At 41.7% G+C, this 64,305-nt stretch overlaps 1 protein-coding gene across 1 annotated transcript; it reads right to left on the bottom strand.

Moving 5' to 3' along the window:
* Positions 1–10,673: 10,673 nt before the first annotated feature.
* On the bottom strand, positions 10,674–49,094 carry LOC106095031 (histidine-rich glycoprotein-like). Its single transcript, XM_059361760.1, has 2 exons — positions 48,984–49,094; positions 10,674–11,606 (listed from the first exon to the last, which is right to left on the bottom strand). Exons 1-2 carry the CDS (start codon positions 49,092–49,094, stop codon positions 10,674–10,676), a joined length of 1,044 nt encoding a protein of 347 aa, XP_059217743.1.
* Positions 49,095–64,305: the final 15,211 nt, after the last annotated feature.

Genomic DNA, 64,305 nt, shown 5'->3' with positions numbered 1-64,305 from the left:
CACCCGCATACCCTATTATGTATATGTATGTATATCTCGACTCCACTACCCAAATAGTCACAAGGATACATTTCCCCTCCACGCTGCCTGTTTTTTGTTGTAATTCACCAACGAGGGGTGTTCATTAGTTGCTAAATTAACATAATTAAATATGTCAACAAATGGATATCAGAGCCATATCAATCGCCATACCCATACCCTTGGGTAGATTAAAATAATTTCCGTGTTTATGTATGCCCTGCTGTAGGCAATTGGCCTTTTTGTTTTTCACACATTCATTAAATTAAACATATTATCCCCCCACTCCCCCCCCACTCCCCCCCCACTCCCCCCCACTCCCCCCCCCACTCCCCCCCCACTCCCCCCCCCCTCTCGCCCACAGCCCTTGAGCCAAGAAGCAGGAAGAAAGAAATACAAATATTTTAATTGACATTTTGTCACAAAGAGAAAATGGACGGATGGACGGATGGATGGATGCATCATTAACAATTCCGCATAATGACAATTAGTCGGCATTACATTTTGTCACATTCTTATTCGCCCTTTTCACACCAATCCACAATCGCCAATCGTTTTGGCCTCACCTTATTGGCGTTGGTGTGTGATTTCATTTTAAAAAAAATATTAATGACAATTATATCCTTAAGGGAAGCAAGTTGTTCAGAATCCTTAGGGACAGAATACGAAAACTTATACACTAAGGTGGGACAAAGACGACCTATGGGTATACTATTGGGTTGCCCAAAAAGTAATTGCGGATTTTTTAAAAGATAGCATTGTACACTATAAAAGGTATGAACAAGTAAAAGAGTGTTAAGTTCGGCCGGGCCGAATCTTATATACCCTCCACCACGGATCGTATTTGTCGAGTTCTTTTTCCGGTATCCTTTTTAGGCAAACAAAAGATAAATGAAAAGAATTGCTACGCTACTAGAGTTATATTACGATTTGGTCCAATTCGGACCATAATTGAATTGATAGTTGGAAGCCATAGTGGAAATTATTGTGTAAAATTTAAAACAACTCGAATAGGAATTGCGCCTTTTAGGGGTTCAAGAAGTAAAATAGGGAGATAGTTTTATATGGGAGCTGTATCAGGCTATACATCGAATCATACTACATTTCATACGTATGCTGAAGGCCATAAGAGAAGCCGTTGTGCAAAATTTTAGCCAAATCGGATAACAATTGCGCCCTCTAGAGGCTGAAGAAGTCAAGATCCCAGATAGGTTTGTATGACAGCTATATCAGGTTAAGGGCAGATTTGTACCATATTTGGCACAGTTGTTGAATTTTATAACAAAACACGTCATGCAATATTTCAGCTTAATCAGATAAGAATTGCGACCTCTAGAGGCTCAAGAAGTCAAGATTCAAGATCGTTTATATGACAGCTATATCAGTTTATAGAGCCATTTAAACCATACTTAGCACAATTGTTGAAAGTCATAACAAAACACACCATGCAAAATTTTAGCCAAATCGGATAGGTACTGCGCCCCCTAGAGGCTCAAAATCGGATAGGAATTGCGCCCTCTAGAGGCTCAAGAAGTCAAGACCCCAGATTGGTTTATATGGCAGCTATATCAGGTTATGGACAGATTTAAACCAAATTTGGCACAGTTGCTGAAATTCATAACAAAACACGTCATTGAAAATTTCAGCCAAATCGGATAAGAAGTGCGCCCTCTAGATGCTCAAGAATTCAAAATTCAAGACCGTTTATATGGCAGCTATATCAATTTATGGACCGATTTAAACCATACTTAACACCGTTGTTGAAAGTCATAACAAAACACACCATGCAAAATTTTAGCCAAATCGGATAATAATTGCGCCCTCTAGTGGCTCAAGAAGTCAAGACCCAAGATTGGTTTATATGGCAGCTATATAAGGTTATGAACCGATCTGCGCCATACTAAGCACAGTTGTTGAAAGTCATAACAACACACACCATGCAAAATTTCAGGCAAATCGAATAGGAATTGCGCCCTCTAGAGGCTCAAGAAGTCAACACCCCAGGTTGGTTTATATGACAGCTATGTCAGGTTTTGGACAGATTTAAACCATATTTGACTCAGTTGTTGAAAATCATATCGGAACATGTCATTCAAAATTTCAGCCAAATCGTATAAGAATTGCGCCTTCTAGAGGCTCAAGACGTCAAGATTGAAGATCGTTTATATGGCAGGTATATCGGGGTTTGAACCTATTTGAACCATACTAAGCATAATTGTTGAAAGTCATAAAAAAACACACCATGCTAAATTTCAGCCAAATCGGAAAGGAATTGCGCCCTCTATAGGCTCAAGAAATCAAGATCCCAGATAGGTTTATATGGCAGCTATATCAGGTTATGGACAGATTTAAACCATACTTGGCATAGTTCACAACAAAACACGTCATGCAAAATTTCAGCCAAATTGGATAGGAATTGCGCCCTCTATAGGCTAAAAAGTCAAGACCCAAGATCGGTTTATATGGCCATACTTAGCATAGTTATTGGAAGCGATACCAAAACATCAAATGCAAAACTTCAATAAAATCGGACGAGAATTGCGCCCTCTAGAGGCTCAAGAAGTCAAGACCCGGTTTATATGGTAGCTATATTAAAACATGGACGGACGTGGCCCATTTTCAATCCAAATCGATCTACACGAACAAAGAGTATTTGTGCAAAATTATTTTACTCCTTCGAAAGTAAGCGTGCTTTCGACAGACAGACGGACGGACGGACAGACGGACAGACGGATGGACAGACGGACGGACAGAATGATGGATAGACGGGCGGACGGACAGACAGACGGACAGACGGACGGGCAGATGGAAGGACAGACGGACGGAAAGACGGATGGGCAGACGGACGGACAGACGGACGGACAGACGGACGGACAGACGGACGGACAGACGGACGGGCGGACGGAGAGACAGACGGGCAGAGGGACGGACGGACAGACGGACGGACCGACAGACGACCGGATAGACGGACAGATGGACCGACACACGACCGGACAGACGGACGGATGGACGGTCGGACAGACGGACGGACAGACGGACAGATGGACGGACAGACGGACGGGCATGGCTAGATCGACTTAAAATATCATGACGATCAAGAATATATATAGACATTATGGGGTCTTAGACGCATATTTCGAGGTGTTACAAACGGAATGGCGAAATTAGTATACCCCCATCCCATGGTGGAGGGTATAAAAATCACAAATTAATTTCAAAACTATTGATCCGAGTAGTACGAAATATTCTCTTTGATGTTGCTTAAAAGCACTTGACCGGTTTTCTGATTCGCCAGAATCCTTTTCAGCAGAAATTTGGGAACTGGTTCATGGTGCTTTACATACCAATCCAACTAAAGTAGATTGCAAAGCACACATCTAAATTTGAAGAGGTATCAGCTCAAGGATAAGAGACCTTCTCTTTATGAACGATTCTGAATGGCTTGCTTCCGTGTGATGAAACTTAATATCCAAGTTTTACCCAGCTGAATACCTCACAAATATTGCCACCACATGTTTCTTCGATTTTCTACTCGGCATTTCAGATATATTTTAAGAAAATTCTTTTATTCTCCATTACAAACGGTTGATGGAACTTAAAATACCTCCTTTGTATGAAAGGTAATGTAAGCTATAAGAATCCCCTCAATGCCTTAAAACAAACGAAACAAAAAAGGCAAAAGAAGACCGAAAAACGGAAAGAAATCAAATAAATTGAGAAATAAACGAAATAATAACAGCAGTAATAATGCCAGTAGCTACACACAAGAAGCCCGTTTGAATCTCGCGCTCCTGCTACAATTCGTGTTCAATGGCAAATTGGTCAAACAATTTACTTAATTGCAATGCAGAGGGCAGCAAGTCTACCACCAATCGTAGCACAGGCAGTCATTCGACCCAAACAGTCAGCCGGTAAGGCAGTCACTTCTTTGACTGCTTGAAATTCTTTTACTTTGCAAACAGCACGTTTTAAAATTTGCTTCTTTCAGAGGTTAACGAGGGACACTTAAATATTTTTTTTTTTTTGCGTTTTCGAAAATGTTTTAAAAGGGAAACAAATAGAGAATCAGAAGAACCACCACCATGGATATATTTATTATGCTATTTTACTATAAGTGCTATACCCATAGTTACATCCAAATATGATTCGACCTGGATCATATTTGGTACAGTGCGTTAAAACGAAGCCTATTGAAATAGGATTAAGTAAAAGTGTGCTAAGTTCGGCCGGGCTGTATATTGGGAACCCACCACAATGGATTCTGATAAAAATTTAAATAAACTACATTTAACGGTAGGGCATAATTTTATTCTAGGGTTGCCCAAAAAGTAATTGCGGATTTTTTAAAAGAAAGTAAATGCATTTTTAATAAAACTTAGAATGAACTTTAATCAAATATACTTTTTTACACTTTTTTTCTAAAGCAAGGTAAAAGTAACAGCTGATAACTGACAGAAGAAAGAATGCAATTACAGAGTCACAAGCTGTGAAAAAATTTGTCAACGCCGACTATATGAAAAATCCGCAATTACTTTTTGGGCAACCCAAATATTTACATACCAAACTTCTGTCAAAGCAGCAAACATTAAAGCTTTTAGGAACCGAACCAGGATGATCGAGAGACCGGTTTACATGGGAGCTATATCAGGTTATAGAGTGATTTTGGCCGTATTTAGCACAGTTGTTGAAAGTCGTAACAGAACATCGCATGCAAAGTTTCACCCAAATCGGACAAAAATTGCGGCTTGTAAGGACTAAAGAAGTCAAATCGGGAGATCGGTTTATATGGGAGCCATATCAGGTTGAAGACGGATTTGGACCGTACTTGGCACATTTGTTCGTTACAACAATAAACCATACGCCAAATTTCATTCAAATCGGACAAAAATTGCCACTTCCGGGGGCTCAAGATGTCAAATTGGGAGATCGGTTTATATGGTAGCTACATCAGGTTAAAGACCGATTTAGACCATACTTGGCACATTTTGTTGAAAGTCATAACATAACACCATATGCAACATTTTAGCCAAATCGAACAAAAATTGCGGCTTGTAAGGGCTCAAAAAGTCAAATTTCAGATCGGTTTATGTGAGGACTATATCAAGTTATAGTCCGATTTAAGCCGTACTTCGTGCAGTTGTTGGAAGTCGTAACAGAACACTGCATGTTCAAATCGGACAAAAATTGTGACTTGTTTATGACTCAAAAGTCAAATCCGGAGATCGGTTTATATGGGAGCTATATCAGGTTATAGACCGATTCGGATCGAACTTGGCACAGTTATAACAGAACAACAAATTTTGCCCATGACCACTCCACTAAGAAACAGGGGCAAACTTCTCACATATCAATGAGTGCAGTCCGATTCAAGTTTAAGCTCAATGAAAAGGGGCCTCCTTTGTATAACCGAGTCCGAGCGGCGAGGCGCAGTGCGACACCTCTTTGGAGAGAAGTTTTACATGGCATAGCACCTCACAAATGTTGCCAGCATTAGAAGGGGGAAACCACCGCTAAAATTTTTTTTTGATGGCCTCGCCAGGATTCGAACCCAGGCATTCAGCGTCATAGGCGGACATGCTAATCGAGACCGATCTCTCGATTTAATGTTTTAGGCCCATAAAAAGCGCTTTTATTGTCCGTTGTTGCCGAAATTTGGGACAGGGAGATAAGTTACGCCCCTCCACATATCTCTCTAATTTGGTCTAGATCGATCAAAATTTGCATGTAGCTGCCACCTAGGCTGATATCTCGATTTAAAGTCTTGTTATACCCTCCGCCATAGGATGGGGGTATACTAATTTCAGTCGATCAAGCCATGTCCGTCCGTCTGTCCGTCCGTCCGTCCGTCTGTCTGTCCGTCCGTCTGTCCGTCCGTCTGTCCGTCCGTCTGTCCGTCCGTCCGTCTGTCCGTCCCTCCGTCTGTCCGTTCGTCCGTCCGTCCGTTCGTCCGTCCGTTCGTCCGTCCGTCTGTCCGTCCGTCCGTCCGTCTGTTCGTCCGTCCGTCTGTCCGTCCGACCGTCTGTCCGTCCGTCCGTCCATCCGTCCGTCCGTCTGTCTGTCTGTCGAAAGCACGCTAACTTTCGAAGGAGCAAAGCTAGCCGCTTGAAAATTTGCACATATACTTCTTATAAGTGTAGGTCGGTTGGGATTGTAAATGGGCCAAATCGGTCTATGTTTTGATATAGCTGCCATATAAACCGATCTTGGGTCTTGACTTCTTGAGCCTCTAGAGGGCGCTGTTCTCATCCGATTTGGCTGAAATTTTGCATGAGGTGTTTGGTTATGACTTCCATAAACTGTGCTAAGTATGGTTGAAATCGGTTCATAGCCTGATATACCTGCCATATATACCGATCTCGGGTCTTGACTTCTTGAGCCTCTAAAGGGCGGAATTCTCGTCCGTTTTGGCTGAAATTTTCCACGCAGTGTTTCGATATCACTTCCAACAACTGTAAAAAGTATGGTTGAAATCGGTTCATAGCCTAATATACCTGCCATATATACCGATCTCGGGTCTTGACTTCTTCAGCTGTTAGAGGCCGCAATTTTTATCCGATTTGGCTGTAATTTTGCAGGAGGTGTTTCGGTATCACTTCAAACAACTGTGCTAAGTATGGTTTAAATCGGTTCATAACCTAGTATAGCTGTCATATAAACCGATCTTAGATCTTGACTTCTTGAGCCGCTAGAGGGCGCTGTTCTCATCCGATTTGGCTGAAATTTTACAGGAGTTGTTTGGTTTTGACTTTCAACAACCTTGCTTAGTATGGCGCAAATCGGTACATAACCTGGTATAGCTGCCATATAAATCGATCTTGGGTCTTGACTTCTTGAGCCTCTAGAGGGCGGAATTCTCGCCCGAATTGGCTGCCCGCTGTGTTTCGGTATCACTTCCAACAACTGTGCTTAGTATGGTTGAAATCGGTTCATAGCCTGATATACCTGGCATATATACCGATCTCGGGTCTTGACTTCTTGAGCCGCTAGAGGGCTCTGTTCTCATCCGATTTGTCTGAAATTTTGCACGAGATGTTTTGGTAACACTTTCAACAACTGTACTAAGTGTGGCGCAAATCGGTACATAACCTGGTATAGCTGCCATATAAACCGATCTTGGATCTTGACTTCTTGAGCCGTTGGAGGGCGGAATCCTCGTCCGATTTGGCTGAAATTTTGCATGAGTTATTTGGTTATGACTTCCAACAACTGTGCTAAGTATGGTTGAAATCGGTTCATAGCCCGATATACCTGCCATATATACTGATCTCGGGTCTTGACTTCTTGAGCCGCTAGAGGGCGCTGTTCTCATCCGATTTGGCTGAAATTTTGCAGGAGGAGTTTGGTTATGACTTTCAACAACCTTGCTTAGTATGGCGCAAATTGGTACATAACCTGGTATAGCTGCCATATAAACCGATCGTGAGTCTTGAGATCTTGAGATTCTAAAGGGCGCAATTCTCATCCGATTTGGCTGAAATTTTGCAAGAGTTGTATTGTTACGATTTGGGATCTTGATTTCTTGAGCATCTAGAGAGCGCAATTCTCATCCGATTTGGCTGACATTTTGTACAACAGCTTCTCTCATGGCCTTCAATATACGTGTCTCATATGGTCGGAATTGATCCATAACTTGATACAGCTTTCCTATAAACCGATCTCCCGATTTTGCTTCTCGAGTCCCTACAAGGAGCAATTCTTATCCGAATGGACTGAAATATTTCAAAATGACTTCTCCAATATTCAACATTCAATTCATTTATGATCCGAATCAGACTATAACTTGATATAGCTCCAATAACATAACAGTTCTTATCCATTATTCTTTGTTTGCCTAAGAAGAGATAGCGCGCAAAGAACTCGACAAATGCGATCCATGGTGGAGGTTATATAAGATTCGACCCGGCCTAACCTAGCACTATAAAAACCGAGGATTTCGGGTCACATTTAAGCTCACTACCTTTAACGTTTATAGAGCTAGCTACACCAGTTGCCTCAAGGATTCAATTCCACATAGCCAGTGTTCTGACTTGAATTTTCACAACACCCTCGTTAAGTTTAGTTGCCCTCTTGTAATCGATACAAAAGAAATATCAAATTGTTTACATTGTTGGAATATAACTATTCACCTGCTTCCAGCTCCAACGAAGCTTCGTTGCAATGCTTGCTCTTGTAACAAAGGATGGAATTATATTTGGTTGAATGGCAGCCATCAATTTGTTGTTTGTTCTAATTTTAATTTTGGCCATTTACATTCTGCCACACGTAGCCGTAGCTCACTCACTTGCTCACTCGCTCACTTGCAAATACACCTAGCCACATAACGATAATGATGCTTGAACGTGAAAGTCTTTTGTTCCGACTCATGGCATACACCATGGAATAGTTGAGGTGAGGTGTTTGTTTGTGCTATGTTTGTTGTTATGGTTTCGTAGGACATTTATTTCTAATTTATTTTTAAACTATTCACTGACTTAATGGAATTTGCGAAAGTTTTGCACATCATTGGTGGGCTTCACTCTATCTGTTTAAGTGTTGCCTACACATATACATCCACACATATTTGCATACAATTCACTCTGGAATCCTGCTCGACATATTTGGTTAGAAGCCCTTGCTGCCAAATGTTATTCCAACACATACTCATGCTGCTGGAGTGGAGGAGGGAACGTAGCTCGAAAATATTGAGCTGCGTTAAGTGTTAATTTGTGATGACAACAATGAAGTTGTTTGCTTAGGTCGGAAATAGTTGAGGGCACCTAAAACCCTCTAAACTAAACCCTTATCAAAAATTAATGCTCACTAATGGTGGCCTGATAGAGTGAAAACTTTCACACGCTGAAATGTTAGAGTACGGAATGGGGAAGAGTAAAAAAAAATGTAATCTCATTATGCAATGTTTGCATAGTTGGTCCACATAGTCTTTAAAAGGAGTGTGGAGTTTTTATTCATCTACTCTCTACACTGCTGTATTAGGTAGATATGTTGGTTTGGGTAACATAATTTTGTGCCTTTATTTATGGCTCAAATGAAGCGAAAATAACCTGATCCTCAAACAAATCTAAAACAAAGGGCTTTGATTGAAACTATCCAAAAAGCTGTTAAACGTGTTGCAGCTATAGCTTTAATCCATACCCTTGAAGGACGGGAATTGGAAGTATAAGAATCAGAAGATGGCAATTCATAAGATGATAAAACGAAGGACAGGAATCGGCAAAAGCGAGTCCGAAACATGGAAATCCCTAGGAAGGGTATCCGAAGAATATGAACCGAAGGATGGGTATCCGAAGGATGGTAATCCAAAGGATAGGACCGCGAAGGATAGGATGGGAATCGAAAAGATGGAATTCCGAGGCATGGGTACGATAAGGAAGGCAATCCAAAGAATGGATTGCGTCTAAAGAATGAATATACGAAGCATGGAAAACCGAAGGAAGGGAGTCTGAAGATTATCCAAAGGATTGGTATTTGAAGGATTGTTATTCGAAGGATGGGTACCCGAAGAATGGGAATCCGAAGAATGAGAATCCGATGGATGCGAATCCGAAGGATGAGTAACCGAAGAATAAGTATGTGAAGGATTGATATCCGAATGAAGGGTATCCAATGGTTGGGTAACCGAGTGATGGGTATCTGAAGGATGGGTATCCAAAGGATGGGAATACAAACTATTGAAATCCGAAGGATGGGTAACCAAATGATGGGAACATAAATTATTGGAATCCGAAGGATGGGTAACCGAATCATGGGTATCCGAAGGATGGGTTCCCGAAGGATGGGTATCCGAAGGATAAGAATCTGAAGGAAGGGTATCAGAAGTATGGGTATACGAAGTATGGGTATTAAAAGGATGGTTATGTGAAGGATGGGTTTCTGAAAGATAGGTATCCGTAGAATGGTTATCCGAAGGATGGGTATCCGAAGGATGGGTATCCAAAGGATGGGAATCCGAAGGATGGGAATCCGAAGGATGGGATGGTTATCCGAAGGGTAGTTATCCGATGTATGGGTATCGTAATGTTGGAAATATAAACTCTTGGAATCCGAAGGATGGGTAACCAAATGATGGGTATCTGAAATATGGGTATCCGAAGGATGAGCATCTAAAGGATCGGTATACGAAGTATGGGTATCAAAAGGATGGTTATTAGAAGGATGGGTTTCTGAAAGATAGGTATCCATAGAATGGTTATCCGAAGGATGGGTTTCTGAAAAAAGGTATCCGAAGGATGGGAGTCCGAAGTGTGGGAATCTGAAGGAGGGGAATCCGAAGGAGGGGAATCCGAAGGAGGGGAATCCGAAGGAGGGGAATCCGAAGGAGGGGAATCCGAAGGAGGGGAATCCGAAGGAGGGGAATCCGAAGGAGGGGAATCCGAAGGAGGGGAATCCGCAGGAGGGGAATCCGAAGGATGGGAAGTTGAATGTAGGGATTCCGAAGGATGGGAATCCGAAGGATATGAATCCGGAGGATGGGAATCCGATGGATTGGGAATCCGAAGGAGGAGAATCCAAGGAATGGGAATCCGAAGGATGGAAATCCGAAGGATATGAATCCGAAGGATGGGAATCCGATGGATTGGGAATCCGAAGGAGGAGAATCCAAGGAATGGGAATCCGAAGGATGGGAATCCGAAGGATGGAAATGCGAAGGATATTAATCAGAAGGATGGGAATCCGATGGATTGGGAATCCGAAGGAGGAGAATCCAAGGAATGGGAATCCGAAGGATGGGATTCCGAAGGATGGGAATCTGAATGTCGGGATTCCGAAGGATGGGAACCGGAAGGATGGGAATCCGAAGGATGGAAATCCGTGAGATGGGAATCCGAAGGATGGGAATCCGAAGGATGGGAATCCGAAGGATGGGAATCCAAAGGATGGGAATCCGAAGGATGGGAATCCGAAGGATGGGAATCCGAAGGATGGGAATCTGAAGGATGGGAATCCGAAAGATGGGAATTCGAAGGATGGGAATCCGAAGGATGGGAATCCGAAGGAGGAGAATCCAAGGAATGGGAATCCGAAGGATGGGATTCCGAAGGATGGGAATCTGAATGTCGGGATTCCGAAGGATGGGAACCGGAAGGATGGGAATCCGAAGGATGGAAATCCGTGAGATGGGAATCCGAAGGATGGGAATCCGAAGGATGGGAATCCGAAGGATGGGAATCCGAAGGATGGGAATCCGAAGGATGGGAATCCGAAGGATGGGAATCTGAAGGATGGGAATCCGAAAGATGGGAATTCGAAGGATGGGAATCCGAAGGATGGGAATCCGAAGGATGGGAATCCGAAGGATGGGAATCCGAAGGATGGGAATCCGAAGGATGGGAATCTGAAGGATGGGAATCCGAAAGATGGGAATTCGAAGGATGGGAATCCGAAGGATGGGAATCCGAAGGATGGGAATCCGAAGGATGGGAATCCGAAGGATGGGAATCCGAAGGATGGGAATCCGAAGGATGGGAATCCGAAGGATGGGAATCCGAAGGATGGGAATCCGAAGGATGGGAATCCGAAGGATGGGAATCCGAAGGATGGTTATCCGAAGTATGGGTATCGTAATGTTGGAAATATAAACTCTTGGAATCCTAAGGATGGGTAACCGAATGATGCGTATCTGAAATATGGGCATCCGAAGGATGAGCATCTAAAAGATGGGTATCCAAAGGATGGGTATACGAAGTATGGGTATTAAAAGGACGGTTATTAGAAGGATGGGTTTCTGAAAGACAGGTATCCATAGAATGGTTATCCGAAGGATGGGTTTCTGAAAGAAAGGTATCCGAAGGATGGGAGTCCGAAGTGTGGGATTCTGAAGGATGGGAATCCGAAAGATGGGAATTCGAAGGATGGGAATTCGAGGATGGGAATCCGAACGATGGGAATCCGAAGGATGGTAATCCCAAAGATGGGGATCCGAAGCATAGTTTTGGGATGGGAATCCGAAAGATGGGAATCCGAAGGATGGAAATCCGAAGGAGTGGAATCCGAAGGAGGGGAATCCAAAGGATGGGAATCTGAATGTCGGGATTCCGAAGGATGGGAATCCGAAGGATGGGAATCCGTAGGATAGAAATCCGAAGGATGGGAATCCGAAGGATGGGAATCCGAAGGACGGGAATCCGTAGGATGGGAATCCGAAGGATATGAATCTGAAGGATATGAATCCGAAGGATGGGAATCCGAAGGATGGGAATCCGAAGGATGGGAATCCGAAGGATGGGAATCCGAAGGATGGGAATCCGAAGGATGGGAATCCGAAGGATGGGAATCCGAAGGATGGGAATCCGAAGGATGGGAATCCGAAGGATGGGAATCCGAAGGATGGGAATCCGAAGGATGGGAATCCGAAGGATGGGAATCCGAAGGATGGGAATCCGAAGGAGGAGAATCCGAAGGATTGGGAATCCGAGGGATTGGGAATCCGAAGGATGGGATTTCAAAGAAGGGGAATGCGAAGGATGGGATTCCGAAAGAGTGGAATATGAAGGATGGGATTCTGAATGTCGGGATTCCGAAGGATGGGATTCTGAAGGAGGGGAAGCCGAAGGATAGGTATCCGTAGGTTGGAAACCCAATGGATGGGAATCCGAAGAATGTGTATTTGAAAGTTGGGATTCCGAACGAGGGAAATGCGAAGGATGGGAATCCAATGGTTGAGAATCTGAAGCTTGGGAGTCCCGAATCTGAATTCGGATTATAAAAATCAGAGGGACTTGAGTCTGTAAGTTTGGAATCAGATTAATGGGTGTTCGATAGGAGTGCGAAAGATGGGAATACAAAGTATAAGAATTCGAAGGATTTTAAGCAAGTGTATTCCAAGTATGAGATAACTATTGTTATCTCAACGATGGCAGTTCGAATTTTGGGAATCCTAGGGTTATCCAATGAGCTTGGATACAAATGCAGGAATCCAGACGATGGCATCGTCTTTTTATGTGTCTTGTCCACTAATACTCTCGGAAAGAAAACCCTCTATGGTGAACGTCAGAGCTGGTTAGGCTACAAAAAGTTAAGTACTAATGCGGGCGTCAGAGCAAGAGTCTTCGGTAGGTTATTTCGAAAGAGGGAATCATATATGGTTATAGAAGGCTGTAGCATCTTTTAGGTGCATATCGTTGTTGGCCTGAAGGTTTCTATATGGGAGCGGCTGCTCGTTTAGACTGTTACGATATAAGTGGACACTCAGGCGGCGCTGAAGCCAGTGGCTTCGAACCATATGAGGTATTGGCTGTTCAGTATAACAAACATAGGCAAGATTGTACTTTGGTTCGTAGGAAAAGCTTTCAGGATATCTAGGGTACAGGGTGGTCAATGAGTGTCATGGAACGGGGCGACTGACGAGCTGGCCAGGAATGGATAGTTGATTCCCGCTACTGTGTTGCGGAATCAGTGAACTGTCTTCTGTTAGTGCTTCATGAAAGTGTTAAAACGTCTCCCAAAATGTTTGGCAGTCGTTAAGGCTTTCAACATTAGATGATGCTATGGATTTACACCAGTATAATTAGACCAATATTCGTATATGGGGCTCTTGTGTTGTGATCTGCAATGAAGAATAGGAATATATACACACTTATGCCCTCGCCTTTCTAAGGCCTCCAACATAACGTTGTATGTACTACAATATATGGTTCCAATTGATATTCACATAAAGGCAAGTGCGGCATGTGCCACAAGACACATGCCGCCGGTCATATAGACCAATATCTTAAGTATATAAATGGCTTATTTTTCGCGCAGTTGCATCGAAATTTGCGTTTTGAAAATGTTTGGTGTTCAAATTATTGAACAAACATTCTATTATTTCATCACAAGTACAAGTCACAGAACCATTGCCTTAAATAGGTTTTCATTACCTTAGGCTCTAAACTAGTCCAATTAAAATAACCCCCTTGTAAAAGTTGTTGGTGTCATTTCCATTTCATGTTGTTGATAACTCATGTGGAAAGTAACAATACGCTGCTCATTTGAGCTCATTTGCGCTCAGTTAGTCTTTTGGTTTGCACACTAACCGCACTAACAAACAGTGTGCGCTTTGGTCACATATACTCCACACCCTATTTGTGCGGTGTGTTGCCCTTTTGTGTATAAATGCGGTTTTTATTCCTCGGTTAGGGTGATGCATTCAATTTTGAATGTAACAACGAATTTGCTCTTGTTTGTTTTGTGGTCCTTACAAGTTAATTATTTGTGTTTTTCACAAAATAGTTGCACAAACCCCAAAAGTAGAAATTTTCAATGAAACAAATGGAGACGTAAGGGTGGGTAGGCAAAAAAAAAATGGATTCTAAATATTTTATACTAATTATCTAAGTAAAAGGGTCTCAGTTCATTGGCTTACAGCGACGGGGTTAGTGGTTTCGATAAATCAGATTCTAAACCCCTTATGTCCCTATATTAAGCCATCTGGTCCATACTCGGATGATCACAGGTCTAACACAACTCACTGCTTCAAATTTCAGGGAAATCGGATAGAAAATAAGTCTTCTCTGACCTAAGACCATGTATTGGCAGATCAGTCTATGCGGTGGTATATATACAAATATGGACACACTTATGTCTGCCACTGTTGACCCACAACAAGGAAAAGCATTTGACGAAACTTTTGGAACTAGAGTGAAACGAAAACTGTTGAAATCAACAATGATATTGCCGATGCTTCAAAGAATTCAATTCATTCAGCTACAACCACTGCAGTTACTCTAGTCACCACTCAGTAACTCTAGACTAGTCATGGACTTCTTTATTATACCCCAAGCTACTGAAGAAGTCATCCAAAGATGTTGCAACTTTGCCAGTGAAAAAATCAACAGCACGAGCACACTGCCGCTCGGCCACATCTATAAATTAACTTGAAGCCAAAGTACCTCTGAGCAAACATATCCAAGATGGTACTTTGGGTCGTAGGGAAAGCCCTCAGGATATGTTGGGTACAGGCAGGTCAATGGGAGTCAGGGAACGGTGCGACTGACGAGCTGGCCTAGGATGGTTCGCGGAATTTGTGTTGTGGCCTGCTATGGAGAGGAGAACTATACACACGCCTAAGTACTTGCCCTTCTAGGCCCTCACCATAATATTGTATTAATTGGGTTGCCCAAAAAGTAATTGCGGATTTTTCATATAGTCGGCGTTGACAAATTTTTTCACAGCTTGTGACTCTGTAATTGCATTCATTCTTCTGTCAGTTATCAGCTGTTACTTTTAGCTTACTTTAGAAAAAAAGTGTGTAAAAAAGTATATTTGATTAAAGTTCATTCTAAGTTTCATTAAAAATGCATTTACTTTCCTTTAAAAAATCCGCAATTACTTTTTGGGCAACCCATACTATATTTTTCCAATCGATATTCACTTAATGGCAAGTGCGGCATGTGCCACAAGAATAAGCATTCTCTCATATAGACCGACATCATTGGGCTATCGACCAAGCGTTCGTGCCAACCGCCTATGGTCACGTTTCGGTGAACATTTTCTCACATGGTGGGATCACTCCCTTGGTTCAGCGATTGTCATACACAGGAGTCAGCGATCTGCCCTTGCCCTTCAGACATAGGAGCCCCTGGGCCATTGACCAAGCATTCGTCCCAAACGCCTAGGGTCAGCGTTCTGCTCTTGTCTCTCAGCCAACTCTGGGCCCTTGTCCCTTAGACAAAGGAGCCACTGAGCCATTCTTTATGTGACCAGCACGTCTCTCGCCTTATGCTGGACTCCGTTAACAACTTTACCGGCTTAAATTCCACCCTGTGTCACCACTGGGTATTAATTCCACCTCTAAACCGATTTCGCATTACTTCAAGGTGGACTCCATATCTGGTGATTACCCATATCATCTTCGAGGTGTCTGCGGCCAGACCTGCGCTGCGTCCAAATCAGCCAGAAGGAAGAGAGATAGACCCATTGATAAGTATACTGATCGACTCGGAATCACTTTCTGATTCGATTTAGTATAGGTCAAAGTTTTCAACTGTATAGAGCGCAGTTTTAATCCGATCGTCTTCAAAATTGGTACATGCATGTTTTTCAGCCTAGCAACGAAGGCTATAGAAATTCGAAAAAATCGCTTCAGATTTGGATATAGCTCCCATATATATGTTCGTCCGATTTGCAGTAATAATGCAATAAAATGCTCATTTGTTAACTGACTCTCTCCAAATTCTGCACGAAGGATTTTCTCTTGACTCTCGATATTATTGGTGAATTTCATAGAAATCGGTACAGATTTAGATGTAGCTCTCATATAAATATATCGCCCGATTTTCACCCATAGAGCCACCGCAAGCGCATATATTGACCAATCTTCCCAAAATTTGGTACAACGCTTTCCTCGACGACTACCACAACATCTGAGGAGTTTGGTCGAAAACGGTTCAGATTTATATATAGCTCCCATTTACAACTTCGTCAGATTTTGCATGATTTGCCGTTATTATAACCTTTTCAACATATTTGCCCGAAATAGGGATTGCTTAATAACCCATCTACAAACATGCGACGAGGTCCATCAATCTGATTCAAAATTAGATATAGCTCCCACTTTGTACTTACAGGGTAGGGGTAGAGTATTCAACAGTCGTCAATGCCCGACTTTTGCCTCTCCTTGATGTTATTTCTTTTTAATCGAAGATTTCTTAAAATCCAAGTACTGAATAGTTCGCATTGGAATGTTTGATACTCATATACTGGCTTGGTTTTTTTTTTCAATACATGGCACATATTGCATTTCAGAAGCTAAATATTAAATTCTGGGAACTTACAACATGAGAATATAATAGGAATTGATTTTGACAACTTTTTAATATTGAAGAGATATCACGTACTGAATGACTGATACATTTCCACACAAAAAAATCGAAGCACATGCGTTTGAATTGCAAAAAAAGTTTATAAGCCTATTAAATTCCAATAAAAGAAATTAGTCTGAAGCAAAAAAGCTTTGTGGCATTCGAATCAAATTCGCATGGAAACAAGATAATGAAAAAAAAAAATTCAATATTGAGCAAAGTTATATGTTTCGCATGGAAATGTTTTCTTGTATCAACATCTGTTCAACAGAAAAAAAATCATTTATCCATCTACACTCCCTATTAGGCCCAGGAGTATACTAATTTGGTTACGTTTCATTTGCAGCATACAAAGAAAAAAATTAACTTAGACTCTACAAATAGGTCATCATGATGAAAATCTTAACACAAGCAGAATTTAGATTGGTCCTTTAGGCAGCCATATCAAAATATAGACCGATTTCAATCATATACGACACGGATGTCGAAAATCCGAACATAAGTCACTGTGTCAAATATCAGAGAAATCAGATTACAAATGAGCCTCTTATGGGGCCAAGACTTTAAATCGAGAGATCGGGCTATATAGCAGATATATTTAAATCTGGACCGATTTGGACAAAATTGCAGGAAGTTGAGAAAAAGCCTAACACAACTCACTGTTTCAAATTTTGGCGAAATCGGACGATACATGCGCCTTTTATGGGCCCAAAACCTTAAATCAAGAGATCGGTCTATATGGCAGCTATATCCAAATCTGAACCGATTTGGACCAAATTACAGGAAGTTGTCGGAAAGCCTAACACAATTCACTGTTCCAAATTTCGGCGAAATCGGATAATAAATGCGCCTTCTATAGGCCCAAGACCCTAAATCGGAGGATCGGTCTATATGACAGCCATATCCAAATATGGACCGATGTGAGCCAAATTAACGAAGGATATCGAAGGGTCTAAAACAACTCTCTGTCCCAAATTTCAGCAAAATCGGATAATAAATGTGGCTTTAATGGACCTAAGACCCTAAATCGGAGGATCGGTCTATATGGCAGCTATATCCAAATCTGGACCGATCTGGGCCAAATTGACGAATGATATCGAAGGGCCTAACACAACTCACTGTCCCAAATTTCAGCAAAATCGGATAATAAATATGGCTTTAATTGGCCTAAGACCCAATATCGGGGGATCGGTCTATGTGGCAGTCATATCCAAATGTGAACCGATCTGGGCCAAATTGACGAATGATATCGAAGGGCCTAACACAACTTACTGTCCCAAATTTCATAAAAATCGGATGATAAATGTGGCTTTTATGGACCTAAGACCCTATATCGGAGGATCGGTCTATGTAGCAGTCATATCCAAATCTGGACCGATCTGAGTCAAATTGACGAAGGATGTCGAAGGGCCTAACACAACTCACTGCCCCAAATTTCAGCAAAATCGGATAATAAATGTGGCTTTTATGAGCCTAAGACCCTATATTCAAGCATCGGTCTATATGGCAGCCATACCCAAATCTGGACCGATCTGAGCCAAATTGACAAAGGATGTCGAAGGGCTCAACGCAACTCACTGTCCCAAATTTCAGCAAAATCGGATAATAAATGTGGCTTTTATGGGCGTAAGACCATAAATCGGAGGATCGGTCTATATGGCAGCTATATCCAAATCTGGACCGATCTAAGCCAAATTGACGAAGAATGTTGAAGGGCCTAACACAACTCACTGTGTCAAATTTCATCCAAATCGGATATAAAATGTGGCTTTTATGGGCCTAAGACCATAAATCTGAGGATCGGTCTATATGACAGCTATATCCAAATTTGGACCGATCTGAGCCAAATTGACGAAGGATGTCGAAGGGCCCAACGCAACTGCAAAATCGGATAATAAATGTGGCCTTTATGGGCCTAAGACCCTAAATCGGCGGATCGGTCTATATGGGGGCTATATCAAGATATAGTCCGATATAGCTTATTTTCGAACTTAACCTGCTTATGGACAAAGAAAGAATCTGTTCAAAATTTCAGCTCAATAAATCAAATTTTAAAGACTGTAGCGTGATTTCAACAGACAGACGGACAGACGGACAGACGGACGGACATGTCTAGATCGTCTGAGATTTTCACGCTGGTCAAGAATATATATACTTTATAGGGTCGGATATGGATATTTCGATGTGTTGCAAACGGAATGACAAAATGAATATACCCCCATCCTTCGGTGGTGGGTATAAAAAACTGTTAGAGGGCCTAACATAACTCATTGTTCCAAATTTCAGCAAAATCGGACAATAAATGTAGCTTTAATGGACCTAAGACCCTATATCGGACGATCGGTCTATATGGCAGCTATATCCAAATCTGGACCGATGTTTGCCAAATTGACGATCATCTAGTACCCTAAAAATAATAATTTGGTATCCAAATTTTGGATAGGGTACCTAGGGGGGCCGCCCCACCCTAAAACCTACCAAATATATATTTAGACCAATCACGACAATATGGGATTCAAATGAAAGGTATTTAGGATATGAAAACGTATTTGATATCCATTTGTCGAACCAAGTGCTAGGGGGACCACACCAACCCCCAAAACACCCCCAAATCGGACATATTTACCGACCATGGCAATATGGGATTCAAATGAAAGGTATTTGCGAGTAGAATACGAATCTGATATCCAAATGTGGGACCACGTTTCTGGGGGTTCACCACTTCCCCAAAACACCCCCCAAAACAGGACTTATTTACTGACCATGGGAATATGGGGCTTAATTAAAAGGTATTTGAGTGTAGAATTAGCATCTGATATCCAAATATCGGACCAAGTGTTTGGGGGGCCGCCTCTCCCCAAAAACATCCCCCAAAGGGGACAAATTTTCGACCATAGAATATGGGGCTCAAATGAAAGGTCTTTGGCAGTAAAGCACGAATCTGATATGAATATTTGGGAAAAGTATCTATGGGGCCACCCCATCCCCACAACACCACCCAAATAGTAATTATTTGCTGACTTTTGCAATATGAGGCTCAAATAAGAGGGTTTTTAGAGTGGAACACGAATCCGATATATATTTTCAAGGCCAACTCACAGGGTGGCCGCCCATCCCCCAAAACACCCCCCCAAGCCGGTAATGTTTGCCGACTATGCAAATATGGGTCTCAAATTAAAGGTATATGGGAGTGGACCACGTATCTGATATCAACATTAAGGACCAACTGTCTAGGGGACGTCCCACCACCATAACAACTCCCAAATAGGACGTATTTGCTCACCAAGACAATTTTGGTCTTAAAGAGGGTGGAACTAAATATTCATAGTTTTTAGGGCCAATACCCCAAACCGGACATATTTGCTGACTTTTGCAATAAGAAGTTTAAATGAGATTTGAAAACGAATTTGATATCCAATTTTGAGGGCAATGGCAATATGGGGTTCAAATAAATGATATATAGATATATGAGAGTAGAGCACGTGCTGATATATTTTCAGGACTTAATGATTGGGGGACCACCCCAATTGCCAAAACACCCCTAAATCGGGCATATTTACTGACCATGTCAATGTGGAGCTTAAATAAAAGGTATTGGGGGGTAGAGTAAGAATTGATAGCCATTTTCGGAACCAATTTTCTGGCGGTCTACACCTAATCCTAAACTTACCCCTTTCTGAATAAAAAAATTTTCAGCCATCCCAATATGTGGCTCAAATGAAACGTATTTGAGATGGGGTATAAATAGATGGTATTTGAGAGAAAAGCACGATGCTGATATTTTTTCAGGGTCATGTATCTGGGAGTACACCTTACATCCAAACTTAAATTCGTAGACCAATAAATATCATATGGGATTCAGATAAAGGCACTTATATTGTTAAATTGTTAGTCAAGCGATATTCTATTTTCGTAGCATGGTATTTCACTAAAAAATCTTTAATGGTCGAAAATAAATATTCCAAGGAAACTTTTGTTCCATATAAAGTAAAAGAAGGCGCTGCGGAGCGGGCCCGGGTCAGCTAGTATGATATAAGTACCACATTACCCATGCTCAACAACCCTATTCGCTACCTGTTCTTATCCCAATGCATGTGTTTGTGTAATGGCAGATTTTTTGTCTACACAATTACACTCCTCCCATGGCACACACATGATTCTCTAACGTTTTTAGCGTTAACTGCTCTTGATAACCCATTCGCCTACTGCATTTAAACCTTTTGAGTCTGCCTCATATTTCCTCTATACTTTATTTGGTCTCTAAGATCCAAATCGTTGTGTGGTACTTAATTTACTCCCTAATTTCTCTGTTTTAGTTAATCTATGCTTTTCTCTTTACTTAAACATTCTGTCAATCCATCCATCCATCCATCACAACCACACATCTGCATATGGTATGTGAAAAGCAAAGAAAATATTATACAATTGACCTAAAAAACAATCCTTCTATTAGAGTGAGAGTGAGAGTGAAATCCCTTTGCACTGTCTGCAAATATTTACATTTACACGCTATGACAGCGAACGATTTGCCTAATCCCTTAACAGCATTCAAATGGATTTAAGGCAATTTAAAATTAATTCCGTTTTGTTGTGTTAACACTTAACACAACTTGAGAAAAGAAATTGCCACAATGCCATTCGCATGCCAATATGGCAGATGCTGTGTCTTCAACTCTGATCTGATATGTTGTGGCATGTGTTATGAGTGATTATTGTTATGCACACATTCCCATTGAGAACTACACCAGTAAATATCGTAGATACATCGACAACTGAGTATTTGTGTGTGTGTGTGTGTGGCCTTTTAATACCGATAACAAACAATTTATTTATGGATACCAAAGTACATAATTGGTCTGCAAGATCTACATAGTTTACTCTAATTATGCACATCCTAAGCATGAATTCACCTATACAGGTTCAAAGCTATCCTAAATCAATACACACACATTTGAATGGGCTACCCATTGCATAGCAGAGTGGTGGTATTTGTTTAAGTCCCCAATAAGCTTTCGCAGATATCACCTTTGGCAAATGCTTGAAGAGAAATCTTTTAAAATTCGTCAAGTCGAATGCAATATCGTGTAATGAATTCTAACTCCCAGAATTAGAAATTAGTAAAAATTTAACAAATAAAAGCGTGATAAGTTCCTACGATCTACATCGATAAGAGGTAAATGCAAATTTGTCCATGAACATTCCATTAAGAAACTGGGTGCAAACTTCTCACAAATCAATGAGTGCTGTTCGATTCAATTTTTAGCTCAATGATAAGGGACCTCCTTTTATAGCCGAGTCCGAAGGGCGTGCCGCAGAGCGACACCTCTTTGAGGAGAAGTTTATACATGGCAAAGGACCTCACAAATGTCGCCAGCATTAGGAGGGTTTAACCACCGCTGAAAAATGTTCTGATGTTCTCGCCAGGATTCGAACCCAGCCGTTCAGCGTCACAGGCGGACATGCTAACCTCTGCGCTACGGTGGCCTCTTTCAATAAATGGTGTTTGTGAAAATTCTATTCGCTTAGATGCTATCATAATTTTCACGGACGAACATATGAGCGAACGAACAGGTGGACGGGTGAATAGAGAGACGGGCGGACAGATGGATGCACGGACAGAAGAATGGTTGAGCAGATGAACGTACGGACAGAGGAAGGGACGGATGAACAAACATGGATTCAGAAAGTCAAATCTATCCGGAATGTGTGCAGTTTATGATATCTTAGATCAATAATTCAAAGTGTGGCAAGCGGAGTGGCTAGATTAGCATACCCTCTATCCTATGGTGGAGGTTTTGAAAATAGATTTACACCTCTTACTCACAACTTGAACCCGTCTCCTGTTGCTTGTGAGCATATTTTAAAATCTTTCAAGGAGTTTTTTAAGCGTTTGAAATTGCTTTTATGGCTTCTCATTGTAAACTCATTAATCTTCGACTGTTGTAAAAGGACATTGTCATTATTGACCTTCTTGAAATAGTCTAGACAAATAAAAATAACTTTTATTCAAATACAATAGAGGCAAAAGCTAACAATAGAAGGACTTAAATTATTTTACTCAAAATGTCACTGAGCAAGGACAAAGCCCTAGCTGATTTTTTGTTAATTATAGGGGGATTTTTAAAATTTTTAAATATTGGGTTGTCCAAAAAGTATTTGCGGATTTTTCATACAGTCGGCGTTGACAAATTTTTTCACAGCTTGTGACTCTGTAATTGCATTCTTTCTTCTGTCAGTTATCAGCTGTTACTTTTAGCTTGCTTTAGAAAAAAGGTGTAAAAAAAAGTATATTTGATTAAAGTTCATTCTAAGTTTTATTAAAAATGCATTTATTTTCTTTTAAAAAATTCGCAATTACTTTTTGGGCAACCCAATATAATTGTTGAATTTTTAAAAAATTTTACAAAACAGTTAAATGGCAGGGTTTATTTTCTTTGAAAATTATTCAAAACGGTTAAAAGCTATAGTCAATTTTTTTTCGAAAGACAATTTATAATGCAAATTGCCTCGAAATCTCCTAAGATGACATATGTATGTTATTGCATAAGGGAGATTAATTGAGTCTGTTGTTGTTGTTGTTGTTGTTGTTGTTGTTGTAGTGTGTTGAAGTTGTGTTGTGTGGCAGCCCTTGCCGATTAAGGATCCCATCGGGTCAATCCGATACGAGTCTGTTCTACACCCAAGAGACAAATACTGCAAGTAATCCAAAGAAAACCTTCTTATACCCTCCACCATAGGATGGAGGTATAGTAATTCCGTCATTCTGTTTGTAACTACTCGAAATATTCGTCTGAGACCCCATAAAGTATATATATTCTTGATCGTCGTGACATTTTATGTCGGTCTAGCCATGTCCGTCCGTCCGTCCTTCCGTCCGTCCTTCCGTCCGTCCTTCCGTCCGTCCTTCCGTCCGTCCTTCCGTCCGTCCTTCCGTCCGTCCTTCCGTCCGTCCTTCCGTCCGTCCTTCCGTCCGTCCTTCCGTCCGTCCTTCCGTCCGTCCTTCCGTCCGTCCTTCCGTCCGTCCTTCCGTCCGTCCTTCCGTCCGTCCTTCCGTCCGTCCTTCCGTCCTTCCGTCCGTCCTTCCGTCCGTCCTTCCGTCCGTCCTTCCGTCCGTCCTTCCGTCCGTCCTTCCGTCCGTCCTTCCGTCCGTCCTTCCGTCCGTCCTTCCGTCCGTCCTTCCGTCCGTCCTTCCGTCCGTCCTTCCGTCCGTCCTTCCGTCCGTCCTTCCGTCCGTCCTTCCGTCCGTCCTTCCGTCCGTCCTTCCGTCCGTCCTTCCGTCCGTCCTTCCGTCCGTCCTTCCGTCCGTCCTTCCGTCCGTCCTTCCGTCCGTCCTTCCGTCCGTCCTTCCGTCCGTCCTTCCGTCCGTCCTTCCGTCCGTCCTTCCGTCCGTCCTTCCGTCCGTCCTTCCGTCCGTCCTTCCGTCCGTCCTTCCGTCCGTCCTTCCGTCCGTCCTTCCGTCCGTCCTTCCGTCCGTCCTTCCGTCCGTCCTTCCGTCCGTCCTTCCGTCCGTCCTTCCGTCCGTCCTTCCGTCCGTCCTTCCGTCCGTCCTTCCGTCCGTCCTTCCGTCCGTCCTTCCGTCCGTCCTTCCGTCCGTCCTTCCGTAATTCCGTCCGTCCTTCCGTCCGTCCTTCCGTCCGTCCTTCCGTAATTCCGTCCGTCCTTCCGTCCGTCCGTCTGTCCGTCCGTCTGTCCGTCCGTCTGTCCGTCCGTCCGTCTGTCCGTCCGTCTGTCCGTCCGTCTGTCCGTCTGTCCGTCTGTCCGTCTGTCCGTCCGTCTGTCCGTCCGTCTGTCCGTCCGTCTGTCCGTCCGTCTGTCCGTCCGTCTGTCCGTCCGTCTGTCCGTCCGTCTGTCCGTGCGTCTGTCCGTCCGTCTGTCCGTCCGTCTGTCCGTCCGTCTGTCCGTCCGTCTGTCCGTCCGTCTGTCCGTCCGTCTGTCCGTCCGTCCGTCTGTCCGTCCGTCTGTCCGTCCGTCTGTCCGTCCGTCTGTCCGTCCGTCTGTCCGTCCGTCCATCTGTCCGTCCGTCCGTCTGTCCGTCCGTCTGTCCGTCCGTCTGTACGTCCGTCTCTCCGTCCGTCTGTCTGTCCGTCTTTCCGTTCGTCTGTCCGTCCGTCTGTCCGTCCGTCCGTCTGTTCGTCCGTCTGTCTGTCTGTCGAAATCACGCTAACCTTCGAAGGAGTAAAGCCAACCGCTTGAAATTTTGCACAAATACTTTTTATTAGTGTAGGTCGGTTGGGATTGTAAATGGACCAAATTGGTCCATGTTTTGATATAGCTGCCATATAAACCGGTTTTAGGTTTTGACTTCATGAGCCTCAAGAAGGCGCATTTCTTATCCGATTGGAATGAAATTTTGCACATGGTGTTTTGGTATAACTTCCAACTACTGCGCTAAGTATGGTTCAAATCGGTCCATGTTTTGATATAGCTGCCATATAAACCGATCTTGGGTCTTGACTTCTTGAGCCTCTCAGTTTCATTCCGATTGGAATGAAATTTTGTACAACGTGTTTTGTTATGAAATCCAACAACTATTTCAAGTATGGTTCAAATGGGTCCATAACCTGATATAGCTGTCGTTTAAACCGATCTTGGGTCTTGACTTCATGAGCCTATAGAGGGCGCATTTCTTATCCGATTGGAATGAAATTTTGCACAACGTTTCTCGATATGGATTCCATCAACTGCATTTAGAATGATTCAAATCGGTTAGTAATCTGGTATAGCTGTCATATAAACCGATCTTGGATCTCGACTTCTTGAGCCTCTAGAGGGCGCAACTGTCGTCCGATTTGATTGAAATTTTGCACGTGGTGTTTTTGTAGCACTTCCAACAACTGTGTTTAGTATGATTCAAATCGGTTCATAACCTGATATAGCTGCCATATAAACCGATCTTAGGTCTTGACTTCTTGAGCCTCTAGAGGGCGCAATTATTATCCGATTGGAATGAAATTTTGTATAAGGTGTTTTGATACGAAATCCAACAACTGCTTCAAGTATGGTTTAAATGGGCCCATAACCTGATATAGCTGCCATATAAACCGATATTGGGTCTTGACTTCTTGAGCCTCTAGAGGGCGCAATTCTTATCCGATTTGATTGAAATTTTGCACGACATGTTTTGTTATGACTTCCAACAACTGTGTTGAGTACGATTTAAATCGGTTCATAACCTGATATAGCTGCCGTATAAACCGATCTGGGATCTTGACTTCTTGAGCCTCTAGAGGGCGCAATTGTCATTCAATTTGGCAGAAATTTTGTACAACGGCTTCTCTCACCACCTTCAATATACGTGTCTAATATGGTCTCAATCGACCAATAGCTTCATACAGCTCCCATATAAACCTATCTCCCGATTTTGCTTCTTGAGCCCCTACAAGGTGCAATTCTTATCCGAATGAACTCAAATATTACACAACGACTTCGAAAATGTTCAGCTTTCATTTATGGTCCGAATCGGACTATAACTTGATATAGCTCCAACAGCATAACATTTGTTATTCAATATTCTTTGTTTGCCTAAAAAGAGATACCGCGCATAGAACTCGACAAATGCGATCAATGGTGGAGGGTATAAAAGATTCGGCCCGGCCGAACTTAGCACGCTCTTACTTGTAGTTCATTATTACTGAAAATCGGATGAACACATATATGGAAGCTATATCCAGATCTGAACCGATTTTTTACAATTTCAATAGGCTCTGTCTCTAGGCCGAAAAACATGCCTGTAACAAATTTGAAGTCGGACAGACAGACAGAAGGACGGGCAGACATACGGACGGACAGACAGACGGTCGGACAGACAGACGGTCGGACAGACAGACGGTCGGACAGACAGACGGTCGGACAGACAGACGGTCGGACAGACAGACGGTCGGACAGACAGGTGGTCGTACAGACGGTCGGACAGACAGACGGACAGACAGACGGACAGACGTTCGGACAAACGGTCGGACAGACAGACCTACATAGCTAAATCGAATCAGAAAGTGAATCTGAGCCGATCTTTTACTTATCAATGGGTCCATCTCTCTTCCTTTTGGGTGTTACAAACAAATTCACTAAGCTATAATACCCTATACCACAGTAGTGGTGTAGGGTATAAACATCATTCATGCTAGGCATGTTCGCATATTCAATGATATAACATCAATTTTTTTTTTTTTTTTTGGTAGACATAAATAAAACAAAAAGAATTTTTAATTAATCTTCTTAAATATTTCCCCGGCTTACAACAACATTTAAATGCTGCTAACGTTGATTCATTTCAAGGCCTTCATATGAGAAAAACTGTCTCTTTGACAACATAAAAAACAAATGGAAATATAAATAAACGCATAAAAAGTAAATAAAATTCAAAAAAAAAAAATCCCTTAAAACCGTGAGGACCGTGAAATTCAATGAGAGACTGTAAAATTGCTAAGAAAATAAAACTTTTTCGTTTTAGCACCACACAAAAGGCAAAAATACAAACGGCAATGAGAGGTATTACAATGGTAATGGCAATGGCTTTTAATAAGATCATATATAACATTTTGCTATTTGCCTTTAAGCTTCTTTTGTTTTGTCATGGAAATGGGGTTTTTCCCCCTTTTTTTTTTGAGGGTGGGAGGATTTTTAAAAATTTTGTGGTCGATATATGTATGCCAGATGCATATGTTACCCACAGAAAGTACAGCCTCTGGCAATTGAATTGAGACGAAATTGAAAGGTTTTGATAAAGCTGTTAGTTTCAGGGGCATACATTAGGGAAATAAGCTTTCTATTCCCATCGTCTGTGCTCAGGTGCAGGTGAAGTTGCCTAACATGTATGCCAGACTATCTGGGCATGAGTACAGACCTTCTTGAAAGAAATTCTCCAAAAGCCTCTTCTAAATCTTTCAGTACCAATTCCGACCCTTCCTTATGCCTTCTCGTCATTTTTCTTCACAATTCATTAGCCCTTGGTGGTTAATTCATAGCCTTGGTCCATTGCTGAGCCTGAAAAATGTTTTCACATAATAACAAAGCAAACGTGAAGACTTTGATATGATAAGGAATAAAACAAAATTCACCATATACCAACATATCTTTTAGCGAATATATACATATTTACATTTGTTTAAGCCATGCATATTTGTTTGTTGTTGACGTTGTTTTCATATGAAAATGGAAAATCTACCAAAAAGTTTAAAGATTCCAGTCATCTTTCAACAACAGCAGCCTCAATGTGTGATTTCATCAACAAAAAATGTTGAAAGTGTCAAACAGAAGAAACAGACGACATGACGACAAAAGAAAAAAGAAAAAAAAATACTACAAAAACAACGACTACTTAAAAACACTGCGTGCACATTCAACAACAACAGTAGCAGCAACATTACAAAAAACAAAAAACCAAGAAGGAAAAAGACATCACAAATATGTTTGTGAATTTTCCTTTGACTGCTGACAAAGATTTGAATAACGAAGCAGCAGCCAAACGACCGTAGACGACCAACGACCGACGACAGTCAGAACAACAGTTGAAATGAAACAGACAACAATAAGAATGACAACAAAAAACTACAATGCCATCTGCAAACAATACGAGTTTGCCAGAATTCAAAGAGATTTAAGAAATCTCAACAGTGCTATCAGCACTACAGTAAACGAGGTTCAGGGGACTCGAGGAAAAATGACAGTTGTCAAATCAATTGAGTCTCTCGTCCACAAGATTTTAGCTTCAATTCATGTTTAAGCTCTGGCTACCATTGGTTCATGTCTGGTATTGTGTCTCCACCTAAATACCGCTGTCTTTTAGCCGCGAAAGCCGGTCAATGACATAGGAAATGCTCCAACGTCTCATCATCTTCCCCCCATGCCCTACACATGCTATCACTTGCCGCACAAAATGTTTCATAAGTGAGCTGGTAGTCCTATGTGTCCTGTTATGATACCGAAAGCTTTAATGATGTCCTGCTTACTTCCTTGCAGTAATAACCTAGTCTTCTCGTAATCTGGGTTTCCCCTTAGGATTTTAGCCGTCCTAAAGACCGTTTCACTGTTCCACAGTGCTATATGCGGGTTCGCCGCCCACACCCTTAAATTGGACTGCGTCGACCCGAAGTGCTTCGGGTTAACCAAGTTTATTGACCAGGCAATCCTCTGGCCTTCACTGCCAAATTGTCTGCCCTTTTATTCCCCCTTACACCGCTATGGTCCATCACCCAACCCAATGCGAGTCGTGCCATCCTCTGAGAAGGCCTTGATCTTCTTTTTACATTCCAAGATGGTTCGTGATCTTACCGTTCTGGTTGTTATTGCTATTAACAACGAGGTCCTCGCATTACCACCACACCACCTCACACATCCGTGATCGACCGGATCCCCGCCTGCTGGACCGTAATATGGTCAGGCAGTCTAAAACAGATGTCAGTCCCTGGGTTCTCAATGTAAACCCCCAGGCCCACTCTGTCCTCTAGCTTTGATCCATTAGTGTACCATAATCTTCCAGATGGCTATACTAGGGTTCCGTCAGCCCAAGACTGTGCCGATGGCAGCAGTGCCTCGCACTCGACTTCAAGGTTCATCTCAGGTATTCGATGGGAATCCTCTTCCCTTCCTTCCAGGTTTCCTATTGTCGCCTCGATTATATCGCGATGGTATGAGCTGCTCCCATCCTCAATCCATTCTCCCATTGCCTTAAGTCTCATAGCCGCAGTGGCTGCCTCACATTTGGATTTGATATCTAGAACAGTCTCCAGTGCCCTAGTGGGCGTGGTCCTCATCACTCCGCCTATGCCAAGACAACATATTCTCTGAACCTGTTGTATGGTCCTAATGTTGCACTCTTTCTCCACAGCAGTTCACCAAACTACTGAGGCGTAAGTAAATATTGGTCTAATCACGCCTCTGTAGAGCCACTGAACAATCCTCGGATTCAGGCCCCATTTCGAGTCTACGTCCCTTTTCTCAATTTTTCTCTAAAGACAAAATTTTTATGAAGTTTTGTCTAATGAAAAAAAAAAAAAATTGAAAACCCAATCAGAAACATTTTTCGGTATCCAACATCCAAGTCAGGTCACTCTCATATAAAATGTTCCGAAATAGCAAATGTTGCCCATGGGCATTCCAGTAAGAATGAGAGGAAACTTCTCACATACCAATGAGTGCTGTCCAATTCAAGTTGAAGCTCAATGATAAGGACCTCCTATTTATAGCCAAGTCCGAACAACATGCGGCAGTTCGACAACCCTTTTTGGGCAGAAGTTTTAACAGGACGCAGATTCTACCTTACATATGACTAGGAACTACTTTACACATTCCAGGGGTACTTGAATCTGTGGGCATGCCTCTAGCGACATGTAAGCTAAATCCTCTGGATCAGGCCTAAAGGCAATGAATGATAGATGGTCTCAAAGGAGTGTTGTGAAATTTCCAAAATTATTTGACCTAATCTGGACTTGAAGGTGTCTATCGCTTTGCTGTCGCTGCTTAGAAAAGGCGTCTCAGTCAAAGTGTCCTTCAAAACACGTCACTGTCTGTTCGGAAAAATGCTGACAGAATGAGGATTGCAAGTAAGGACTTTTGCAGAATCTGTGTGGACGTCGAACAAGAAGAGACCTTAGAATATCTGCTGTGTTTATCCCGCACGTTTTTTGAGAACTTGACTGATTTAGAGAATCTGAATTGTTATTCGTTATTTGGCTTAAACTATTGGGTTGCCCAAAAAGTAAATGCGGATTTTTCATATTGTCGGTGTTGACAAATTTTTTCACAGCTTGTGACTCTGTAAAAAAAAGTGTAAAAAAAGAATATTTGATTAAAGTTCATTCTAAGTTTTATTAAAAATGCGTTTACTTTCTTTTAAAAAATCCGCAATTACTTTTTGGGCAACCCAATATAATCCAAATCAGTCTATACCCTGATAGAGCTTCCATAGAAACCGATCTCCCGATTAGCCTTCTGTGGCCTTCACCACATTTTTGTAAATTAAAGGCAAAATGCCATGGTGCTGGGTTCCCAAGATTTAGATTGGCCAAACTTAGCACGTTTTTGTACCCTCCACCATAGGATGGGGGTATACTAATTTCGTCATTCTGTTTGTAACACCTCGAAATAGGCGTCTAAGACCCTATAAAGTATATATATTCTTGATCGTCATGACATTTTAAGTCGATCTAGCACTGTCCGTTCGTCCATCCGTCCACCGTCTATCGAAAATGCGATAACTTTCGAAAGAGTAAAGCTAGCCGCTAATTTTGCACAAATACTTCTTGTCAGTGTAGGTCGGATAGGATTGTAAATGAGCCATATCGGTCCATGTTTTGAAATAGATGCCATATAAACCGATCTTGGATCTTGAGTTCTTGAGCCTATAGAGGGCGCAATTCTTATCCGATTGGAATGAAATTTTGCACGACGTGTTTTTTATGATATCCAACAAATGTGTCAAGTATGGCGCAAATCGGTACATAACCTAATATAGCTGACATATAAATCGATCTTGGGTCTTGACTTCTTGAGCCGCTAGAGGGCGCAGTTCTCATCCGATTTGGCTGAAATTTTACATGAGGTGTTTTGGTATCGCTTTCAACAACTTTGCTAAGAGTGGTTCGAATCGGTTTATAACCTGGTAAAGCTGCCACATAAACCGATCTGCGATCTTGAGTTTTTGAGCCGCTAGAGGGCGAAGTTTTCATCCGATTTGGCTGAAATTTAGCATGAGGTATTTTGGTATCACTTCCAACAACTGTGCTAAGTATGGTTGAAATCTGTTCATAACCTGGTATAGCTGACATATAAACCTATTTTGCGTCTTGACTTCTTGAGCCTATAGAAGGCGCAATTCTTATCCGATTGGAATGAAATTTTGCACGATGTATTTTGTTATGAAATCCAACCACTGCTTTAAGTATGGTTCAAATTGGTTCATAACCTGATATAGCTGCCATATAAACCGATCTTGGGTCTTGACTTTTTGAGCCTATAGAGGGCGCAATTCTTATTCGATTGGAATGAAATTTTGCACGACGTGTTTCGCTATAACTTCCAACTACTGTGCTAAGTATGGTTCAAATCGGTCTATGTTTTGATATAGCTGCCATATAAACTGGTCTTGGGTCTTGACTTCTTGAGCCTCTAGAGAGCGCATTTCTTATCCGATTGGAATGAAATTTTGCACGACGTTTTTCGTTATGACTTCCAACAACTGTGCTAAGTTAGGTTCAAATCGGTCAATAACCTGATATAGCTGCCATATACACCGATCTTGGGTCTTGACTTCTTGAGCCTGTAGAGGGCGCAATTCTCTTCCGATTGGAATGAAATTTCGCACGATGTGTTTTTTTATGATATCCAATAAACGTGGCAAGTATGATTGAAATCGGTTCATAACCTAGTACAGCTGCCATATAAACCGATCTTGGATCTTGAGTTCTTGAGCCGCTAGAGTGCGCAATTCTTATCCGATTGGAATGAAATTTTGCACACGTGTTTTGTTATGATATCCAACAAATGTGCCAAGTATGGTTCAAATCGGTAAATAACCGGATATAGCTGCCATATAAACCGATCTGGGGTCTTGACTTCTTGAGCCTCTAGAGGTCGCAATTATTATCCGATTTGCCTGAAATTTTGTACGACGGATTCTCTCATCATCACCATCAACATACGTGTTTGTTATTGTCTGAATCGGTCTATAGCCCGATACAGCTCCCATATAAATCGATCTCTCTATTTTACTTCTTGAGCCCCCAAAGGTCTCCAACATATAATTTAATTGTGGTCCGAACCGGACCATATCTTGATATCACTCTAATAGCAGAGCAAATCTTTTCATTTATCCTTTTTATACCCACCACCGACGGATGGGGGTATATTCATTTTGTCATTCCGTTTGCAACACATCGAAATATCCATTTCCGACCCTATAAAGTATATATATTCTTGATCAGCGTAAAAATCTAAGACGATCTAGACATGTCCGTCCGTCTGCCCGTCTGTCTGTTGAAATCACGCTACAGTCCTTAAAAATAGAGATATTGAGCTGAAATTTTGCACAGATTCATCTTTTTTGTCCATAAGCAGGTTAAGTTGGAAGATGGGCTATATCGCACTATATCTTGATATAGCCCCCATATAGACCGATCCACCGATTTAGGGTCTTAGGCCCATAAAAGCCACATTTATTATCCGATTTTGCTGAAATTTGGGACAGTGAGTTATGTTAGGCCCTTCGACATTCTTCTTCAATTTGGTTCATATCGGTTCAGATTTGGATATAGCTGCCATATAGACCGATCCTCCGATTTAAGGTCTAAGGCCCATAAAAGCCACATTTATTATCCGATTTTGCTGAAATTTGGGACAGTGAGTTGTGTTAGGCCCTTCAATATACTTCTTCAATTTGGTTCATATCGGTTCAGATTTGGATATAGCTGCCATATGGACCGATTTCTTGATTTATGGTTTTGGGCCCATAAAATTCTCATTTATTGTCCGATGTCGCCGAAATTTGGGACAGTGTCTTAAGTTAAGCCCCTTGACATACTTCTGCAATATCGCACAGATCGGTCCAGATTTTGATATAGCTGCCATATAGACCGATATCTAGGTTTTAGGTTTTGGGGCCATAAAAGACGCATTTATTGTCCGATGTCGCTGAAATTTGAGACAGTGAGTTTGGATAGGCTCTTCGACGTCCTTCTTCAATTTTGCCCAGATCGGTCCAGATTTGAATATAGCTGCCATATAGAGCGATCTCTCGAATTAAGGTTTTGGGCCCATAAAAGAGGCATTTATTGTCCGATTTCGCCAAAATTTTAGACAGTGATTTGTATTAGGCTCTTCGACATTTTTATGCAACTTTGCCCAAATCGGTCCAGATTTGAATATAGCTGCCATGTAGACCTATATCTCGATTTAAAGTCTTGGTCCCATAAAAGGCGCATTTATAATCCGATTTCACTGAAATTTGACATAGTGACTTATATTAGGCTTTTCGACATCCGTGTCGTATATAGTTCAGATCGGTTTATTTTTAGATATAGCTAGTGTACTTATTAGTATTTGGTCCAAATCGGAACATATTTTGATAAAACTGATATGGGACATAAGGTATGAAATTTTCACCGAATTTTGATGAAAGGTGGTTTACATATATACCCGAGGTGGTGGGTATCCAAAGTTCGGCCCGGCCGAACTTAACGCCTTTTTACTTGTTTTGCATAAGAAGAGATGGCGGGAAAAGAACTCGAAATATCCGATCCATGGTGGAGGGTATATAAAATTCGGTTCTTTCGAACTTAGCACGCTTTTACTTGTTATAAAGACTGCAGAGTGATTTAAACAGACGGACTGACATACGGGTGGACAAACGAACAGACATGGATAGATCATCTTTTAAGAGGATCAAGAATATGTGCACTTTAAAGGGTCAGAAGTGGATATTTCGATTGTGTTACAAACGGATTGAGAAAATGAATATATCACTATACTTTAATGGTTGTTGTTGTTGTAGCAGTGTGTTGAACACTGAGGAAGCAACCCTTGCTGATGAAGGACTTAATCGGGTCAATACGATACGTGCAACCGGTTGTCTGGGGATTGGTTGTTATCCTTTAAAGATTGGTATTCAGAGTTTGTTTAATGTTCTTCTCCAAATTAGAACCCACCAATTGGGAATTTCACTGTAGGGTCACCGTGTTGTGGTAAAACTTAAAATCTTGCCAAAATTTTTCCATCCCTATCGCAGCCATTCAAATCTGTTGTGACTTATATCCTTCATTTCAAAAAAATCTCTGCCAACTGTTGTTCTTCTTAGAATAGTCAACCACTTTTGAGTGTGTCTGCTGAAGACTCTGACGAAGATTGAAAAGATACTGCCATGGCCAAATAACAACAAATGGAGAATAACCAAAAGGAGGGCAAATATTTCGTATTTCACATTTCATGTAAAATAAACACATCGTAGTCGCAGCCAGTACACAGCAACCAGACGAGCAAGTATTTGTTGACTTTGAGTTATGCTAAAAACATGACAATGAAACCAAAGTGTCCTTCGCAACCCCCCGTCCCCCCCTGCCCCGTGAGTCAGCCTCTGATGAATGTAATAAATTGTAAGGCTGTTGTCATTCTTGTATTTTGTTGTTTGTTGTTGTTGATATTGCTCTTGGATATACATCGGAGTAAGCAGACACTGCTGGTTCACACTGGATTTGGTTCGGGCAGACACACTGACTTTTTTTACATCTCAATGACACAGTGACATATCACCAAGTTGCCTTTTGTTATATTGCTTAACGTTTGCGTTTGTTTGTTGTGGTTTCAGTTTTCTTTTCATTTCAACATATACACAATACATGTATAGACAATGAAATGGGTCAAGTTTAGTAGGATAAGAGAGAAGGAAGTGGTTCAAAAATTTTCTTAAAACTTAACCTGTGCTTGGAAAAAAATACATCCGTTTAAAGTTGCAGCTCAATACGTTCATATTTAAAGATTGGCTAGTAACCCTAAAGAGACAGACTGAGGGATATGTAGTAGATCGTCTTACCCATTCATGATCATCATCCATATTTCGAAATGTTGCAAAGGGAATGCGTGATTATCATCCATATTTCGAAATATTGCAAAGGGAATGACCCTCTCCCCCATCCTATGGTGTTGGTTACAAAAACTTGACCAAATTATTATTTTGCCCCGAAACGATTGGCCATCCTCAAACATCAAAAGATGCTGTTTTCTTTACCAACTCTAATAAATCAAACCGTAGGCTTGCCTTATGTTGCTGTTGGCTGTGTAAGTCGCTTGTTTCCATTTGTAATTTTAAATGTAAATAGTCCGGGTGATATGTAGTCATTATTTATATGCTTTAAATTATATAATTTCCAGCAATCCTTTTCACTTCGGTTTTTCTTCAGCTATTTTACAGATTCTGTCTCTAAAGCCTGGAAAATAAATCTAGGAGCAGTAGTTAATTTTAAACAAGTAAAAGCGTGTTAAGTTTGGCCGGGCGGAAACTTTTCCAGCCCCATGGACTCTGCTAAAAGTTTACCCTTTTGCAAGTATCAAATTGGGAATTGTTGTCGGTTTCTATGATCGGTTTAAGGGGGCCTATATCAGAATATGGCGAGGAAAGTACGAACATGGCGAGGAAAGTAGGATCTGACACTGCACGGAAGCTGGACATTGAAAAGCTGGAAACACAACCGATGGCAGCGGCATACTCCACTTGGCTGATCCAACTGCTTGATGAATGCGCACTCCTTGTTCGGATGATATAATGGCACAGTGGCAAACTATTGCCCACACCATGGAAAATGCAGCGAAATCCGTACTTGGGTACCGGAAGCCTCCTCCAAGAAGCCCATGGTACGACCTAGAGTGTCGAGATGCTACTGAAGCCAAGAATGCGGCATATAGAGCAATGAGTAGCAACGCGCCAGATGAAGGAGAGGTATCGGGAGAAAAGGAGAGAGGAGAAACGTCTATTCCGCCGAAAGAACAAGTAAAAGCGTGCTAAGTTCGGCCGGGCCGAATCTTATATACCCTCCACCATGGATCGCATTTGTCGAATTCTTTTCCCGGCATCTCTTCTTAGGCAAAAAAATGATAAAAGAAAAGATTTGCTCTGGTATTAGAGCGATATCAAGATATGGTCCGGTTCGGACCACAATTAAATTATATGTTGGAGACCTGTGTAAAATGTCAGCCAATTCGAATAAGAATTGCGCCCTTTGGGGGCTCAAGAAGTAAATAGAGAGAACGATTTATATGGGATCTGTATCGGGCTATAGACCAATTCAGACCATAATAAACACGTATGTTGATGGTCATGAAAGGATCCGTCGTACACAATTTCAGGCAAATCGGATAATAATTGCGACCTCTAGAGGCTCAAGAAGTCAAGACCCAAGATCGGTTTATAGGGCAGCTATATCAGGTTATGGACTGATTTGAACCTAATTTGGCACAGTTGTTGGAAGTCATAGCAAAACACGTCGTGCCAAATTTCATTCCAATCGGATAAGAATTGCGCCCTCTAGAGGCTCAAGAAGTCAAGACCCAAGATCGGTTTATATGACAGCTATATCAGGTTATGAACCGATTAAAATCATACTTTGCACAATTGTTGGAAGCCATAGCAAAACAAGTCGTGCAAAATTTCATTCCAATCCGATAAGAATTGCGCCCTCTAGAGGCTCAAGAACCCAAGACCCAAGATCGCTTTATATGGCAGCTGTATCAGATTATGGACCGATTTGAACCTAATTTGGCACAGTTGTTGGAAATCATAGCAAAACACGTCGTGCAAAATTTCATTCCAATCGGATGAAAATTCCGCACTCTAGAGGCCCAAGAAGTCAAGACCCAATATCGGTTTATATGGCAGCTATACCAGGTTATTGACCGATTTAAACCATACTTAGCACAGTTGTTGGGTATCATAACAAAACACGTCTTGCAAAATTTTAATCCAATCGGATAAGAATTGCGACATCTAGAGGCTCAAGAAGTCAAGACCCAAGATCGGTTTATATGGCAGCTATATCAGGTTATTGACCGATTTGAACCTAATGTAGCACAGTTGTTAAAAGTCGTAGCAAAACACGTCGTGCAAAATTTCATTCCAATCGGATAAGAATTGCGCCCTCTAGAGGCAAAAAAGTTAAGAGCGAAGATCGGTTTATTTGGCAGCTATATCAAAACACGGACCTTTGGCCCATTTGCAATCTCAACCACCCTCCACTAAAAAAAAGTTTTTTGCGCAAAATTTCAAGCGGCTAACTTCACTCCTTCGAAAGTTAGCGTGCTTTCGACAAACGAACGGATGGACGAAAGGACGGACGTAAGGACGGACGAAAGGACGGACGAAAGGAGGACGGAAGGACGGACGGAAGGACGGACGGAAGGACGGACGGAAGGACGGACGGAAGGACGGACGGAAGGACGGACGGAAGGACGGACGGAAGGACGGACGGAAGGACGGACGGAAGGACGGACGGAAGGACGGACGGAAGGACGGACGGAAGGACGGACGGAAGGACGGACGGAAGGACGGACGGAAGGACGGACGGAAGGACGGACGGAAGGACGGACGGAAGGACGGACGGAAGGACGGACGGAAGGACGGACGGAAGGACGGACGGAAGGACGGACGGAAGGACGGACGGAAGGACGGACGGAAGGACGGACGGAAGGACGGACGGAAGGACGGACGGAAGGACGGACGGAAGGACGGACGGAAGGACGGACGGAAGGACGGACGGAAGGACGGACGGAAGGACGGACGGAAGGACGGACGGAAGGACGGAAGGACGGACGGAAGGACGGACGGAAGGACGGACGGAAGGACGGACGGAAGGACGGACGGAAGGACGGACGGAAGGACGGACGGAAGGACGGACGGAAGGACGGACGGAAGGACGGACGGAAGGACGGACGGAAGGACGGACGGAAGGACGGACGGAAGGACGGACGGAAGGACGGACGGAAGGACGGACGGACGGAAGGACGGACGGAAGGACGGACGGAAGGACGGACGGAAGGACGGACGGAAGGACGGACGGAAGGACGGACGGAAGGACGGACGGAAGGACGGACGGAAGGACGGACGGAAGGACGGACGGAAGGACGGACGGAAGGACGGACGGAAGGACGGACGGAAGGACGGACGGAAGGACGGACGGAAGGACGGACGGAAGGACGGACGGAAGGACGGACGGAAGGACGGACGGAAGGACGGACGGAAGGACGGACGGAAGGACGGACGGAAGGACGGACGGAAGGACGGACGGAAGGACGGACGGAAGGACGGACGGAAGGACGGACGGAAGGACGGACGGAAGGACGGACGGAAGGACGGACGGAAGGACGGACGGAAGGACGGACGGAAGGACGGACGGAAGGACGGACGGAAGGACGGACGGAAGGACGGACGGAAGGACGGACGGAAGGACGGACGGAAGGACGGACGGAAGGACGGACGGAAGGACGGACGGAAGGACGGACGGAAGGACGGACGGAAGGACGGACGGAAGGACGGACGGAAGGACGGACGGAAGGACGGACGGAAGGACGGACGGAAGGACGGACGGAAGGACGGACGGAAGGACGGACGGAAGGACGGACGGAAGGACGGACGGAAGGACGGACGGAAGGACGGACGGAAGGACGGAAGGACGGACGGAAGGACGGACGGAAGGACGGACGGAAGGACGGACGGAAGGACGGACGGAAGGACGGACGGAAGGACGGACGGAAGGACGGACGGAAGGACGGACGGAAGGACGGACGGAAGGTCGGACGGAAGGACGGACGGAAGGACGGACGGAAGGACGGACGAAAGGACGGACGAAAGGACGGACGAAAGGACGGACGAAAGGACGGACGAAAGGACGGACGAAAGGACGGACGAAAGGACGGACGAAAGGACGGACGAAAGGACGGACGAAAGGACGGACGAAAGGACGGACGAAAGGACGGACGAAAGGACGGACGAAAGGACGGACGAAAGGACGGACGAAAGGACGGACGAAAGGACGGACGAAAGGACGGACGAAAGGACGGACGAAAGGACGGACGAAAGGACGGACGAAAGGACGGACGAAAGGACGGACGAAAGGACGGACGAAAGGACGGACGAAAGGACGGACGAAAGGACGGACGAAAGGACGGACGAAAGGACGAATTGAGGCTTCTACAGCCTTAAAATTGAGGCTTCTACAGCCTTAAAATTGAGGCTTCTACAGCCTTAAAAAGCCATATCGGATGAAAGATATATATGGGAGCTATATCTTAATCTGAACCGAATTTTTTTCAAAATTAATAGCGTTCGTCCTTGGGCCAAGAAAGTGATATATGGAAAATTTCATGACAATCAGACAATAAATGCAACCTGTACCTTGATCACAAGAATATATGGACTGCGGACAGACGGACATAGCTAAATCGATTCAGGAAGTGATTTTAAGTCTAGGGTCTAGCTCTTCTTCTTCTTAGTGTTGCAAACAAATGTACAAACTTATAATACCCTGTATCACAGTGGTGGTGTAGGGTATACCAAGTAAAAGCGTCCTAAGTTTGGCCGGGTCGAGTCTTGGGTACGCACCACGGGTTCCGCTAAAAATTTACCCTTATTAACTAAGTTATTTGTATTATTTTGGTCTCAAGAAGTCATATCGGGGTATTGGTACTTAGGGGGGCCTATGTCACCATATTGACCGATTTATAAATCAGGTTTTTGGCCCAAACTTGAGACAAGTGGGGTGAAAATTTTAGCTTTTAAGGGCTGAAGAAGGGATCGGTTTATATGGGGGCTATATCTGTTAATAGACCGATTCGGATCATACTTTATATATATTGGAAGTCATGAATAAGATCTTTGTTCCAAGTTTTAGCCAAATCGAATGAAAATTGAGGGTCCTAAGGGTGCAAGAAGTTAAATCGGGGGATCGTTGGCTGTGGCCCATTTGCAATAATCATTGACCTACATCAACAAGAAGTATAAGCGCAAAATTTCAAGCGCCCAGCTTTACGCGTTCGACCGCTATCGTGATTTCGACTGTGTCAGGGTACTTTCCAACCGGGGAAGCCTTTTCGAAACCAACAAAAGCTAGTTTTCTCTCCTTTCTAATGAGACTCCTGGGGTCCATCTGAACAAGCTTCTAAATAAACTTCAGAGCAAGCTGTCTTTGACAACTATGGAGGGGACCATCCTTTCCCTAGATAAGGCCAGTAGCCTTGGGATATGGGCAGGTATGCGAAGACAATATTGGACCAGACAGGAACAAGGTGCCATCGACAAAAGCCTTCACAGACTAGTGGCCTGTCGCTGCCCCTCCACTAGTCATGGTTTCAGCATCAGATAACATCATTACTTGGTGTTAATTTAGAGAATAAATGTTTTAAAATTTTCCTCTTCTTAAACTGGTTTTAATATCGATATTTAGTAGCTGTGCTGCCTAAGCTGAACAATGTGCCAAATTATTCCATAGGGATCTATCTCTTCCCATTCGTTTGTTTTGTCAACTTCAAAATACTGGGTGATGATTTATTCCAGTTACTTTTATTTGCCAGCTTCGCCTATTTCTCAAAGCCTTCGTCATTCCCATTACTCCTCTGGGAATGTTTGTGAATTATTTGATTTACTACCAAAGGAGAGAGAGAGAGAGAGAGAGAGAATTTATTAGTAAAGCTTGAAAACTGCTTCCAAATAAAAATCGTCATTGTCAAGTCAGTTTTATTGCAATGTCAGCTTCATTGTTGCTGATCCTTAGCAAGGACAGTTTGACATGTTTTTTTTTGTTTCACATGTAAATGAATTTGATGCAGGGCTCTTAAAAGCGAAAAGTAACCCGAGAAAGAGACTCCATCATGTTTGTTGAAGTGACTCTATTCTCACATCGTCTGCTGTAAATGAAAGTTTTTATGTACTTTGGCATTCCGTTTTGTAGGCAAAAGCGTCATACAGGCTGTTGTTTGGGATTATCATTCTTTTATGATATATGCATGTAAGTGAGTGGTGTATGTGTGAATGCGAGTGTGTGTAGTTGTGTTTGTGACAATGTATTTTTGTATTCCATCATTAAATATGTAAAACATGAAAAAGTACATGAATGTTTATTAATTCAATTTAAAACATGGCCAGTAATAAAATTTTAAATTAATTTGCGTATGATTAAAGCGAGTTGGTTGGCCAACATTTAAGAACTCACACAGCCAGCCAGCCGGCCATACAAACACACACTGACAATCCTTTTAGCAGGCTCAGATTATTCCAGGACGTTGGAGACAACGACTACGACTACGACGACGATAATGAAAACGTTGACAGGCCCTCGATGAAAAGTGATTACAAATAAAATGTGGAGCATTAAGAATGAAATGATGTGCACAATGTCAGGGTTTGCTGAAATAAATTGAATGTGGATTTCTGTGGAATCCTTGGCCCATGCAAAATTTAAATGACACATAATTGTGTTAAGCTGGTATATCCTGGTTTGTCTTGTCATTGCGTTCTTTTTTGGTTGCCTCCTCTGTCCTTTTTCAATTCATTGGCTACAATTAAAAATTGATTAATTTCGGTTGTAGTGGTAAAATCTTGGGAAAATTAAAAGAGGAAAGCAAATTGTAGGAATTGCAGCCAAGTACAAGGCTTGATTACATTAACCTATTGAAAGAGTATGGGTGTGGGCCGAGGTTTTTTTTCGTCAATATATGTCATGTGAAAATTTAATTAATTGTAAAAAGTGATGTGATAATGTGTGGGAAAAAGAGAATATGTAAATCAAAAATTATCTCAAGCGAAAATTTCATGATGATTTCAGAGAAATTTTCATTAAAATTTTATGCTTTTGGGCAAAATCTGAATGAAAGTTTGCTAAAAAAAAAAACAGGAGGAAAAGGCTAAGGACTATATAATAGCCTACACCAACAAGGCTACCTACTAGCCGAATCGGGCCCGCTCCGCTGCGCCTTCTTTAACTCGCCTGCGCCTTCTTTAACTCTAATATCGAATTTGTGCCATTGTAGACTATGGTGCTGAACGCTTTCGAATCCTGGCGAGAACATCGAACAAAGCGGTGTTTATGCCCTGTTAATGTAGGCGATATTTGAGAGACACAATGCCATGCATGGTCATTTCAAAAATTGGATATAAATTGGATATAAAAGTCGTTTTCTACTCTCAATTACCTTTAATTTGAGTCCCATATTGTCATAATGGGTCAAATAACCCATTTGACGTATCTTTAGGAGGAAAATCGCCACTTAAACTTGAATGCAAATTTTAATGTCATATTCGTAAAATACTCCCAAATACCTTCCATTTGAGACCCATATGACCATGGTTGGCTAATATGCCCAATTGGAGGTATTTGTAATCTACTGCCTAATACTTTTCATTTGAGTCCCATATTGACATGAACTTCTAACATATCTGTTTAGATGACTTTTGGGGTTGGAGGTGCCCGGTGGATACTTGGACCCAAATTTTAATACCATATTCATTTTCTGATCTCCAATACCTTTCATTTGATACCTTAATTGTGCCCATCGGACCACTTTCGGATATGGGTGGCGTTTTTTGAGGTATGGGGAAGGGTTCGCCTCCACCCGATATCTAAAAATTATATAGCCTATGTTTCCTTCCAGACAAACGTACACAATCTACGAAAATTTTAAGAAAATCGGTTCAGCCAAGTATCATATAGTCATAATGTGTCTAATGGCGTTTTTGATGGGTGGTACTTCTATCTGATTTTGTATGCCAGATTCGAAATCTACTCCCGAATACCTTTCTTTTGAGCCCCATATTGAAATGAACGTCCAATATATCTGTTTGAGGGAGTTTTGGGGTTGGGCGGCACGATGGATACTTATTGGGTTGCCCAAAAAGTAATTGCGGATTTTTCATATAAATGAAGTTGATGATGATCAAATCAAAGCATTAATCGAATTGGATCGTCATGCCACTGAGCGTGAGATAGGAAAAAAGTTAAATATACCAAAATCAACCGTTCATTATCACATAAAAAGTCTTGGACTGGTGAAAAAGCTTGATATTTGGGTACCACATGTATTGAAAGAAATTCATTTAACAAACCGAATCAACGCTTGTGATATGCACCTTAAACGCAATGAATTCGATCCGTTTTTAAAACGAATCATAACTGGAGATGAAAAATGGATTGTTTACAACAACGTTAGTCGAAAACGATCATGGTCCAAGCATGGTGAACCAGCTCAAACCACTTCAAAGGCTGATATCCACCAAAAGAAGGTTATGCTGTCTGTTTGGTGGGATTGGAAGGGTGTGGTATGTTTTGAGCTGCTTCCAAGGAACCAAACGATTAATTCGGATGTTTACTGTTAACAATTGGACAAATTGAATACAGCCATCAAGGAGAAGCGACAAGAATTGGTCAATCGTAAAGGTGTCATATTCCACCAGGACAACGCTAGACCGCACACATCTTTGGTCACTCGCCTAAAACTGAGTGAGCTTGGCTGGGAACTTTTGATGCATCCACCATATAGCCCTGACCTTGCACCATCAGACTACCATTTATTTCGATCTTTGCAGAACTCCTTAAATGGTAAAACTTTCGGCAATGATGAGGCTATAAAATCGCACTAAGTTCAGTTTTTTGCAGATAAAGGCCAGAAGTTCTATGAGCGTGGAATACTAAATTTGCCAGGAAGATGGCAAAAGGTTATCGAACAAAATGGCAATTATATATTTGATTAAAGTTCATTCTAAGTTTTATTAAAAATGCATTTACTTTCATTTAAAAAATCCGCAATTACTTTTTGGGCAACCGACTAAAATTTTGATACCATATTTGTATTCTACTCTCCAATACCTTTCATTTGATACCTATAATGTCCCGATCGGTCTTTTGATTTTGGGTTGTATTTTTGGCATAAAGGGGAGGATCCGTCCCCTTTACGATATCAAAAAATTATATAGCCTTTGTTTCTTTCCAGACTAACCCACACAATATGCGAAAATGTCAAGAAAATGGGTTCTGCCGTTTTTCAGTCTATATGGAACAAACAAACCGAGTCCCATATATCCGTGATTGGCTAAAGTGCCCATCTTGGGAGTTTTTGTGGGGAAGGGGTGACGCCCTAATCTTCGACATGAATTTGTATGCCATATTCATTATGTACACCCGCATACTTTTCATTTGATACCCATATTGTCCTTATTGGTCCACTTTTGATTTTGGGTGGTGTTTTTGGGGTAACGGTGGAGGGTCCGCCCCCTTCCGTTATCATTAATTTATAAGGCCTATACCTATTTCCTGACCATATTCGTAATCTACTCCCGACTACCTTTCATTTGAGTCCCATATTGTCATGATCGTAAAACAAACCTATTTTAAGGAGTTTTTGGGGCTGGGGCGGCCCCCAGGTACTTGGACCCAAATTTTACTATGAAAGACGGACAGACAGACGGACAGACAGACGGACAGACAGACGGACAGACAGACGGACAGACAGACGGACAGACAGACAGACAGACAGACGGACAGACGGACAGACAGACGGACAGACAGACGGACAGACAGACGGACAGACAGACAGACAGACGGACGGACAGACGGACAGACAGACGGACAGACGGACAGACAGACGGACAGACAGACGGACAGACAGACAGACGGACAGACAGACAGACAGACGGACAGACAGACAGACAGACAGACAGACGGACAGACAGACGGACAGACAGACGGACAGACAGACGGACAGACAGATGGACAGACAGACGGACAGACAGACGGACAGACAGACGGACAGACAGACGGACAGACAGACGGACAAAGAGACAGACGGACAGACGGACAGACAGACAGACGGACAGACAGACGGACAGACAGACGGACAGACAGACAGACAGACAGACGGACAGACAGACAGACGGACAGATGAACGGACAGACGGACTTAGCTAAATCGAATCAGGAAGTGATTCTCAGTCAATCGGTATACTTATCAATTGGTCTATCTCTTCTCCTTCTGGGTGTCACAAACAAATGCACTATGTTATAATACCCTATGCAACAATAGTGGTGTAGGGTATAAAAAACAGTTAAGGCTTTATCCTTGCCCAATGCCATTTTGAGTAAAAATAATTTTAGTCCTTCTATTGTTAGCTTTTGCCTCTATTGTATTTGAATAAAAGTTATTTTAGTTGTCTAGACAATTTCAAGAAGGTCAATAATGACGATGTCCTTTTACAACAGACTAAGATAAATGAGTTTACAATGAGAAGCCACAATAGCAATTTCAAAAGCTTAAAAAACTCCTTCAAAGATTTTAAAATGTGCTCACAAGCAACAGGAGATGATTTCGACTTGTGTAAAACTATTTTCTTAACCTCCACCATAGGATAGAAGATATACTAATCTAGTCACTCCGTTTGTTACACTTTGAATTATCCATGTAAGATATTATAAAGTGTTAACATTCCTGAGAGGTTAGATTTTCTGAGTCTGTGTTTGTCCATCTGTCGCTTCCTCTGTCCATCCGTTCATCTTCTCAGCCATCCTTCTGTCCGTCCATCCATCTGTCTGTCCGTCATTCTGTATGCCCGTCCCTCTATCCAACCGTCCACCTGTCCGTTCGTTGACATGTCCGGCTGTGGAAGTTATGACAGCATCTAAGCGAATAGATTTTGCCCAGACACCTTTTATCGATGTAGTTCGTAGGAGATTGCAAATGAGCGCAATGGGTCCATGCTAAGATATAGCTTCCTTGAACCTTAATTGCAAATTTTGCCTATGAACATTCCACTAAGGTACAGGGGCAAACTTCTTTGTCGGTAGTCAAAAGAAATTTCACAAACCTATTTGTGATGTCTTTTTTCCTTCATTTTATACCCACCACCGAAGATGGGGGTATATTAATTTTGTCCATTTGCAACACATCGAAATATCAATTTCCGACCCTATCTTATATATAAAATTCAAATTGTGTTTCTTAATATGTTCCGTATAGACTCAACAAGTAAAAAGCCGTTAATTCGGCCGAGCCGAACTTTGGATATACACCACCACGGGTATATATGTAAACCATCATTCATCGAAATCTGGTGAAAATTGCATACCTTATGTCCCATAGCAGTTATGTCGAAATATGTTCAGTTGCCAAATCTAACAATAAACCGATCTGAACCATATGCGACACGGATGTCGAAAAGCCTAACATAAGTCACTGTGTCAAATTTCAGTAACATCGGATCATAAATACGCCTTTTATGGGGCCAAGACTTTAAATCGAAATATCGGTCCAAATTTGGTTATAGCTGCCGTCTGCATGGCAGCTATGCTCAAATTAGGACCGATCTGGGCGAAATTGAAGAAGGACGTCGAAGAGCCTAACTAAACTCAAATTTCAGCGACATCGGACAATAAACTCACCTTTTATGGCCCCAAAACCTAAAACCGAGAGATCGGTCTATATGACAGCTATACGCAAATCTGGACCGATCTGTCCCATATGTCAAGGGGCTTAACTAAACTCACTGTCCCAAATTTCGGCGACATCGGACAATAAATGCGCCCTTTATGGGTCCAAAACCTTTAATAGAATAATCGGTCCATATGGCAGCTATATCCAAATCTGAACCGATCGGGGCCAAATTTAAGAAAGATGTCGAAGGGCATGGGATAACTCACCCAAATTTGAGCAAAATCGGAAAATAAATATGGCTTTTATGGGCCTAAGACCCTAAACCGGCGGATCGGTATATATGGGGGCTATATCAAGATATCGGTCTATATGGGGGCTGTATCAAGATATAGTCCATCTTCGAACTTAAGCTGCTTATGGACAAAAAAAGAATCTGTGCAAAATTTCAGCTCAATATCTCTATTTTTAAATACTGTAGCGTGATTTCAACAGACAGACGGACGGATATGTCTAGATCGTCTTAGATGTTTACGCTGATCAAGAATATATATACTTTATGAATGACAAAATGAATATACCCCCATCCATCGGTGTCGGATATAAAAACGGCTGAACCGATTACCTTGAAATTTTCACAGATTGTGTATGTTGGTCTGGAAGGAAACATAGGCTATTTGGATATCGAGAGGGGAGCGGACCCTCCTCCTTACCTCAAAAGTACTACCCAAAAATAAAAGTCGACCGATCGGGACAATATGGGATTCAAATGAAAGGTATTCAAAAGTAGAGTACGAATTTCATAATAAAAGTTGGGTCCAAGTACCTGGGGGCCGTCCCAGCCCCAAAAACCTCTTAAAATAGGTTTATTTGACGATCATGACAAAATGGGACTCAAATGAAAGGTATTCAGGAGTAGATTACAAACATGGTCAAAAAACAGGAATAGGCTTTATAATTTACTGATAACGGAAGGGGGCGGACCCTCCACCGTTACCCCAAAACACTACCCAAAATCATGTCGAAGTTTAGGGCATCACCCCACAAAAATGCCCATAATGGGCACATTAGTCAATCACGGATATATGGGACTCCGTTTGTTTGTTCCGTATAGACTGAAAAACGGCAGAACCGATTTTCTTGAAATTTTCGTACATTGTGTAGGTTGGTCTGTAAGGAAACATAGGCTATATAATTTTTCGATGTCGTAAGGGGGACGAACCCTCCCCCTTATGGTAAAAATACAACCCAAAATCAAAAGCAGATCGATCGCTTCGACAAAGGCATCAAATGAAAGGTATTGGAGAGTAGAATACGAATATGGTATTAAAATTTGAGTCTAAGTACCCATCGGGCCGCCTCAAACCAAAAAACTCCCCCAAAACAGACATATTGGACGTTCATTTCAATATGGGGCTCAAATAAAAGGTATTCTGGAGTAGATTTCGGATCTGGCATAAAAATCAGATCGAAGTATAGGGGGTCACGCCACCCCTCAGAAACGAAATTAGACCCATTATGACAATATGACACATGGCTGAACCGAGGAAACATAGGCTAAATAATTTTTAGATATCGGGTTGAAGCGGATCCTACTCCGTACCTCAAAAGCGCCACTCATATCCGAAAGTGGTCCGATGGGCACAATAAGGGTATCAAATTCTCACACATCAATGAATGCTTTCCGATTTAAGTTTAAACTCTACGATAAGGGACCTTTTGTATAGCCGAGTCCGAACGGCGTCCCGCAGTACGACACCTCTTTGGGGGAAATTTTTTAAATGACCACGCATGGCATTGTACCTCGCTAAACTCGCCAATGCGTTCAGCGTCATAGGCTACAATGGCACGAATTCCATATACTCATTCAGGGCGAATTAAAGAAGGCGCAGCGGAGTGGACCCGGTTCGGCTGGTATGAAATTAAATAGAATTTAACAAAACTAGATAGACAGGGAGCCTTTGATTGCTAGCTAACAGCCGGTTGGGTGGTTCGGGTCTATTCGATATTCTGAATTCCCACAATCCTGGACATATAATCAAATTTGTTATAGACTCCCCATGATGTACAAAAAGCAAAAACACTACTGTAAGGTCTAACCTTTAACAAAACTAGCCCAAATAGCTCAGGCTGGGTGAGTGAAAACAAATGGCATTAGCGGAAAAGTTGCCTGAAGGGAATTCCTAGCAATGGTTTAGGTAGGTCTCAAGAGGCCACCCAATAGGCCTTGTGGAAATGGGTCATTAAGTTGGGGTGAGGTTCAAGGTGTGCATTAGCTGTAGAGCAAGGAATTCAGAAGTACTTCAACCACAAAAGTTGAGAAACAATCATCCACACCGCAAGTATACAGCGTTCTGATGAAGAGGTTTGCCACTGGTTTGGCAATAATGGTGGAAAATCTTTTCTTGGTCATTTTTATACCCACCACCGATATATATATATATATATATCGGTATATTCATTTTGTCATTCCGTTTGCAACACATCGAAATATCCATTTCCGACCCTATAAAGTATATATATTCTTGATCAGCGTAAAAATCTTAGACGATCTAGACATGTCCGTCCGTCTGTCCGTCTATCTGTTGAAATCACGCTACAGTCTTCAAAAATAGAGATATTAAGCTGGAACTTTGCACAGAATCTTTTTTTGTCCATAAGCAGATTAAGTTCGAAGATGGGCTATATCGGACTATATCTTGAAATAGCCCCCATATAGACCGATCCTCCGATTTAGGGTTTTAGGCCCATAAAAGCCACATTTATTATCCGATTTTGCTGAAATTTAAGACAAATAGTTGTGTTAGGCCCTTCGATATCCTCCGTCAATTTGGCTTAGATCGGTCTAGATTTGGATATAGCTGACATATAGACCGATCCTCAAATTTAGGGTCTTAGGACCATAAAAACCACATTTATTAGCCGATTTTGCTATGATTTGAGACAGTGAGTTGTGTTAGGCCCTACAACGTCCTTCGTCAATTTGGCTCAGATCGGTTCACATTTGGATATAGCTGCCATATAGACCGATCCTCCGATTTAGGGTTATATGCCCATAAAAGCTACATTTATTATCCGTTTTTTCTGAAATTTGGGACAGTGCGTTGTCTTAGGCCCTCCGACGTCTGAGGGCCTGATTTGGATATAGCTCCAAATCGGTCCAGATTTGGATATAGCTGCATATAGACCGATCCTTCGATTTGGGGTCTTAGGCCCATAAAACACACATTTATTGTCCGATGTCGCCGAAATTTGGGACAGTGAGTAAAGTTAAGCCCCTCCACATATTTCTGCAATTTGGTCTAGATCGATCAAGATTTGCATATAGCTACCATATAGTTCAATATCTCGATTTAAAGTCTTGGCCGAATAAAAGTCGCATTTTTAATCCGATTGCAATGAAATTTGACACACTGACTTACGTTATGCTTTTCGACATCTGTGTCGTATATAGTTCAGATCGGTTTATTTTTAGATATAACTACTAAATATATTTTGTTATATACTATTGAACAATGACTTTTACTTATTAGTATTTGGTCCAAATCGGAACATATGTTGATATGGCTGCTATAGGGCATAAGGTGTCAGTTTTGCACCGGATTTTGACATAAGGTGGTTTACATATATACCCGAGTTGATGGGTATCCAAAGCTCGGCCCGGCCGAACTTAACGCCTTTTTACTCGTTCAGTAGATAAATCTCCAACACAGTAAAACCGCTTCAGCAAAGTTATGATCAGAACTACACACATCCTTCCCGCAAAAGGTGAAGACCATATTTGAATCTTGAGTATTGGCATATAGACCGATCTGACGATTTATGGTCACATTGTTAACCTAATTTTTATGAAATTTGGTAAATATGTATAGCCGAGTTGATGGATATCCAAAGCTTGGCTCTGTCGAACTTTTTATTGAAGCTGAAACTGGCCTTGGAGTGCACTCATATTTATGGTGGGTTACCCATTTCCCCAAAAGCTTAACCTAGTCCACCTTATAATCAATGATAGTGTTTATGAAACTAGGAGTTTTGATTTTACCCGAGGCATAAATGTCAACTGCAACTTTAACGAGTATAACACAATTTACAACTCTCAATGTAATGCATTTTTCCCCATTACCTAATGAGTTTCATTTAAAAAATTTAATTAATATATAAAAAAAAAAATGCACAACATATATCATTTTGGCCAAAGGGCAGTTCGCAATGATGATGTTGGCCATAGTCAAGAGGGAAAACATGTTGTTGGTGTGAAAAAAGGAGGGGAAGAAATATATTAAATAACAACAAGGACTAAGGGAAAAATGCAACATAATTTTCATTTAATTGGAGCTAATAATTGCTTTTCATGCTCGTCATTCAGTCATTGTTTGTCCACACCCAGAGCAAAAGCAAAAACGACAACAACTACAACACCAGCTACTATTACAATAAACAGCTGAGCCATAGCATTCACATTGCCAACAGCTCAGGCACTGACATCCGCCTCCGTTTACACTTCCTGCCCGTAACACCCTTGGGATAAAACAAGAAAACAAAACAAATGGGAAATTATTAACGAACTACGAGGAATGGGTTTTCAAAGTTTATGAAAAATTTCTTCCCTCTCTCTCTCCCTCTCTTTCCCTTTTCCACTACCAAAAACAAAAAATCTAAAGATTTTATTATGCCATCAGTTTTGGCATGACCAAGGATTTTTGTTGGATTGTTTTGCCATGGGAATTGAAGTGTATTTAGCAGCCGAAAGAGACATAACAGCATTCGTTTGAAGCTCTTCAATTGGTGATGGCTATGGCTATGGCTATGGCCATGGTGATGGCTCAGCAGGGCAGCCTCAACGCCATTGGTGTGAGTGGAGAGCAGCAATTGAAGCAAAGTCCTTTAAAGACGCACAAAATGAATAAATTCCTTTTGAATCCACTTTAGTAGTTTCTGGTACTTTTGTCTGTCCGCCTCTGTCTGGCCTCTAGACACCACACACACACACACACATACACAGAAATATTGAGTTGAACTAGGTTAACAAAACTGTGTTCAAATGCTAGCCAGCAACTGTAGAGGGATTTAATGAAATTTTTGCACAAATAAATTGTATATGAATAAAATTTAATTGGTATTCGTTTACCATTGAAAAATAATTGTGGTATTATTTGGCTACTTGAAAAATTCAGGGTATGTGAAGTAATGTGGCAATAGATTTGGTTAGAGAAATTCTCTTCAAAATTCTATTGAAAGTTATAATTTAAGAAAATTAGACAGATTTAATATATTTATGTAGAATTTATGGCCAAGATAGAATTAAAGAGTCTTCAAGAGCTTCTTCTTGAGTTGCTAACAAAAAGTTTCAAAGTATCTTTCTGTGGACTATAAAGGCCAAAAGGGTTTTGGAGATGGCCTAAAATTGGGCTTGTTCAAAGGGCTATGAGCATTAAGGCATTGAGAGAATGAATAGTGAATAGGAACAGGCAAGGCAACTATTGGAAACTTGGATGTAATGCCTGAAGTTTCGGATCAGATACCTCAAACGACACTTGATGTCGAGTGCGAGGCAGCGCCACAGTCTTGGATTGACGGAACTCTGGTAGTGTTATTTGGAAGTTAAAGCTACACGGATGGATCCCACCTGGAGGAGAGAGTGGACTTGGAGGTCTACATTTAGGATCCAGTGACTGAGATCTTTTTACGATTGTCATATTAAACGCTGCAAGCGGAGATATGGACAATCATATATACCCTCCACCATGGACCGCATTTGTCGAGTTCTTTTCCCGGCATCTCTTCTTAGGCAAAAAAGGATATAAGAAAAGAGTTGCTCTGCTATTAAAACGATATCAAGATATGGTCCGGTTCGGACCACAATTAAATTATATGTTGGAGACCTGTGTAAAATTTCAGCCAATTCGTATAAGAATTGCTCCCATTGGGGCTCACGAAGTAAAATAGAGAGAACGATTTATATGGGATCTGTATCGGGCTATAGACCGATTCAGACCATAATAAACAAAGTAAAAATAAAATACGTCATGCAAAATTTCAGCCAAATCGGATTGGAATTGCGCCCTCTAGAAGCTCAAGAAGTCAAATCCCCAGATCTGTTTATATGACAGCTATATCAGGTTATGGACCGATTTCAACCATATTTGGCACAGTTGTTGGATATCATAACGAAATACTTCGTGCAAAAATTCATTCAAATCGGATAAGAATTGTGCCCTCTAGAGGGTCAAGACCCAAGAGCGGTTTATAAGGTAGCTATATCAGGTTATGGACCGATTTGAACCATACTTGGCACAGTTGTTGGGTATCATAACAAAACACGTCGTGCGAAATTCCATTCCGATCGGATAAGAATTGCGCCCTCTAGAGGGTCAAGAAGTCAAGACCCAAGATCGGTTTATATGGCAGCTATATCAGGTTATGGACCGATTTAAACCATACTTGGCACAGTTGTTGGATATCATAACAAAACACGTCATGCAAAATTTCATTCCAATCGGATAAGAATTGCGCACTCTAGAGGCTCAAGAAGTCAAGACCCAAGAGCGGTTTATAAGGTAGCTATATCAGGTTATGGACCGATTTGAACCATACTTGGCACAGTTGTTGGGTATCATAACAAAACACGTCGTGCGAAATTCCATTCCGATCGGATAAGAATTGCGCCCTCTAGAGGGTCAAGAAGTCAAGACCCAAGATCGGTTTATATGGCAGCTATATCAGGTTATGGACCGATTTAAACCATACTTGGCACAGTTGTTGGATATCATAACAAAACACGTCATGCAAAATTTCATTCCAATCGGATAAGAATTGCGCACTCTAGAGGCTCAAGAAGTCAAGACCCAAGATCGGTTTATATGGCAGCTATATCAGGTAATGAACCGATTTGAACCATACTTGGCACAGTTGTTGGATATCATAACAAAACACGTCGTGCAAAACTTCATTCCAATCGGATAAGAATTGCGCCTTGTAGAGGCTCAAGAAGTCAAGACCCAAGATCGGTTTATATGGCAGCTATATCAGGTTATGGACCGATTTGAACCATACTTGGCACAGTTGTTGGATATTATAGCAAAACACTTCATGCAAAATTTCATTCCAATCAGATAAGAATTGCGCACTCTACAGGCTCAAGAAGTCAAGACCCAAGATCGGTTTATATGGCAGCTATATCAAACCATGGACCAATATGGCCCATTTACAATACCAACCGACCTACACTAATAAGAAGTATTTGTGCAAAATTTCAAGCGGCTAGCTTTACTCCTTCGGAAGTTAGCGTGCTTTCGACAGACAGACGGACGGACGGACGGACGGACAGACGGACGGACATTGCTAGATCGACATAAAATGTCACGACGATCAAGAATATATATACTTTATGGGGTCTCAGACGAATATTTCGAGTAGTTACAAACAGAATGACGAAATTAGTATACCCCCCATCTTATGGTGGAGGGTATAACAAAGTAAAAAGGCGTTAAGTTCGGCCGGGACGAACTTTGGCTTAGACCCTAAACCGGAGGATCGGTCTATATGGCAGCTATATCCAAATCTTGACCGATCTGAACCAAATTGACGAAGGATGTCGAAGAACCTAACACAGCTCACTGTCCCAAATTTTAGCAAAATCTGATAATAAATGTGGCTTCTATGGGCCTAAGACCCTAAAGCAGAGGATTGGTCTATATGGCAGCTATATCCAAATCTGGACCGATCTGAGCCAAATTGACGAAGGATGTCGAAGGGCCTAACAAAACTCACTGTCTCAAATTTCAGCAAAATCGGATAATAAATGTGGCTTTTATGGGCCTAAGACCCTAAATCGGAGGATCGGTCTATATGGCAACTATATCCAAATCTAGACCGATCTGGACCAAATTGACGAAGGATATCGAAGGTCCTAACAAAACTCACTGTCTCAAATTTCAGCAAAATCGGACAATAAATGTGGTCTTTATGGGCCTGAGACCCTAAATCGGAGGATCGGTCTATATGGCAACTATATCCAAATCTGAACCGATCTTTGCCAAATTGACGAAGGATGTCGAAGAACCTAACACAACTCACTGTCAAAAATTTCAGCAAAATCGGACAATAAATGTGGCTTTTATGGGCCAAAGACCCTAAATCGGCGGATCGCTCTATATGATAGCGTTATCCAAATCTGGACCGATCTGAGCCAATTTGACGAAGGATGTCGAGAGGCCTAACATAACTCACTGTCTCAAATTTCAGCAAAATCGGACAATAAATGTGGCTTTTATGGGCCTAAGACCCTAAATCGGAGGATCGGTCTATATGGCAGCTATATCGAAATCTGAACCGATCTGGACCAAATTGACGAAGGATGTTGGAGAATCTAACATAACTCACTGTCCCAAATTTCAGCAAAATCGGACAATAAATGTGGCTTTTATGGGCCTAAGACCCTAAATCGGAGGATCGGTCTATATGGCAGCTATATCCAAATCTAGACCGATCTGAGCCAAATTGACATAGGATGTCGAGAGGCCTAACAAAACCCACTGTCCCAACTTTCAGCAAAATCGGATAATAAATGTGGCTATTATGGGCCTAAGACCCTAAATCTGAGGATCGGTCTATATGGCAGCTATATCCAAATCTGAACCGATCTGGACCAAATTGACGAAGGATGTTGGAGAATCTAACACAACTCACTGTCCCAAGTTTCACCAAAATCGAATAATAAATGTGGCTTTTATGGGCCAAAGACCCTAAATCGGCGGATCGCCCTATATGGGGGCTATATCGAGATATAGTCCGATATAGCTCATCTTCGATCTTAACCTGCTTATGGACAAAAACAGGCTCTGTGTAAAATTTCTGCTCAATATCTCTATTTTTGAAGACTGTAGCGTGATTTCGACTGACAGACGGACGGACATGTCTAGATCGTCTTAGAGTTTTACGCTGATCAAGAATATATATACTTTATAGGGTCGGAAATGGATATTTCGATGTGTTGCAAACGGAATGACATTAATTAGTATACCCCCATCTTTCGGTGGTGGGTATAAAAAGATGGTATGGTGCTAACGCAAGGACGTCGAGTATGAACTTCTTTGCGAACAGTTAACTGGCTACCAGCACATTAAGGATAGTAAAGACGAAGAGTCTTTGAGTGTAGGAGGGAGACTAACGCTTTTTCTGATGTTGTTGTTGTAGCAGTGTGTTGTATTCCATCTTTTGTCTGCTTGATTCTGTTGAGTATCCGAATCTTGGAACGCTGCGACAAAGATGAGGTGCATCCAGAGGGATCTGGGTCTGAGTCGAGAGGGCCTTGAAGGGCAGTTAAACAGGTGACATGTGTCGTGTGGTCACTATCACTATATCACTTGTCACTGGTCACTATCGGAATATATTTGCTGAACGGTGGCATCTATCCTTTCTCTGTAGGAATTGAGGCGCTTGCATCTGCCGTATCGTAATTGAACCAGAACTACTCTGGTTTTCCGGGGGAGGTCAATTTCTTCAGTTGCAATTGGAGGGGGTCGTTCTCCAAGGATCACATTCACCCAGTAGCTATTCACCGCGTGTCCTCATGAAGGGGTTGGATAGGGGGTATATACATTTAGTCATTCCGTTTGCAACACATCGAAATATCAATTTCCGACCCTACCAACCGATTACCGATTTAACGATGACCGTGTGTCTGTCCGTCTGTCCGTCCGTCTGTTGTAATGAGTCTAGAGCCTTCAAAAATGGAGATATTGAGCTGAAATTTGGCACAGATGCGTCTTTTTGATGTACGCTGGTTAAGGTCGGGAAGGGGCTTAATAGGACCATATATGGATATAGCAGCTATATAGACCGATTTTCCGATAAAGGGTCTAATGCTCATAAAAACTTTATTTTTCATCCGATTTTGCTAAAATTTGAAACAGTGAGTAGTTTAGGGCTTGCCAACAACTGATCTGAATATGGTTTCGATCGGACTATATTTAGATATAGCTGCCATATAGACCGATCTCCCGATAAGGGGTCTGAGAGCCATAAAAGCTTTATTTTTTATCCGATTTCGCTGAAATTTGCAACAGTGGGTTATTTTAAGCCTCCCGACATCTGACCTAAATATGGCTCAGATCGGACTATATTTAGTTGTTTGGAGGCGCAAATAACTAGCCTTGTCATCTCGAGTATCATTGGCACTTAGTATTTAATTAAGAGCCAGTGCCACTTGACTCCTCACTGAGAATCTCCTCTCGAAAATCGCTGACTGCCCGCGGCCGCATTTGCAGCTATTCCGCATAAAAACGGAGCTATATACCTGATATAACTCCCATATAAACCGGTCTCCCGATTTGACTTCTTGACCCCTTGGCAGCCTCAATTTTTGTCCGATTTGGCTAAAATTTTGCATGTAGTGTTCTGTTATGACTTTTAAAAACTGTGCCAAATACGATCGAAATCAGTCTATAACCTGATATAGCTCCCATATAAACCGGTCTCTCGATTATACTGGTTCCGTTCCTAGAAGCTTTAATTTTCGCTGGTTTGACCGAAGTTTGGTATGTAGAACAAAATTTCGCCCTGCAACAAAATTTATTTTGTATACATTTTCAGCAGAATCCATGGTGGTGGGTTCCCAATGTTCGGCTGGCCGAACTTAGCACTCTTTTACTTGTTTATTCTCATACTCACCCCCTTAACCCTTAGCACAACAAATCACTACTTGGCAATCAATTCAAAACAATGTTAAACATTGTAGATAAAATAGCCTAGCAGTGAACTTCTGCAAAAAAATCATCCACTTATTATAGTAATGCACCCCCGAGGCTATGAAATCAAGCACTGGCATTCACTAATTGTCTGCTACTATTTCTGTTTAATTATTTTCCTTTTTTTTACCCCGCAGATATTCGATGAGAATTAAATTTAATTCAATTGCCAATTGCCAATTGCCACTTGCTTCGCACAATTGATTTAAACTAATGGGCCATAGATTTACACTGGAATACCCCTGAGCTATGAGCTATGGATTAAAAGCATTTAGTGGAATTATTGCTTAAAAACCCCCGCAAATAAGCATTTTGCATTTTAATTTCAATTTTGTTAATAAATTTAATGCAAATTATATCGTAAATTTAAATCATTTTTGTGTACTTTTTCATTTAGTATCGCCATATATTGTTGTTGTTGTTGTTTTTTTGCTATGGCTGTTGCTGTTGCTGTTGCTTTAAATCGACATTTAGAGTGGCAAGAAGAGAAATAATTTATTTTAATTATTATTACACACATTTACAAGTGCCTACGGATGTACGAATATAATTAACACAGATTTGTACCACCCACACACACACACACACGCTCAAATTTACATGTTTGGTGATTACACATGAGAATATGTATGTGTCATAATATGTGTTTGACTATGTATGGAAATGTGTGTAGCATGAGTAACAAATGACATGTAAAAACGATGTCAAGGTTGGGTGAAATGTTTGACATCATATTCTGTCTTGTAGGCAATCGAATTAAGGGTTTCAAAAGATTGTGATAAGCTTCACGCGACGTTTGGATTTAGTAATTTGAAAAAACTTCTGACGTGGTTCCACTGCTAAAAAAAAGGAGGCAGAAAGATTGGTATAAGTTCCACACACTTTCTACGCTGTGCCTTGTAGAACTGAAAACGAAGTAAAAACTGCAGAAAACAAAGAGAGTTTGCATATTCTAGGAGTAAGCCAACGGCAAACAGCCACCAGCCCGTTGGCTAAGTCCTAGAATATGCAAACTTTCTTTGTTTTCTGCAGTTTTTACTTCGTTTTCAGTTCTACAAGGCACAGCGTAGAAAGTGTGTGGAACTTATCCCAATCTTCGTTTCTCCTTTTTTTAGCAGTGGAACCACATCAGAAGTATTGGGTTGCCCAAAAAGTAATTGCGGATTTTTTTAAAAGAAAGTAAATGCATTTTTAATAAAACTTAGAATGAAATTTAATCAAATATACTTTTTTTACACTTTTTTTCTAAAGCAAGCTAAAAGTAACAGCTGATAACTGACAAAAGAAAGAATGCAATTACAGAGTCACAAGCTGTGAAAAAATTTATCAACGCCGACTATATCAAAAATCCGCAATTACTTTTTGGGCAACCCAATATTTTCAAATTACTAAATCTTAACGAAGCTTATCAAAATCTTTTGAACAAAGCCAACGGGCAAACAGCCACCAGCCCGTTGGCTTAGTCCTTGAATAAGCAAACTCTCTTTGTTTTCTGCAGTTTTTAATTCGTTTTCGGTGTCCCCTTCGTCGCGCGACCAGCCCTCTGATGCCCCGAATTGGCGGCTCCGAGGTGCACCAGCCTTTGGCCTGTCCTCGTATTTTCATGGCGATTCTCTATTTCGTATCTATCCGAGAATCTCTACGGGTATCTCGTATCTCTACGATTATTTGGCATCATAATGGACCGCAGAACTCTTTGGTCTAAACAATTCTTGAATAAAATTCCGCATATTCGTGGTAAATAAATACGAGGTGTCTAACCTATGGAAGATCATAACCTTTACATTTATTACTATAGAGTATAGTCAGAAGTCAGAGAATGTATTGACAGTGTGTATTGGGAAGACGTTGAAAATACTCCACACACATTTCTCGGGAATTTCTCCAACGACCAATGTCGCTTCAGCAGAGGTTTTCATTAATATGCATTCATCGATGGTCATTGGGGCAATTGTGTATGAGCCAAAATTACTTTGGGTGATAATAAGTTTCGATTCATTTAAGGAGCCAGGACCTGATGATATATCACCGGTTGAATTGCAAGCTGAGTTCGATAGACTGGCTCCTTGCCTTAGGGAGATATACTTTGATTGTATCAGTCAATGTCATACATACCTGTGGCATGGAGGGACACAAAGGTCATTTTCATTCCAAAAGCAGGAAAACTTTACCACACGAAGGCGAAAGATTTTTCTCCCATTAGTAGGTCATTCTTTATGCAGATGGCTCAAGAGAAGTTAATAAAAACATATTTTAGGGCAAAAATCCTTGGATTTCGCCTGACCCGACAACAGCATGCATAAAGTAAGGGCAAGTCCACTAAAACAGACCTAGTCGGCTACATCGAAGAATCTCTAGCTGTCAAGGAATACACAATGCACAGTGGGAAGGGGGAAAATTTTGACTTAAGAATTTTTTTTTACCTCCTGTTTTATGATTTGCTTTGTCATTAAGGAACAGATTTTCAATCTAAACACGGGTTAAATAGCTTAAATATTTAAAAGAAATGTTGCTGTATCATAGTACAATCGGACCCTAAATAGGCAGCCTGAACTAGATTTCGTTGGGCAGAGGTGACCAACTTTGAAGTCCCACGAATGGGCCCCCGGGACTTCAAGGGGTTTGAATGATTTTGCACTTAGTCTGAAAAACCCCTCAGCACCTTTAATTTCGTGAAGATATCTTTATCCGTTCACAAATGGCACGCTAATTTCCACTAATTTTGTTCATTACACTGTGCAATTGTTGCACTTCTTGACATTGAAGGTGTTTTTAGCAATGTAAAACCGCCGTCAATACTGAAAGAGCAGGAGTTTTTAGACATCAACACCAACGTATGAAAGTTAATTAAAAACGAGCAAACTTCTCACATACTGTGACAGTCGTCGAGCAAAGCGTTGTACGAAGTTTTGGGAAGATTGTTCAATAAATGCGCTTGCAGTGGCTCTAGGAGTGAAAATCGGGCGATATATATATATATGAGAGCTGTATCTAAATCTGAACCGATTTCCATGGAATTCACCAGCAATGTCGAGAGTCATAAGAAAATCCTTCCTGCCAAATTTCTAGAGAATTGTTTGACAAATTACCATTTTATAGCATTATTACTGAAAATCGGACTAACATATATATGGGAGCTCTATCTAAATCTGAACCAATTTCAATAGACTTCATCTTTAGGCCGAAAAGCATGCCTGTACCAAATTTAAAGGCGATCGGATGAAAACGGCGATCTGTTCTTTGTGCACAAATTAACATGGACAGGCGGACAGGCGGACGGACAGACACACAGACACACAGAAAAGTGATTCTGAGTCTATCGGTATACTTATCAATGGGTCTATCTCTCTTTCTCTTGGGTGTTACAAACAAATTCACTATGTTATAATACCCTATACCACAGTAGTGGCGTAGGGTATAAACACGTATTTAATAAAAGATGCATTATGGCAGGCGTAGGGTTTGTAAATCTACAAAGGTGGGCAGCGGATCACCTCAAGGTAGAAAAAGGTGTCAAAGTGGGCATGTGCAGAAAGCGTGGATATTGCTGTTAAGAAAAAGTTGCCCGATACTCCTGGAGATATACTTTAGGAAGAACAACGTACGGCAGCTAAGTGGGCTACCGAAAATGGCCTAGGCGTAATTCAATCTGAGACACAAGAATCTCTTTTCAAATTACCCACAGTGGATTCTATCTCCTTGGGAGAAGAGAATGCGTCATTTACTGAAAACGCTAAATACCTGTGTGTTGTGGTGGACATGAAATTGAACTACGACTCAAACAATTTGGGAAGGGCAAGAAACTCAACTCTTGCCCTATACACACCATACAAAAACGAGTAAAAAAGCCATTAAGTTCAGGCGGGCCGAACTTTGGATACCCACCAGCTCGGGCATATATGTAAACCTCCTTTCGTCACAATCCGGTAAAACTTGGATAACTTAAGCACACAAATTCGACACGGACATTGAGTGGTCTAATACATATTTCACTATTCAATTTTGTAGAACATAATATTGGTCTCTTTGGCAGATAGATCCAATTATAAACCGATTTGAACCATATTAAGGTCGGATATCGTGAGGTTCAGAAAAGCTTACTGTTTCAAATTTGAGCGAAATCGGGTAATTAATAAAGCTTTTATGGGCTTCAGACCCCTTATCGGCAGATCGGTCTATATGGCAGCTATATCTAAATATAGTCCGATCAGAACCATATTAAGGTCGGGTATCAGGAGGCTAAAAATAACTCACTGTTTCAGATTTTAGCGAAATCGGTTAACAAGTAAAGCTTTTGTGGGCTTCAGACTCTTTATCGGCAGATTGGTCCATATGGCAGCTATATCTAAATACAGTCCGATCGAAACCATATTAAGGTCGGACGTTGGGAGGTCTTAACCTACTCACTGTTTCAAATTTCAGCGAAATCGGATGAAAAATAAAGTTTTTATGGGCATTAGACCCTTTATCGGAAAATCGGTCTATATAGCAGCTATATCCAAATATGGTCCGATATGGACTGTTTAAGAAATTAACCAGCGTGCATCAAAAAGACGTATCTGTGCCAAATTTCAGCTCAATATCTCCATTTTTGAAGGCTCTACAGTGATTACAACAGACTGACGGACAGACATACGGACACACGTACATCGTTAAATCGTCTTAGAATTTTACGACAATCCGAAATATATATACTTAGTAGGGTCGAAAATTGATATTTCGATGTGTTGCAAACGGAACGATTAAATGAGTATACCCCCTATCCTAGGTCGGTGGAGGTATCTTAGTAATTATTTTTGAATTTTGCAGGTGTCTTTAAAAACAGTCAAAATATAGACTGATCTGAGCCAGGGTATTGAAAAGCCTAACATTGGTCACTATGCCAAATTCCCGCGATATCGCATAATAAGTGCGCCTTTTATGGGCCCAAGACCATATAACGGGAGATCGCTCTATATGGCAGTCATATCCAAATATAGACAGGTGGGGACCTTACAGAATGCGGATATCGTAGGGCCTAAGATGGTCTGTCGGAAATTCCGACGTATATGACATATATTTCCGACGTATGACACATACATACAAAAATGTCTTAACCCTCACCGAAAAATTAGATTTTGACAGGATTGAGAATAACTTGGAAATGGTACAATTAGTTTCAAATTTAATGAATTTTAAACAATGGCAACACTGGTGCATGGGTTAGAACATGCTCCTCTAACAGAAAATGTCAGACTTCTAATCCTTTGAACCTTTTTATGCTTATGATGGGGGTATACTAAACTAGTTTCATTCCTTTTGTAATACCTCGAAATATTCGTCTAAGACCTCATAAAGTATATATACAACAAGCCGAACCGGGTCCGCTCCTCTGCGACTTCTTTAACACTCTTATATCTTTTTAGGGTGGGCTCACTTCGCCCTGAATGCCGATATCCAATTCATGCCATTGTAGCCTATGACGCTGAAGGCGCTCAAATCCTAGCGAACATCGTACAAAGCGGTGGTTATTCCCTCTTAATGTTGGCGACATTGGCGATGAACAAAGCCATACATGGTCATTTAAAAAATTTTCCCTAAAGAGATGTCGCACAGCGGGACTCCGTTGGGACTCGGTTATAAAACAAAGGTCTCAACCCTCCCCCTTACCCCAAAAATGCCACCCATATCCAAAAGTGGTCCGATGGGCACAGTAAGGATATCAAATGAAAGGTATTGGAGACCAGCAAACGAATATGGTATTAAAATTTGAGTCCAAGTACCCAGCGGGCCCCCAAAACCCCAAAACTCCTCTGAACAGCTATATTCGAAGTTCATGTCAATATGGCACTCAAATGAAAAGTATTAGGCAGTAGATTACAAAAATGGCATAAAATATTAGGTCCAAGTAATGGGAGGTCGCCCACCCCCAAAATACCCCCCAATGGACATATTAGCCTACCATGGCTTTATGGGACTCAAATGAAAGGTATTTGGGAGTAGATTACGAATATGAGATTAAATTTTGCGTTAATGTCAAAAAATACGTCAAACATGTTATTTGACCCATTATGACAATATGGATCTCAAATGAGAGGTATTTGAGAGTAGAAAACGAATTTGATATCCAATTTTGGAGCCAAGTTTTTTGGGATATGCCTTAAAGCATCCTCGAAACTGACCTTTATTTCCATTGGGAATAAAGGACAAATTTTATATCTATTGTCAGTGTAAAGTGCCGGTGGCCGCCCCAGCCGTCAAACACCCTCCAAAGGGTTCATATGGGGCTCAAATTAAAGGGGTATGGAAGTGCAGCACGAATATTTGAGTCGAAATGTCTGATGTGCCCTCCCTTCCCTAAAAAGTTATTCTCATTGCCTACACTTTTAAATACACCAGGGACCTAGCAGGGGCAAACTTCTCACACATCAATTGGTGCTTTCCGATTCAAGTTAAACTCAATGATAAGGGACCTTTTTTTTTTGCCGAGTCCGAACGGAGTCCCGCAGTGCGACAGCTCTTTGGGGAAAATTTTTGACCATGCATGGCATTGTACATCGCAAATGTCGCCAACATTAAAAGGGGATAACCATTGCTTTGTCCTATGTTCGCCAGGATTCGAACGCTTTCAGCGTCATAGGCTACAATGGCACAAATTAGATATCCGCATTCAGGGCGAAGTGTCCCCACCCAAAAAAGATATTAGAGAGTTAAAGAAGGCACAGCGGAGCTGGCCCAGTTCGGCTAGTTTCATATATAGTTACACAATATACCATAGGGTCTACATTGGAGGCCACCATGGCGCAGAAGTACACTTGTCTCTCTATGACGCCGAATGTCTGGGTTCAGATCCTGGCGAGAATATCAGAATTATCAAAAATTTTTAGGGGTGGGTAT

The sequence above is a fragment of the Stomoxys calcitrans genome, chromosome 2 (genome assembly GCF_963082655.1).
Source record: "Stomoxys calcitrans chromosome 2, idStoCalc2.1, whole genome shotgun sequence".
NCBI lineage: Eukaryota > Metazoa > Arthropoda > Insecta > Diptera > Muscidae > Stomoxys > Stomoxys calcitrans.
This window is presented reverse-complemented; position numbering and strand designations above follow the sequence as displayed.

Coding starts and splice junctions, on each gene's coding strand:
- LOC106095031 (XM_059361760.1), bottom strand. CDS start 49,094: ATGACCAAGAAAAGATTTTCCACCATTATTGCCAAACCAGTGGCAAAC. Junction 11,607..48,983: donor TCTCAACTTTTGTGGTTGAA/GTACTTCTGAAT, acceptor ACCCATCCTTAG/GATTCCAAGAGTTTATATTT.